Raw genomic sequence first — 72089 nt, forward strand, 5'->3', positions numbered from 1 at the left:
TCCGGCCCATTGGGGTAGATTTTCAAATTGGCGTGCGGATGAACATATGTGCCCAATTTTATAACTGGGGTCAGGTGCACGTGCTCGGTGCACGTAAGGCCACCTACACGTGTAAATGCACTGGATTTACGTGCGTAGGCTTTTGAAAATCCAGCCCATAGGCTTTGGCCTAGACCAAGACTCGAGCCGAGACCCGATGAGTAGAACTTGGCTAGGCCAAGGCCTGAGCCCAACCCAATGCCAGGGTCCATTCTGGAACTACTGTACACCAAAATGGTGCCCTCCACTGGGGAGGATGTGCAGGAGTTAATTTACTCTAGTGCATCCGAAGCAGATGCTGTCATTTGAAGAAAAGATGAAAGAAGATGATGGAAGAGGATCTATAATGCCTGAACTCTGGGCTTCTGGCCTTAGTCTGTCCCTGGGCCTATGCCTTGGCATTTGAACACGGCCTCCTTGCCAGGCTCTGGCATCAGGCTTGGGCTTGAGCTGAGACCCAGGCATCGGGACCTGGCCTCCAAGCTTCAGCCTTACATAGCACCTAGGCCAAGTTGAAGTCTACCTACTGAGGCCTAGGTCTACACAAGGCTGAGGCCTCATCTGTGGCTCCCCCCCCCACACCTGTTAAGTGGGGGCCGGGGAGGATCCTGGCCCCAGCATTTTTCTGAATGGGAGGGATGGATTGTGGGCACTGGAGGCTTTGGGAGATCCCTTTTTCTTTTCTGGTTTTTTTTTTAATGTTTGTTTCATTTTTTTTAATTAAAGAAACAAAATAAACATTTGGGGCAGATTTTCAAAGGGTTACGCGTGTAAGATATGCGTGTAACCCCCGAAAAGATGCCCCTTCCACCCCCTGCGTGCGCTGAGCCTATCTTGCATAGGCTCGGCGGCACGCGCAAGCCCCGGGACGCGTGTAAGTCCCGTGGCTTTCCTGGGGGGGGGGCGTGTCGGGAGGCGTGTCGCGGCTCGTGCATCATCGGGGGCGTTTGGGGGCGGGCCGCGGGCGTGGTTCCGGCCCAGGAGCGTTCCGGAGGCGACACCGTGGCCTCTGGACCAGCCCCCGGACCGGAACATGGCCGGCGTGCGCAAGTTATGCCTGCCTTGGGCAGGCGTAACTTGTAAAATAAAGGTAGGGGGGAATTAGTTAGGGATGGGGGGTGGGTTAGATAGGGGAAGGGAGGGGAAGGTTGGGGGGGGGCCGGAAGGAAAATTCCCTCTGAAGCCGCTCTGATTTCAGAGCGGCCTCAGAGGAACGGAGGATGGCTACGCGGCTCGGCGCGCGCAGGCTGCCGATTTTGCACAGCCTTGTGTGCGCCGACCCTGTATTTTGTAACATGCGCGCATCAGCGCACACATGTTATAAAATTGGGAGTAGATTTGTTCGCGCCGGGTTGCGCGAACAAATCTACTCCCGCGCGCACCTTTTAAAATCTACCCCTAAGTGATACGAAATTCATGGAAACGCGCTCTCCCAAAACAAATTGAACAGTGGAAAAAGGTAAACAGTTGAGTGCCTCAGGGATCTCTACTTGGACCAGTGCTTTTTAATATATTTATAAATGATCTGGAAATGAATACAACCAGTGAGGTGAGAAATTTGCAGATGACACAAAATTATTCAGAGTAGTTAAATCACAAGCGAATTGTGGTAAATTGTAGGAGGACCTTGAAAGACTGGAAGATTGGGTGTCCAAATGGCAGCTAAAATTTAATGTGGACAAGTGCAAGGTGATGCATATAGGAAAAATAACCCATACAGTAGTTATACATTGTTAGGTTCCATATTAGGAGTTACCACCCTGGAAAAAGATCTAAGCGTCATAGTGGATAATACACTGAACTTATCAGCTCAGTGTGCTGCTGCTAAAAAAAGCAAACAGAATTTAGGGATTATTAGGAAGGGAATGGTGAATAAAGTGTCATAATGTCTCCGAATCATTCCATGGTGAGAATGCACCTAGAATACTGTGTGCAATTTTGGTTTCCGCATCTCAAAAAAGATATAGTTATTTACTCTTTCAGATAATACAAGGATTAGGGGGCACTCATGAAGTTAGCAATTAGCACATTTAAAACAAATCAGAGAAAATTTTTTTTCACTCAATGCACAGTTAAGCTCTGGAATTTATTGCCAGAGGATGTGGTTAAGGCAATGAGTGTACCTAGGTTTAGAAAAGGTTTAAATAAGTTCCTGTGTGAGAATTCCATAAACTGATATTAAACAATTTGACTTAGGGAATAGCCACTGATTATTTATTTATTTATTTATTTATTTGCATTTTTTTTATATACCGACATCCGTTTGCACATCGTATCGGTTTATCGATTATTACCAGCTTTGGTAGCATGGGGTTTATTTACTGTTTGGGTACTTGCTAGATACTTGTAATCTGGATTGGCCACTGTTGGAAACAGGATTCTGGGCTTGATGAACCCTTGGTCTGACCCAGTATTGCAACTTCTTATATATCTTATGTTTCTTATAGGGATGTTCTACCTTTTATTTTTATTTTAGGAATTTGTTATTGGGCCATTTTCTGACCAAAATTCATTTTCAGCATGTTTTCTTCAGATTTTTACCATTATTTATTTCAGAAAATAGTGTACACTACCACAAATAGCATGTGCTATTCACAAATATTGTATGCTTTTATCAAATAGTAGTATACAATATTTGCTGAAATGAATAATACAAAAATTTTCAAAATGTTCGGAATGAACCATTTTCAGTTTGGATAATGCAAACTGAAGTGAAAATCATCTCATTTAGATCAATTTCCCCATTCGTATTATCCAAATGTACATCCCTACTAACCAGATAACTGTGTTTGTCACTTTCACCTTTGCAGGATATAAAACTCTGGTTACAGATACATTTCTCATTGGTGTTTAGTTGTGTAAAAAATTATGATAGCTGCATAAAAGCATTGAATTAGCTTGAAAGAAAATCAATCTGTAATTTATATTTTGCCTATAATATTGTAAGAGTGGCAAAAATATTATGATTTTGGATTGTGATTGTAAACTTTGCCCATTATTTGACGATTAACTATTGGGTGGGGGTTTTTGGATCATGATCTAAGATAACAAAAATATAGGGGGGGGAAAAAAGACCCTGATAGTATCTTACTGGGGACTCTCTTACTTTCTTCTGCTTTTTGCAAATCATTTCCATATGATCTTGGATCATGGTCTGATATATCTCAATGCCCAGGAGATGGGAGGAGTTTATAATCACAACACCAAATATTAATCTTTTTGCCCATTTCCATTTTTTGATCACATTTTTTAAAATGCCACTTGTAATTTGTGTTTTACAGGGATTCTCGTAGACACTTTTAGTGACTACAAGTACATGTTTTATAAATGTGGAACTATTATGCTAACTTCTGGGACATTTCTTTTCATCATGAACTATTACAATTATCGTATGATTGAAAAAGAAAAGATGCAGCAGCAGAAGGAAACTACACTGAGGAATGCCAGACACCTAAAGACAGAAGATGATGGAAATGATCTGTGTAAAAATGAAAGTGGACACGTGCAATCCATGAAAATTGAACTCGACAGGTTAACAAAACAATCTCATAGGAATAGAGAGGCATAAAATTGCTGTAAGTGTGCTGAAAAAAAATATATTTTTAAATTATGCATACGGGGTTTCTCTATTTTCTTTTTACCAGTGTTATATAGCATTACACTAAGAGCTTTATTCATTATCAGGTGAATTTTTCAAAGGAGTTATGCATGTAAATGTAACATTATCATAGCAATCTTCAAAAGCCATTTACACATGTAAGTATACTTAATGTGAGTAAATCCTGGGAACAATTCTATGGCATGTATTGTAGCAATTTTCAAAAGCCCACTTACCTGGGTAAAATGCATTTACACATGTAAGACCCAGTTTTAAGCATGTAAATGCTTTTGAAAATCAGGCCTTAAGATTTTTCTCCCACTTTGCAACTGTAGAAAGTCCTTGATGAGCCAGGGCCTAAGTATTTCAAATCAAATGCTATACAACCTATACACTGAATTACAGAATATGTTTTTTTTTCAACTGATAATGGGCAATACTGAACATGTTTATTTACAGAATAGGCAAGACAAACCTCTATTGACAAAACACAACTCCCATCATAACACTAGTTTGTGAGAACTCATCCAGGGTGCAGAAGCCCAAAAAATCCCTTCTGAATTGAAAAATTAGAAATGGTCTGTCATGTGATCAGACAGTTCTCATCACGTTGACATTCTGCATATCAACACTACTCCGATCAAGCTGCCTCAATATGAGAATTACAGAGCCATGTGTATACTTAAAAAGCCTCTTTATAGAACAGAGTAGATGGCATGTTGGTCATTATTTATATTGATTTGCAGGCACATAGAACATTATGAATCTCCGTACACTTACTATAGGCAGAAATAAACTTTTTCATTTAAAACTATTTTTCCATTCTTATTTTGGGGCCTAGTATTGCATTTAATGCTCTGCATATCCTCCGGTGTCACCTGATGCTTATCAAGGGACAGCTTGTGGCAAGGAAGAACCATAGTAACCCAGTAAATGATGGCAAATAAAGACCAATTTGCCCATTTGGTCTGCCCAGTTGAGTCTGTTCCTCTACGTTTCTATCAGCTTGGGTAGATGAACATATACATTCCCACATGCAAACCAATACCAGCAACCCTACCCTGATCTTTCACCTATCTCTGCCATCTATTAGTGGTCCATCTCAATCCCTTCTTCAGTGACTACTGAACAAAAATATGTAAGCATTTTTGTTCTTTCCTTGTCACCCTCAACACAATCCTCCTCTTCTCCTCATCTTACCATCCCACGTCGGCACTTTTTCCTTTCACTGATATACCTAAAAAGTCTATTTTCAGTTATCTTCCATTCTTGCTATCCTTTCTCCCATTTTTGCCTTCATCTTCTGGATTACCTTCTCTGTTTCTTTCAGCTTTACCAGATACTCTTCCATGTGCTCTTCTTTATGGGATCCTTTGTACTATTTGAAAGCTACATTTTGCCCTTACTTTTTTGGCCACCTCTTTTGAAAACCATACTGGTCTCTTTTTCCTCTTATTTTCTTTCCTGACGTGAAGATTTATTGGCCTTACTATAACATCTTTTAGTTTAGCCAGAACTGGGAAATGAATAAATGGTTCGATGTGAGTACTTGTGCCTAAACTAAAATAACAAACCAGCAACAGGACGTTTAAGCTGGGAGCAGATACAGCAGAAATCTGAATATGTTTTGTTGTTAATTCTTGAAAGGTCAGATGGAGTTATTTAAAACATCAATTTTTCGTCCACTCTGTACCTATGGAAATTTGTTTTTATTGACTAGGGACCATAGTCCTTTAAGTAAGTTAATGTAAATCAAATATTGTTAATGCTGAAGATGCTTAAAGTTGGAGAGACAACTGGTGTGATCAGCGTTCAATCAGCAATCCTCTTTTTTGAATCTCTTACTTTTTAAATTTGAATATTGGTGATTTGTCTGAAAGTAATAACAGATTTGGAGAAATGAGTAATTACAATATAATCCCCATAAAATCCATACCAGTAGAGTAAATCAACTACAAATTTGTACACAAAATGATAGGAAAATATCAGGAGAGAATTCAGAAGCATTATGAAAAGCCAACTTTTAGTAATTTGCAACTCGATTGATTACCTAGAAGAAAGTAATATAAGGAACCTTGCCTACAGCAGAAAATAGGATAGCCAGGTTGTTACTAGAGGCCTACAACTTCCCAGAAACCAATTGACTCAGTGCTGGCAGGTAGGCAGTTGCTGGGTACTATCCAGCGAGGTCATGGGGGAACAAGTAGGCCAGATGTTTGGGTAACAGCCTCACTTAGTTTTGGTAACTGTTTAGATTATTCCAAATCTTGATGGTGAGACATTGGGGGTGGGGGGTGGTTGGGATAAAATATATATACTCATCTCAGAATGGTAGAGAGCCAATGAGAAAGACCACAAGAAGCGACTTGGATAAGCAATTGCTATGCTACAGGCAGTCATGCTTCTATGGCTGGCTGCTGGGATCTGTTTGAAGCAATGTGGCTAGGAATAACTGAGCAGATGGGATGAGCCAATTGGTCATTTTCTGCTGTTATCTCCTATGTTGCTATGAATTTCAGGTGCTCATGTAGTTTCTCTTCATTCTGCCTATACCTGAGCTTGCAGAAACCTAATGGATGGACTGCGTGGGATTAGGTATAACCACCTCCCAAACACAGGGAAGAATTCCAGCCAGATAAAATGCAACAGAATGCTGCTAGGAAGTGATGAAAGCATCCCCAATTACTTTCTTTCCCCTTATAAATCCAGTTATGGTTAGTACATCTGCTCTCTTGCTGGACTGAAAATGAATTAACGCTTGCCAATATAGTGAGGCCTAAGTTTTGGGAACTCAGTCTCAGTGAAAAGTCTTCACAGGTGGAATAAAGTCATTAAACCAGTGTAATAACTAAGAAAATAATTTTCAAAACTGCTTGCGTGAGCCCATTTACGCGTATATATGGGCATATGCAAAGTTACTAGTGTATTTTATAACCTGCGAGGATACGATATGAGCAGGTTACAAAATATAAGTACATAAACACACACACAAATGCTTATGTATGTAAAAATAACAAGCCGTGCAAGTTTGGACTTATCTGGAAAAGTAGCGGCAGTTGTCTGAAAATCACATCTAAGTAGCATTTCTCAGACTTAACCTGCTTTGTAAAATAGTCATATAAGTGTAAAAAAAAGTTCAAATTTGTCTAAGTTGAAATTTAGCTGGATAAGTGTGTGCGTATTTATGCTTCAGCTTTTAAAGGGATACATGAGCAGATTTTACTTACTTTTTACTCCCCCCCCCCCCCCCCCCCCCTGTTAGTTGGTATTTAGACACATAAATCAGGGGATTTTCTAACATGTGTGTGGCAAATAAATGACCAGTTTTACTAATTAGTCTAGCAGTTCATCCAGCTTGGGAAGGACCTTCCTGGCTGTTCAGCCTGAAGTTCCCCCATTTCACCCAGTCCCCGCCACCCACCCAGCCATTTTTACACTTTTAAGATATTTATCATCGTTTACAGCAGATAACGACCCGGTATAAATATACGCAAATAAAAGTCTTACATGCTTCACTTTGGCAGGTTGTTATATAACATAAATGTTGGCCCCTGACCGGATTGTTCCCAGCCCGCCCCTTTTTGTTTTACATGTGCAAATTTATCCATGCACCCTGATTTACGCTTGTATGTAGCGGTTTTTAAAATAGCATAGACCTGCTTATGTGCTATTTTATGCGAGCAACTTCTGGACATTCACCTTTATGGTATGATGTGCAGGGCTTTATTGAAGGCGGTGCTTGCAGTTACGCAGTACTGGAATCTTTTTCCTGAGCCTGCTTGATAAACCCTGTAGTCCCTCCAAAAAAAAAAAAAAAAATGCATCCTGCATGTGAATATTGGCACCTTATTTTTCTAGAAAGAAAGCACTGCTTGTACAGTTAACATGTTAAGGGCCCGATTCATTGAAGCTTTTCTCCCATTCCGTGTCTGTGGGAGAAGACATTGAAAAATGAGGCCCTAAATCAAAATTTTTAAACACAATCGGATCAGAAACCTCAGGTGCAGGGGCTTCTAGCAAAAATACATTTTTACACTAAACATCTGTAGTATTCCTAACCACGCTTATCCAGCATAGGATTATGCAACCAAGATTTAAAAAAAAAAAAAAAAAAAAAAAAAAAAGCCTGCTGCAGGTGAGAGGAAACAGCTGAGATTTTACTGGCAAGACCTGTTGGAGGGGGAGAGATTCATCTTTTCTAGCCTCCTCTGCTGCTTGAGGGTGTTCCTGACTTCTTTTACAGCTGCTGCATCTCGGGCTCCTGTAGCTATTTTACCCTTTTCCCCTCTGCTGCTGGAAGGTCTTCCTGGTTCCTCCTTCCAGCTGCTGTAGCCCTAGCTCTGCAGTCCTTCCCTCTCCTGCTGATGTCATCGGGGCCAAATATAAGTAGAAGTTCATTGTAGGTGGTGATGCACCCTTAGTGGGTCACCACCGAAGGGCAGAGCAAAGGGATTTGCCCCTTTGGGAATTCCTTCAGGCCTTTTGGAAAGGATAATTGTTATTGTTTTGTTTGGGGTGGATATTGATATAGTGGGTGCTTCCCTCTACCCCTGCCCTTAGTGAGCGAGGGGATTGGGGTTTGAGGATGTCAATGTGTTTTTGTATTTGTTGGTATTTTATAATATTTCGATGTTATTATATCATGAACCACCTCACCACTCCCTTTTGAAAGAGTGCTATAGAAATATAAATTGTATTGTACTGTAAAGAGAGAGGATGCTGCACTGAAAAAATATTGATGCCAGCAAACGGCACACACTACTTTATACCTCCCACCAAATCCAATCAATTAAAGAACTCATTTCAAAAAATGCTGCCTAGTGGAGGCTGAATGCAAACATAGTAACCTTATTGTAAATAAAAATAGCATTTCTGCAAGCTGTGAACATACTTAAGAAAGAATAAACAAACTATAACCCCTTTGTGTTTTGTTGTGTTTGGAATGGATTGACAATGGATTTAATAACTTAGATCAGTAACATTTTAGAGCTGTACTATAAATGATTGACAAGTGATTCAGTGCCATGTTATCATGTGGATAAATAATTTATAAGTTGTCATAACACGTTGCTCTCTCCAGAACACATTATAAGCAGGTCACAGCATTGCAAGCAACCTCTAAGCCACAGTGGTACTGCTCTAGAGGTAGATATTCACAAGCCATTTAGACGGATAATTCAAAAGCCAGTTAGCCATCTAAATGGCTACCCAGCTATAGTCAAAGCCGTATGCAGATAAATTCTAGCTGCATACTGACTTGTGCAGCTAGAATTTAGCCTCACAAGTTGGGGGTGTTCCGGGGAGGGCGGGAGGTGCTTCTGGGCAGAGCAGAGTTAGTCGATATTCAGAGTTAGCAGCTTAACTAATGTGGCTAACTCTGGTCGCGCTGCAGGGCTGTCCTAAAGTTGTCCGCGCCACTGAATATCCCCATTAAATTAGCCAGATAGCCATATCCAGTTAACGTAACTAGCAGCTATGCAGCTGAATATCGCCCCCCTCCCCCCCCCCCCAGGGTCTTAATAATCCTCCTCCTCCTCCTCTGAATAATTTCAGATTTTTCTGGATGTTGTTTTATATTCCTTGTTAAAATTCCTACACTATGTTCATTCTTTTATATTATGATAATATTTCTATTACACATATGTCATGGAGGTTTAGTGAGGCCTCAGTTTGGAATAAAGTGAATATGGATTTAACAGTGGAGAAGATCATCTGCACATACACAAAAACAAGGCCCAGTTTATTATACACACAAAATAGAAAAAAATGCCACAATTAATTATCTGGCTATAGGGTAAAAGGCAGCTTGTGTAAATTGAAAAACTGTAATTAAAAAGCAGAATGTTTTCAGAAGCCAGCAACAGATATACTGCAGCCCAGGGCAGAAATTAAGAAGTGGGCCCTGCCAATGTTAAACACCCTGAAGCTCTGCCTTAGTGATTACTCAATTTTATGAAGAGGGTGCCTTGTGGTTTGGGAAATAAGGGCAATTGCCTTTTTGATTACCCTCCCCTCCATTAAAATTTAACCTGAGCTAGATTCAGAAGGCATTTGCCAATATCATTTGTCTGCCTAGTCTGGTTGCAGATGTAGCATTTAAAAAAACTCAGGTATATTGAAAAAAATTCCCTATTCAAACGAAAGTTCATATTTGGGTGGAAAACATAATCCTAAAAAAAAATAAGGGGTCACATTTCAGCCATACCTTTCATTGATACTATAATACAGTGGATCAAGCTGCATGAGTATCCAGGCAAAGAGGTCATAGAAATGGATGGTAGGTTGCTTCACATCAGCAAACTTGATACTTTTTAATGTGATTACGAAACATCATTAAAAAGCAAAGATGGTTCTGGTCCCATGCTTTTATGATGTCTCAGATGTGTTCCAGTCCTAGTGCTCCTGCCCTCCACTCCTGATACCATTTTCCATTGACTCTACCTTCTCTTGCCACTGCATCATAGGAACAGAGATAAGGGTGGGAGCAGGTAGCGCATGCTTTTCCAGCTTGAGCTTCTTCTTGCCCAACCCTGCCTGTAGTTTCCCCTCTCTAAAAAGAAACTCTCTTTAGCTTGGGTGGAGGAGTCCTGGTCTTCTTGCTGCTATCGTCAGTATCGCTATTTGCACTTGCCCTATGTTCCTTTGGAGGAAAAGCCTTCCTTTCCCATTGTTAATGCTATTAGTGCCACCTCTACCTCTGATGGCATTTGATCCAGTTGCTTAGTCACTAGGAATGGCTAGGGATTTTCTTATAGTAAAGGTAGTGTCCTGTTGTACTGTGCACCAGTACTAGTGTTGTACAGATCAATGGTTATCAACCTTTTTTCTATCATGACACACCTGAGAGATGATGCTCACATGAGTGACACACTGATCACATGACCATCATGGGAGAAAATATAAACATGTACTCTGCATCCACAGGAATCCCCTGCTTCCTAACAATGTGTACAGAGCAGAACTAAGGCATTTCCCTGTACAACTCACCATACAAAAAAGGTATTCTGATTCTGGTGTTATCTCACAAACTCCCTCTACTATCAGGTGAATTGTAAATAATACAAAACCTGGAAAAAAAATAAAAATTCCACTCTGTCCATGTCTATAAAACCTGCCATACCACAGCAGCACTAACTCCAAGAAATGAAATAGCAATAACCCTACCCATGGAAAGGCAGCACATTCACCACTAGTGCAATATCATATTGAGAAAATGTAACAAATAAGGCTGATACAAATCCCTACATGGCTAGTAAATTACCTCATCTCAGTCACATACAACCAGAACACAGACAGACCTGCCATCGATTACTGTCGTGGTTAAAAGGTGAGGTGAAAGAGGCTATTTTAGCCAAAAAAACATCCTTCAAAAATTGGAAGAAGGATCCATCTGAAGAAAATAGGATAAAACATAAGCATTGTCAAGGTAAGTGTAAAACATTGATAAGACAGGCGAAAAGAGAATTTGAAATGAAGTTGGCCATAGAGGCAAAAACTCATAATAAAAACTTTTTAAAATATATCCAAAGCAAGAAACCTGTGAGGGAGTTGGTTGGACCATTAGATGACAGAGGGGTTAAAAGGGCTCTTAGGGGAAGATAAGGCCATTGCAGAAAGACTAAATGAATTCTTTGCCTCCGTGTTTACTAATGAGGATGTTGGGGAGATACCAGTTCCAGAGATGGTTTTCAGGGGTGATGACTCAGACGAACTGAACGAAATCAATGTGAACCTGGAAAATGTAGTAGGCCAGATTGACAAACTAAAGAGTAGCAAATCACCTGGACCGGATGGTATGCATCCTAGGGTTCTGAAGGAACTAAAAAATGAAATTTCTGATCTATTAGTTAAAATTTGTAACCTATCATTAAAATCATCCATTGTACCTGAAGACTGGAGGGTGGCCAATGTAACCCCAATATTTAAAAAAGGCTCCAGGGGCGATCCGGGTAACTATAGACCAGTGAGCCTGACTTCAGTGCCGGGAAAAATAGTGGAAATTATTCTCAAGGTCAAAATCGTAGAGCATATAGAAAGACATGATTTAATGGGACACAGTCAACATGGATTTACCCAAGGGAAGTCTTGCCTAACAAATCTGCTTCATTTTTTTGAAGGGGTTAATAAACATGTGGCTAAAGGTGAACCGGTAGATGTAGTGTATTTGGATTTTCAGAAGGCGTTTGACAAAGTCCCTCATGAGAGGCTTCTACGAAAACTAAAAAGTCATGGGATAGGAGGCGATGTCCTTTCGTGGATTACAAACTGGTTAGAAGACAGGAAACAGAGAGTAGGATTAAACGGTCAATTTTCGCAGTAGAAAAGGGTAAACAGTGGAGTGCCTCAGGGATCTGTACTTGGACTACCTTTGCCCTGTCACATGATAAGGGCAAAGGGCCACCGGCGCCATTTCTCAATGCAGCAGTGGCCAGAGAGTGGGAGGAGATCGCGTCGGGACCCCCCCACTGGACCCCAGGTAATTTAAAACATTTTGGGGGGGGGGGGGTTCGGGAGGGTGGGGGATTTGTTTTAAAGGTTCAGGTGGGTTTTAGGGTTTTTTTGGTGTGCCGGTTTTCCCGCGCCCTATTTAACGATACAATACAAATGCCCCTGACGATAAATTGGGGGCATTTGAATTGTATCGCGTATCTAACGATTTTGGACGATTTTAAAATTATCTGACGATAATTTTAATCGTTCAAAAACGATTCACATCCCTAGCATGCACCTCTCTCCCTCATACCCCTGCTTTCATATCCAGACCCCATGGGGTGAAGAGAGCATCAGCAGCCTCACTACCAGGCCAGGCAGGGGAAGATAAAGTTGGTGTCCTGCCAGGCCCAGATGTTGGTGGTATCTTGCTCTGATCTTGGTGAAGGAGGAGGGAACAACCTCCCACTGGGACAAGAAGAGGAAAAGGAAGCGAGAGCAACCCCTGCCCAGACTGATGAGGAAAGAGCAGCCTTCTGCTGGCTTTGTGACACACCTCCCGGGACCTTGTGACACACTAGTGTCCCGACACACCTGTTGAGAACTACTGGTGTAGAGAGCAGAGACACCCAGATAGCATAGAGTCTCTTTTGTTAAAAAGTGTGTCACCCACAATCTTCTTGCTGACTGATTATGTAATGCCACAGCATACAGAAAGAGAGTCACACACTGACTCCTTTTTCCGCTCACAGAAAGAGAGCAGAAAGAAAAGAAAGGCTGGTGTTCTCTGTGGAGTCAGGGTGTGGGGTCACTGCATCTGTTAAAATAAAAATAGATCTTTCTGTGCACTTGAAGTGCACACAGAGAGAAAGAGAGACATGCTGCCTCTTGCTTCTGCATGTTCAATGCCACAGTAACTCTGTAACACTGAATAGACAGAACATTTCAGTTTCTCCTCTTATTCAGTGAAAATGGGTGACAAGAATCCACATTTTCTGTTCTACTTCTTTTCCTTTTCAAAGCATTTTTTTTCTGAGAAAGAGCTTTAGAAGCACAACCTGTCCTTCTGAAATCCAGTAGAGAAATGAAGGGAAAAAATAGTGATGGCTGAAAGTTTATTTATTTGATTTATATTTCACCTTTCAGGCACTTCATACAGGTCCTGAAGGTATTTCCTTGTGCCCCAGTGGGCTTACAATCTAACAAATTAATTGTCAGAACATTTATGCATTTAAAATTAGCATATACATATGTAAGCAGCTTGTACTCATGTATATGCTACTTTATAAACATCAAACGTACATGTGTATGTTGTTTATTTATTTGATTTATATTCTGCTTTTCAGGCAGTTCAAAGCAGTGTACATTGTCTTCTATTGTTGGGTGGGAGGTCTGGGTGAACTGGGGGGAGTTCAGGGTGAAGAACTAGGAGGGTCTTGATGACCAGGAGAAGGACTGGGTGAACTGGTGGAGGTATTGGCACACTGGTAATTTCAAGTATGTGTGATTATTTTAAAATATACTGACTTCCTCGTATAAATCAGGGTTTTATGTGACCAAGTTATATATACATTTTTTGCGCATAAAGGGGTGGATTTTCCAAGGGGTACGCGTGGCGTATATTACGCGCGTAACATCGAAAACCCGCTCCTGCGCGTGCCTAGCTATTTTGCACAGGCTCGGCGATGAGCGCAAGCCCCAGGACGTGCATATGTCCCGGGGCTTGAAAAAGGGGGCGGGGCATGGGAAGGGTATGGGCGGGCGGTCCGGGGTGGGAAGGGGACAGGGCCAGAGCCTCCAAGCACAGCGACCATTTGCCTGGGATCGCGGGCTGGCCATTTGCCAGCGCGCACAATCTACGCCTGCTCGGAGGCAGGCGCAACTTAAAAGTTAAAGGTAAGGGGGGGTTAGGTAGAGGAAGGGAGAGGAAGGGAGAGGAACGGAGGAAGGCTGTGCTTCTCGGCACGCGCAAGTTGCACAATTGTGCACCCCCTTGCGTGTGCTGACCCTGGATTTTATAACATGTGCGCGGCTGCGCGAGCATGTTATAAAATCGGGCGTAGATTTGTGCGTGCTGGGTTGCGCGCACAAATCTACGCCCGCGCATAATTCTTAAAATCCAGCCCAAAATATACATGCATCTGTTTATAAAACAGGTGGGAAAAGTACATGCTTTCAATGCATTGCAGGAATTATTGCATGAGGAAACATATGCACATTTTATAGCCTGTGTATTCCTAAAAGATGCATATAAAATACTGCATATTTCTGTAAGTTTGTATTTGAGTTAATGGAGAGTAAAGTGACTTGCAAGGGTCATAAGGAATGGAAGTAGGTTTGAACCCTGGCTTCCTTGGTTCGCAACCTGTTATTCTAATCACTATATTCATTTGAAATAAAAATGAGGACCTTATTGTCAGTCTATGCAAGTGCCAACTGGGATGGGCTTGTTGAAAAAAATGCTTGACCTTGATTGCTCCTGTTCTTTCCTTGTGCCATCCAATCCTGATGCCATTCAGTGTAGCTTCAGTGGCTGTACTGGCTTGCCTTGAGCAGGGAAAAAAACGTACCCCAAGGACTGGAATGAGATAAGAAAACAAATATTATTATTTTCAGGAGCACTATCCATTTGATTTGTTTTCAATGAAATAAAATGAAAAATGTCCTGTTTCATTTCAGATTACCCATTCATTTCAAACAAACGCATATCTTTAGCTCTCAGGGATGTAAATCTGGCCCAGGAAGGTTTGACAGGCAGGACTGCAGAAGTTATGCACTGCAATTGGCAGATGAATGGGATTAGCACTGAGACCCTGACGAAGGAAAGAAATGTCAGTGATGTCACAGTGGCAGGGACACTATGGTTATCTGGAGAGAGAGCATGCTGGAGGGAGAAATGCCACTGGGACATGGTTACACAAGGAAATATATGCCACAGATTGCACAGTGCCACAGAAGTATCAGCTGTGACACAGTCAACAGGTGCTGAGGAGGCAGATAGGTGTTGGGGATGTTGACATGAGTGGCCAGACAACCACATGACTGGAATGCCACTACCAAATGAGTGCTTTTAGTGGAAATAGTAACATACTAAATGATGGCAGATAAAGATCAAAAAGGCCTATCTAGTCTGCCCAGCAGCGATTTTATGTGCATTTACTCAAATTAGATCAAATTCTCACATGGAATCCAACCCCCCAAATTCGTCGTGTTCCCTTTAGGGTTGCAACTGCCACACTGTGCAGGTTTCCCCATGCCTTCCAGGAAGCACAGTGCAGCCATATACCTTTTATTCTTATTTTGACTTAGAAAATGATGGAAATGGGAAGTTCCAAATTAATGAAGATGTGGACTGTAGAGTGTTGGGTCTCTAATGATATACTGTATATATTGTTTCTGGGTTGGTTGAGTTTTTAATTTTCCCTTTTCTTTTTCCTGATGATACTTGGCTCTCAGGTTTTTCCTTATGAATCTCCCAATTATATTGTGGGTATTAGAGAAAGCATGATAATATTTGTATTGTTAATATATTTTATTATTTGTTATGGTTAATTTGCATTAATATGTCTTCTCTTTTTTCTTTTATCAAGAATTTCTTTATGTAATTATTAAATCTGAAAAAAAAATTATGCTATGATACTCTTAAGTACCGAACTAGAATATGTTGGCAAGCACAGATTCTTTTTCAAGGTTTGGTTAAAGTAGACTGACATTTGAGGACTGGGATTGCTGAGCCAAGTTCTATTGAATAAGCAAGTAGATGCATTGCAAAAAGAAACTAAGAAATTAGAACACACAAACATACAGTAACTTTCATTCTGGCACGCAGGTGCACTTGTGTGTGTTTTTGCCATTGGCGCACATATCTTACAAAATCCCCCCCACTTACACAGTAGACTCAGTATTTGAGCACACCCATATAAAATTGTGCGCACATGTACACACATCCTGCCAATTTTATAACATGTGTGCATATATGCACATGTTATAAAATGGACGCATCCATGTGCGCACAGTTTTATATGGGTGTGCGCCAATACTGAGTCTACTGTGTAGTGTGTAAGTGGGGGGATTTTGTAAGATACGCATGCCGACAGCAATATCTATTTCCCCAGTCCATTCCCAGTTTGCTCCATTAAACGATAATACTTCCTTACCCTCCCAGCTAACTATCCTTTCTTTTATCCTACCTGCCCCGACCCTTGAAACCCTGTTGAGTAGCCTAGATGTTTTTGTTTTTCTACTTACTTCTCCTCCATAGCATAAGTAAAGTTACGCGGTAGAGGAACCCGGCACACGCTTGTGCACGTAAGTACTTGCGTGTACATTTTTACTTACAGATTCGAACCGCCCATATCCCACCCAGACTCTTCCCATGTCCCACCCATTTTTTGTTTTTTTGCATTTGGGTGCTTACTGGGAGATACGCACATATGCGGCCACTTTTTAAAATCCGCATGGCGCGTGCTGGCCAGAGACACGCACGTATCTCCTGGCTTTGGCGCACGTAGGCCTTTAAAAATCTACCAGTTACTGAAGTAGTCAAACCATTCTTTCAATAATGAATGCTCTTTTACTTTTAATAATGATTTCCTACTTTTTGATGAATGAAATGTACAATGTTCCTCAGAATTAAGTGAAAGCATATGTACAATATGTATCTAGATGCGTTAAGTCTTTCATTTGTCCTATGTAGGAAAGGGTTTTTCCCATTTTGGGTTTGATTCACTAAGGCTTTTTTTCTCATTCTGGGTCTATGGGATCTATATACTAAATTATATTAGGATTAACGTAGGCCTTAATGCCCGTTAAGTGCCTGTGATAGTTAATGTGCAGCTTTACAGACATCTGTGAAACTGAACATTAGTCTGTGTTAGCATTAACAAGGCCTAATGCAAAAAAAAAAAAATTAGATGAGCTAATTAGATACAAAAACATGCTGATCAGTTCATTTAAAATTATTACAGGAATGTGCAATTTGCATTAATTAATGCATTTATGTAAATACCGCCATTAATGAAAAAAATTAACTATACCTCCCAGAAGTGTAGTTAAACTTTTGTGTTACCTGTGGAATTAACTCAGACACAAAAGTCTGCTTTTAATGCACAAACTTTACTCTTTTAAGTACATCATGCGATAGCAGTGCTGCTAATGCAAAGTGTTAATATCAATGCAAAAGCAGTCCATTTTAATCCAATTTAGTATATGGACGCCTATAGAAAAAGACAGTTTGGTGAATCAGGTCCTTTGTGTCTATGGGAAAACAGCTTAGTATTTCTGGCCCTTAGAGTGAGTGATATTTTGAACTTGCTACTCTGTACTGACCATGTATCTACTTTAAATAAGTTCAAAGGTCCTGTTTCTCAGTAAACTAGTCACACACATACTCCTAAAACTGATTTACAAATCATGAACCATGACTGAGACATTACAAATTATGAATCACAATGAGAGATTGCAAAAACTCAGACGTGTCAGAGATCACAAGCTGGGAGACTCATTAATCACACATTTTCAAGAAGGCATATCTTTTAAACTGAAACTGACCTGTATCAAACGTTTCTGGATAAAATCAAGACCACACAACATGCATACAGGCGGGTAGTTGGCTTCTGGGTCCCCCCCGTCTGCAAACGCTGTCACACGCATGTATTTAGAATAAAAGATGTTCTTATAGAAGTTAATTTTCAAAACTTCCCACAGAAGTAAAACGGTGTTTACCAATTGTAACCCTCTCAGTGTAGATAAAAGGGGCAAAGTTAGATCAGGGAGGATAAGTACGGGCAAGGATTTATTTCATTTTGAAGTCCTCGTGGATCTTTCACTTGCATACTTTGCACTTGCTCCAAAGCAGATAGAAATATAGAAATTTTGAAACATTGAAACATTATGGCAGAAAAATACCATTCTGCCTATCTAGTCTGCCCATCCACACCAACTAATTCATCTACAATCCCACATTCCACCAGTGGCTCGAGTTTTTAAATTTGAAAATTATCTTGCAGACCAAATTGCACCCTCTATATTGGATAGTCATGGCCACAGCATATGTCGTTAACTAAAACAAAATGACATATACAGAATAAAAAGTTTACACAAAAATAATGGCAAGATCATTTTTCCTAAACTTCTCCAGGGTAGACCAGTCCCCATCTGGGCAAAGCTGACAAATATCAACACCTTATCTCACAAAAAAAAACATCATATTGCATTGTAAGAGATTAGTTGTACAAGCTAACCATTTCCAATGTTCTCTTGTAAGCAAGTGTATTTGGAATTAGGAATTAGGAAAAAAGGATACAGAGAGTTAGGTTGCCCCAAGATAAAATGGATCACTGCAAGAGCCACACACACATAGTGTACATAACTGCTTGCTTTCTATAATTAACTGTTTTGCTTAATAAACTGGCAAGTGCAGGCTGAGACATTGCATTAGGATTCATACAGCATATTATAGGTAGTGTTAACCATAGAAACTGCATTTGAGATACTATGGAGACATTTTCTCCTGACAGAAAAGACAAGCCTGTAACCATTTCAGACCTTAGGGCTGACACTTAGGCATCAGAACCAGACAGTCTTGTGATAGCTAAGAAATAATAGTCTTGCAGAAGTCCATCTGTTTCTTCAGATAAGAAAAATCAGACATCTCTGGCCATAAGCCCTGAACTGGACATCTGCCAAGAATGACTGAGGGTCCAGAAATGAGGAACTACCTCAAAGACCAAAATAGACCTAAAAAGAGAGGTTCTGTAGCTTGCTTAGAATAAACTGTCTCATAATTTTTCAGGGGAAATACAGAGACTGTTCTGAAATCTTACTTTAAATGCTTTTCTGTTAAGTATTTAATCAAAGAAAATATTTCCCTTTCATTAAAGAGACATACTGCTATTCAGAAAGAGGAGGTAATTACAATAAGTGCAGTCAGCTCAAGAATGAGGAAGTATGTTTCTATTTCAATAAGAGATGAAACAAGGATGTATACATGACATGTAATATGTAACTCATGGGCCTCTCCCTCCCCCGTACTTCCTAATTGCAGTGGTGACTGGGCAGCGGAGAGCAAAGAAACTAACATTGCACCTTAATGAGGCCAGATTCGATCTGGGAAGCATAAAAAGAAGAGCCCAACGACAGACAGATGGCACAGAGTGGACTACCGACCCAGATTTCAGTCCACGATGACCACTATGACCCCAGTGCTGAAGTCCCCAGACCCAGGATAGACAGATCTGACACCCAAACCTGAGAAGAACCATCAGAGTTGCCCTGCTTGTCCAAAGGGGACTGGAACAGGAGACTGGAACTCACCAAACTTCATTGGATTGCCTGTCCAAGCAAGCCGAGCAGGTTACTGAAGGCATATCTTTGCTATTGCTAATTAACTTTATTTCATATTTCTCTCTGGATCATTCTTATAAAAGGTCCAATATAATCACTGTGTTTCTTATCAGTAAATTGTGTTGCTGCCTACGTTGCGTGTTTATAGCCATTGCCTTTTATGATCTCTCTCTCTCTCTCTCTCTCTCTCTCTTCTCTCTCTCTATATATTTCTTTGCTACTTGCTAGTATCTCTTTATGTGTGTCTTTTTTCTAATGGGTCACACACGGCAAACACCCCATCCCATAGTCTCACTACAGCATGACATTCCAGGCCTATCCCACCATTGCTATCCTGTAATATAATCTTTCTGTTGTTATGAGGAGCCCAGGCCTCAAAACTGAGTTCCCTCTATTAATAATCCTGCAAAAAAATCCTATTACCAAATCTCCTTTTGATTCTTGTCACCATGTCTCTTCAGTGAGGCCCTCATACCCTTTTATAAAAGAGCATATGTTGATCACATCACCAGTATAGGTCATTCTCTTTTGGAGTAGGCCCATCCTGGCACACTCCCATAGAACTCGTCTTGTAGGAATCCCTGTCCAATATAACATTTCATGTTTATTTTTCTGTGTGCCCTAAATGTGGCAACTTTCATCTTTTTATACTGAGAATATTGCCATTCTTAAGCCTCCCAGGTCAACCCGCAGTTTGGAATATTGCTGCACTTATGGGTGCAATGAGCAGGAAGAGTAGCCAGTACCATATGTAAGATATCAGGGAGGAGGCTACCAGAGACTTAAACAGAGGAAGTTATTGGACTCTCCCCCACCCTTTGCCTGGATTCACTCCCTAGCCTGAGGTGGGAAGGATCCATCACTGGGACTGGGGCTAGGTTGCAGGTCTGACTAGCAGCTGTTTCCAGCCACTGCCCCTCCTCAGAAAGCAGCATGAAGGGAGAAATAGAGGGCCCTTCAAAATCCAGGAAAGGAAGGGTGCTAGCAGGATGGTCATATTGTGGCCTTCCACTGTCATAATTCTGTCAGGCCAGGTTCTTGAAGGCAAATTTTGAGTCCAGTTTTATAGCTTTGTCATTTCTAGTAACATATTTAATAAATGAATATGTATGTTTGGAGATAACTATTATTCAGCAAAGATCCTTCACTTGTAAGTAGAGTATTTTAAATAAGAACTACAAAAATGAATAGTGCAATTTTGAATACAATGACACATTATCTACCAACAAATAACCTTTACCCCTGCCAACCATGCAAATCATTCTACAGTGAAATAGCATGTAAAGTATTTGGATGGCACTGCACAATATTTTCATTTAGAAATAAACCTATCCATTAGCTTGCACTTTAATTATTACATCGGGGTTGATTTTCAAAAGGTTTAACAGGCTAACTTTATGACTTACCAATAAATATCCAAAAATACACCGAAGTAGCGAACTGCTATTAATCAAAAACAATCAAGAGCCAAGCTCTGTCGCTAAACAATTGAATAAACTTTTCAATGGGTAATGTATGTTTTGCAAGTGATTTTAAATAAAGTAAATACCTACACTATCAAATGGAAAAGTTTTGTTTGTTGATGTGATTTATAAAAAAATATTTAATGGAGTCAGAGAAAGGTTTCATACTGAGTGTAGGTGCCCTGCACCTCTGTAAGGTGAACATATAATCATAACCTTCCTCCTCCTCCTCGATTGATTTTTATAACAATATTTTTTTTAAAAAAGATGTTTTATATATATGCTTGTGTTATCCCTGAAAACACCTACAGGATTCTTCCGTGGCAATGTAATTTTTAAATGCAATGCTGCAAACTATTTTCTCAGTGCTACTCAACGAGAATGTTAATAAAGGGTAATAAAAACAGACTTCCCCCGTTTGTGGTTTGGTGTGTCCATCTTCTTCTGTGTTATCCCAACATGTTTCAGACAGAAATGCCTTTCCTCAGGGGGTTCGATGTTTTCCCAAGACCAACTTCACGGAGTCTGCAACCCTCTTCTCAACGGTTTTCTCCTGAGCTCAATGTGTTGTGCCCCAAAGCGATCTTCCTCTCTGGAACGCCCGGAAGAGGAAGATCGCTTTGGGGCACAACACATTGAGCTCAGGAGAAACCGTTGAGAAGAGGGTTGCAGACTCCGTGAAGTTGGTCTTGGGAAACATCGAACCCCCTGAGGAAAGGCATTTCTGTCTGAAACATGTTGGGATAACACAGAAGAAGATGGACACACCAACCACAAACGGGGAAGTCTGTTTTTATACCCTTTATTAACATTCTCGTTGAGTAGCACTGAGAAAATAGTTTGCAGCATTGCATTTAAAAATTACATTGCCACGGAAGAATCCTGTAGGTGTTTTCAGGGATAACACAAGCATATATATAAAAACATCTTTTTTAAAAAAAATTATTGTTAAAAATCAATCGAGGAGGAGGAGGAAGGTTGATGATTATATGTTCACCTTACAGAGGTGCAGGGCACCTACACTCAGTATGAAACCTTTCTCTGACTCCATTAAATATTTTTTATAAATCACATCAACAAACAAAACTTTTCCATTTGATAGTGTAGGTATTTACTTTATTTAAAATCACTTGCAAAACATACATTACCCATTGAAAAGTTTATTCAATTGTTTAGCGACAGAGCTTGGCTCTTGATTGTTTTTAACTTTATGACTTAGCCAGTTAAATCTCAGTTGTTAAAAATGGCCCCCTCCAAGAGGTCAAATTTACAGGGTCATTCATCAAAATGTGTTAGGGCATTATCTCAAACATTAGGGCCCTAATGCAGTCACTCGCACACACACACACATATCCCCCCCCTCAGACAACACGATCAGCCTCTGTCTCTCACACACACACACACACACCAGTCACCTCCCTGACCAGTCTTTGTCTCTCACACACACACAGTCATCTTCCTGACCAGTCTCTCACATACATAGTCACTTCCCTGACCAGCCTGTCTCTCACACACACACTAATCATCTTTCTGACCAGTCTCTCACATACATAGTCACTTCCCTGACCAGTCTGTCTCTCACACATAAATGCTTTCGCTCCCATTCTACCACACACACACAAACTCTCAACCATACACCCAGGCACCCATTCTACCACACACACAAGCTCTCACCCACGCACCCAGGCACCCATTCTACTACACACACAAGCTCTCACGCACCCAGACACCCATTCTACCACATACACAAGCGCTGACCCATGCACCCATTTTACCACACACACAAGTTCTCACCCACACACCCAGGTACCCATTCTACCACACACAAGTTCTCACTCATGCACCCAGGCACCCATTCACACCCACGCAAACACCCACACCCAGGCTCCCATTCTCACATGCATGCACCAGCCTCACCACCAAACCTCTTCTTCCTTCACTGCATGGATGAGCTCCAGTTCTAACGTGGCTTTACTCCAACAAGTCTTCTTTTTCACCGCCATAGGGATGAGCTACTGTGGTGACCTTGCTTCATTGGGATCAGGCTTCTTTGCTGCCATGGAGATGGGCTCCCGTGATGGCCTTGCTCCAGTGGTGTCAGGTTTCCTCTTCAATGCCACGGGGGTGAGTTCCTGTGGCAGTCTTGCTTCAATTTATTTATTTATTTATTTATTTTTAATTTTTATATACCGATGTTCCTGTATAGAATACATATCGCACCGGTTTACAGAGAACTGAACTGTCGCCCCAGGGGCAGATACATTGGAACAAGGTTGATACGAACTTCGGTTGATACGAACTTACAGTGAACAAGAGGGATGCAATTAAAACATGATAGCTAACATGATTGGTACAATTAAAACATATTTACAATGACATATTTACAGTGGTATAAGTGGAAGAACGGCTGTGAAGCACCTTTCATCGGACCTTAACCCTCCGGGAATGCCTGGCTGAATAGCCATGTTTTTAGTTTCTTTTTGAAAACCAGAGGGCAGGGTTCTTGGCGGAGGTCCGGTGGGAGCGAGTTCCAAAGGGGAGGACTCGCTGTGGAGAGGGCGCGTTTCCTTAGTGAGGTTTTGGCCAGCTGGGTGTGCAGCATGTCCTTGTACGCTCTTCTGATGGGTCTATTAGAAGTGTGTGGCTGCAGTTGGAAGGTTAGGTTGAAGGGGGAGATGTTGTGTAGAGCCTTGTGGATCATCATGAGGGCTTTAAAGAGTATCCTGAATTTAATTGGCAGCCAGTGAAGGTTCTGAAGGATAGGGGTGATGTGTTCCCTTTTGTTGGTGTTTGTGAGGATCCTAGCAGTCGCATTCTGGACCATCTGAAGTGGTTTGATTGTGTTAGCGGGTAGGTCCAGAAGGAGTGAGTTGCAGTAATCCAATTTCGGAAGGATGATAGATTGTAGTACCAATGGGGGTTGGGTTTCCTCTTCACCACCACAAGGAATAGCTCCCATGGCTACCTTGCTTCAGCGAGGTCGGGCTTCTTCGCCACCCTGGCCTGAACACTGCCACTCCTCCCAGCTCCCCTCAAACCACCCTACCCCCGGGCTATGGGAAATCCCTTCTTCCAGCCCCACTGGCCAAAGGCTTCCTCCTTTCTTCCTACTCCCACTGGCAGGAAGAAGGGAGGAGGCTTCCAATTGGCCTGCGCAGGGGCAGGAAGAAGGAAGGAGGTTTCCTATTGGGCACTAGGGGCAGGAAAAAGGAAGCACAACCGTGGCAGTTGGACACTGGGAGCTGTAACACACCTGCCAGTGCTTGGCGACACCCCGGTTGAGAATCACTGCCCTAGACCAGCACAAAAACCTTACTTCGAGTTACTAGTTCACCCTCCTATAGTGGTATAAATAGTTTACTTATATGCAACTCTTTTACAGAGTTTCTCTCTCTCTTTCTCTCCAGGAGCAGCTCAAAAAGGAAAAATACCACAGATGTGATTAATTTAACACAGATTGTGGTAAAATACCTATGCAAAGCAGTAAAATAGTATGTGCTGCAATAACTCAAAAATTACCCTAATCATGCCCACTTTTTTTTATCGCAGACTTTATTCATGCAAAATTTATAGCAAAATGATAAATCTAGGCCTTAGTTGGCAAAATGCATAAAATTCATACATTTAGCTAGTAAAAAATGGGCAGAGCCAGAGATGTTTCTGTGGCATTCTAATGACTTAAGTGGTTTAGCACTGATACGTGGCATTAACTGGCTAAATGTAAGCAATTACAGTCATACAAATAGCAGTCCTAAATCTAATTGGCTATATTTTATGTGGCTAAATTTAGGAGAATTTTTAGTCAAAAATCTACCCTGTTAGGGTTTGATGAAAAATTTCCTAAAGATAACCAGTTAAAATTATCTGGTTCACTTTGCTTTCCAGTGGCTCTTTGAAAACTAACTCCATTGTTATTAAATGCTGAATTTGAAAGTTTAACAATAATAATTAAGGTAAGTATTGCTGAGCACTTGAATCTATTCTGCAGCATTGGGATTTATTTGCACAGGTCTCATGATGCAATTGTTTGAAACACCAGTGTCGGGACCCATCAGTATCTGAAGTCACACTGAAGCTAAGTAGCTGTTTTCGATATGCCCATATCTAAGACATTTCCACATCTGAATCTGCACTGAAGCAAGTAGCTAATTTTTATAAGTTCATATCTGGATGTTTACACTGTTTGGCATCACTTACTTAAAAAACTTGCAAATAACTTTCATTGAACACTGTTTGTTAGAATTTTTTTAAAAATTGAAATTTATTTTTTTTTTGTTATAAGAGTGGAAAATGATGATCCTGGTGTGGTTTCCTTAGGTATCAAGTCTTGCAAAAGTTCCATGGTTATGATACCTTATTATTTTGTAGAGAACGTAAAGGATCTTTACCAGAAGGAACAATCCATGTTGTATGGAGGAGTAGGGTTAGCTTCAGAATGGGATTAACTCCCCCATATGGGGGTAGTAAATGGAGAGTTCCTAGCCCATATAAGTCCATGCCACCATGTTACTTTATGGAATCTTTAGTTGTCCCTATTAGGGACAGCATGGTCTTTTGCTGTTCTCTGTTTACTTTTCAATTAAAGGATTCTGGGGTCTCAGGGATTGAGACTTGGCCAAAGACAGGAAGCAGAGTACCTATATCTACTGTCTACCATGGGTTTGGCAACCCTGTTTTGAATGAGGAGGAAGTTTTATCCACCCTTCCTGTCTCTTACTTTGGTTTCTTTTTTCTGAGTACAATTTTTCCTTTGTATGTTGATGGAGTAGCCTAGGCCCTAGGAAGTCAGATCCATGTAACATCAGAGGAGCTGGTGCCTTTCATAGAGCAGGAAGGAACTAAGGGATCATCTGTGTCCTCAAGGAGGAATTAATCTACATTCATTCCCAGGCAGGAGGAGTATGGATGGAGTGAAGAATTAGTCCACCAGTTTGCCCAACCCTTCTCCAGGGTATATTCCTACAGAAAATAAAGTCATTGGTTGAAACACAAAATATTAAAAATATCAGTCTTTTCTTTATTTCTGCTCACCCATGATTTTAGAACTGCACAGAATTTTATGTGATACATTGATTCCGTAAAGATGGCATCTTGGAGCTGTGCTTATGCTTATTGGTAAATGGAAATTTAAATGAACCTATCTCTATCCGCATCTAATGATGTTTTCAAATTTCTTTTTATCATAGCCATTGATAGTCTTAATAAGATGTGAATTTGAAAAATAATATCCTTCAAGAATGATACTAGAGGAATTAAATGTGCATCTTTTTAACTTTCATCTAAAAATATATTATATCATGGACACAGTCCATTCAATTCCATGATGTTTTATACCAATTCAAATTGCATCTGTTCAAAAGTATGCTGTCAAATTAAAAATAGAGCATTTTTTTTTTTTTTTTACAAAAAATGATGCCATTCGATTTCTAAATTGAGTCAGTGGGGCTCAATGGTGTTTAATTTAAAAACGCACCACTGTTTCCATCTGCTTAATTCTTGATTTAAATCCCTTCCTTTTAGATGTTTCTCTACCTTGTCAATAACTCAAAAAAGAAGTTGCTCAAACTTATGATCATGTATCAATGAGTCACCAATGGAGCTTCTTTTCTTTTTTTAGAAAACTTCTGTGTTCTGAGATGTGAGTTTGAATTGCACACATTGTTTTCCCAACATATAGTTTTTCACATTTAACTGTATATACAACCTGAGATGTCGCGCTTGTAGAAGACAATGTATCAATTGTTATGACCAGGAGGGGACATGAACCCTTGGACCGACAGGAGGTTGGTATTACCTTAGGAATGGCTCCTCAGGTTCCCCCATCGGGTGGCGATGCGGAACAGAAGTTGGGACTGGCTGGATCTTCGGTGCTGGAGACTCAGATGGCCGTTGAGAGGGAGAAGAGGTGTGAAGTCGGAGCAAGGGCCCGCTGGATCTTCACCACTGGAAGTCCGTGGCCCCCCCAGGAGGAGCCTGTAGGGACCCAGGCTGCTGGGACTTAGGTGGACCTTTGAGAGGTCGAGGAGGCATGAGGTCGATGCAAGGGCCAACTGGATCTTCGCCACTGGAAGCCCATGTCCCCCCCAGGAGGAGCCCGTAGGGGCCCGGGCCACTGAGACTTAGGTGGGCCCCTGAAGATGGAAGGTCTGGGATAAGTCTGAGGTTGAGTACCAGAGGACTGCCGCTTGCCAATCCGAAGTCACACACCGAGGGATCACCGCTTGCCAGTCCGAAGTCACACACCGAGGAATTGCCCGAGAAGAAGCAGGAACCAGGAACCAGAGGCACCAGGAGACTCACCGAAGCGAGCAGACTTGTTGCCAAGTCAAGGAGTGAGCGGAGGAAGTCTCCTTTTATACTTCCCCTGTGCCTAGCCCATCAAGAGCAGGTGCAGACAATTTGGAGTGCAAGGCCCCTTTAAATCTAGAGAGGAGGCTTGGCCTCGTGCCTAAGGGCAGGGTGGCCATCTTGGTCCTGGGAGCGGTGCGGAACGGCCCGACGCCGTGAGGGAAGCTCTGAGGCGGTTCCCCCGCCAGCAACCTCCTCAGAAGCCTGCGTCAAGGTGCGGAGGTGAATGGGCCAGAGTTCCCGACACTGCCGCGGCAGACCCGATGCCGCGCAGCCGCGAGGCACGACATCAATGGTATAGCGCTATGGGTTCTAGGATCTTTGTAGAGACAATCAAATCAAAAGATCAGTGAGGATGTTGGTAAAACATTTCCAGATTTTTATTCAAATCTTGCAGTAAATTTTAGTGATGTGCATTTATTTCATTCGTTTAATTCGTTTCATACATTTCCCATTACATGTCAATTAATGTGCATTTGTTTCATATGTTTCATACGTTTCATATTACATGCTTATATAGGAAACGTATGAAATTGATGAAATGAATGCACATCCCTAGTAAATTTATTCAAAGCTTTGCAGTAAATTTTGTTCCCCCTTGACTATTTATATTTATATGATGCAGTGTAAATAGTTCAAGGAAGACCGAAATTTACTGCAAGCTTTGAATAAAAATCTTGAAATGCTTTACCAATATCCTCACTGAGCTTTTGATTTGATCATCTCTACAAAGATCCTAGAACCCGTAGCTCTATACCATTGATACATGGTCTATTACCAGCGAGTATACTGCTCATCTTCTCCACTTAATTATTTGCTGTGCACATGAGAAGAGAAATCTAAAGGAAAAAACCACTCTAATAAGGGGATGTACACATTCTATTGTTGCCATAGAAATAAAACAGAAGGATGTAGGACTCAAGACACAATAAACACTTTTAATATCACTTAGACCAGTTAATTAGCAGGCGTAAAAATATGCAAGTTAAGTTGGAAAATGTATGCATCTGTTATTTAAAATAGCAACTTACATGTGGAACTGTAGCCTCATCCCAGAATGCCCCTTGACCGAGCCTGATTCCACGTGTATATGTGTGCATGAAAGTGAACATATGTGCATATTTTTGATTCTTATAAAATATGGAATACATGAGTGGAGGCTACTTCTGCATGTATATGTTATACTTTACGTGTGCAACGTTTTGAAAAATTTACTTTTTTGTATTCAAATTCATTTTGTTTATTTTTCTTCAGTTTCTTGGGTTATTTATTTTGCAACAAATTTTCAAGCGATACTAGAGATGTGAATTGGAACCGGAATCGGTTCGGTTCCGGTTCCGATTCAAATCTTACAATTTTTATAGTCCGGCACGATTGGTTTTTTGTTTATCGGCTGCTCCCGAGCCGATAAACAAAAAACCCACCCGACCCTTTAAAAATGACCCCTTTGCTTCCCGAACCCCCCCAAAACTGTTTTGAAATTACCTGGTGGTCCAGTGGGGGCACGGGGAGTGATCTCCTGCTCTCAGGCCATCGGCTACGCTAATAAAAATGGCGCCGATGGCCCTTTGCTCTTTGCCCTTACCATGTGACAAGATATCCATGCCATTGGCCGGCCCCTGTCACATGGTAGGAGCACTGGATGTCTGGTCCATCTTTAAAAAGATTTTAAAGATGGTCAGCGCCATCTTTAAAGATGGCGCCGGCCATCCAGTGCTCGTACCATGTGACAGGGGCCGGCCAATGGCACGGATACCCTGTCACATGGTAATGGCAAAGGGCCATTTTTATTAGTGGCAGCCGACGGCCCGAGAGCGGGAGATCACTCCCCGTGCCCCCACTGGACCACCAGGTAATTTTAAAATGGTTTTGTGGGGGTTCGGGAGGGTGGGGGAAGCAAAGGGGTCATTTTTAAAGGGTCAGTGGGTTTTATTTTTATCTGGCCATCGGCGCCATTTTTATTAGTGGCAGCCAAAATGGCGCTGATGGCCTGAGAGCTGGAGATCGGTCCCAGGGCTTCCACTGGACTACCAGGTACTCGTAAAATGTTTTGGGGGGGTTCGGGAGGGTGGGGGAAGGTAAGGGTTTAGTTTTAAAGCGTCGGGGTGGGTTTAGGGGTTGTTTTGGTGTGCCGGTTTTCCCGCCCTCCCCCCAAATAACTCCCGTTAGTGGACACTAACCCATTAACGATTTTTCACGATAAATCAGGGGAATTTCTATTGTATCGTGCACTCTAATGATTTTTGACGATTTAAAAAATATTGGACGATTTTTTAAAATCGTCAAAAAACGATTCACAACCCTAAGCGATACCAGTTTGCAATTTGTGTGCATTTTGTTGAATGACCATATGCTATATGGCTGTAAAAGAAAAGGATACAGGCCTCAGGACCAGCTGGTACCATTTTTAAATCTGGACACAGTAGAGCAGGAACACCTGAGTATGGCTCCTACCCCATTTGGACTTCTGAGACCTTACAGAAGGAATAAGAGATGTCTGGTGGGAGCAGGGAGGCATGGAAAATGGACTAAAGGGGTTACATTTTTAAGTTTTGGTGGTAGTTCATTATGGCAGGGGGTGGGGGAACACTGCCCTTTAGTTTCCTTATGTGTTCCTTTTCCATTTTTTTCCTGTTCTTTTTGATGTTTGTTTCACATAATTGAAACAAGCAGAAATAAACATCAAATGAAATGAAAACTACCACAAAGAAAAACAAAACAAAAGCAAAATGTAAAATGTAAAATTTAAAAACATATAAAAACCCCACAATTTTTGATTTGGGGCAAACTCCTACTAAGAGATACAGAGAAACTATATAGACAGCAATAAAAAGGAGAATTGAAATGATCACAAATCATTGTATTAGGCATGTTAGCAAGAGAAGGGAATAAATAGATCACTATGGTTCAGTAAAGAAGTAGAAGAATAAGTAAGAGCAAAAATGGCTTTCAGGAAATAGAAACAGTTGCAGAAACAGAGCAGACAAACAAAGGAAAGCAGGAAGGACAGACAGGCAAAGACTCAGACAGAGGAGTATATTGCTCAATCAGTAAAGGCAGGGGATAAGGCTTTCTTTAGATATATAACTGAAAATAGCAAGATCAAAAAGGTTCTAGTAACTATTAAAAGGAAGGACAGGTTTAATAAAGAAGAGAAACAAGAGAAAGTAGGTGTCATAAAGAAATACTTTTGCTTGGTATTCACTCTAGAATGAGAGGGTGACAGGCAAAAGGCAAGACTGTGGCTGTGGTGTGAATACATTGAGATACATCTCAAGATGTTGAAGAAGCGAAAGGAAGTGCTGAGTGTACTCCACATAGCTCTCTTCAACTTATTCCTTGAAACAGGAGAGGTTCCTAGAGATAGGTCTAACTTATCTGGTTAACTTAAACAGGTAAAAGCAAATATCACCACTTATCCGATTAAGTTAACCGGATAAGTAGAGCCATCCCAATCCACCCAAATGCTCACTCACAAGTTAACCGGATAAGTCACTTATCTAGCTGTCTAGTGGCAGCTGAACATAGCTGGATCAGAGGCTGCTAGGGATGTGCATTTTTTTAGAACGAATTATGCGCATAACCCTTTTAAAATCCGGCCCTAATTGTGTATCTGGGTGCATAAAGAGAGGTATCTCTAGCAGAAAGAGGGAAGTAATGTTGCTTTTATATGTGTTAAGAGGAACTAGAGTATCTGTAGTATGTCATTTGGAAAGGATCTCTTATAATTTGTAGCATTGTTGTTATATGATGTTAATCACCTAGGGCCTTTTTGGATAAACCATATATAAATAAACACTTCTTTACACATCTAAGGTGAGACACCCCCCTCCCCCCCCCCCCACCTGTTCTGTTCTGGAGTCTACATCTACAAAAGAATACTGACAAGGTAGAGGAACTTCAAAGGAGGGGCACCTAAATGGTGCATAGCCTGCACTTTAAACCATACACAGAGAGACTGAGGGCACTCAATGAAGGAAGGGAAAGGGGAGATTTATTTATTGTTGAAGCCGTTAGATACTTGAATATTTGTATCATAAGGTAGCATTTTCCATAAAATGAAAAGCTCAGGGACAAAGGATCTTCATATGAATGATGGGAGGGAAGATCAAAAAGAATGTGAGAAAATACTTTTTCACCAAGACAGTTGTGGATGTCTAGAACAAACTCCCATCAGAAGCCATAAAAGCCAAAACATTGGCAGAATTCATTCATGTGCAAGGTCAGACACAAAGACCACAGATGTGCATAGTGTAAGGCAGGAAATCAAATTCTGAAAAACGAAATGAACATTTAGACTTGAGGCCAGCCTTGAGACGTCACCATTTTAAACATCATAGTATGTCACTGGCCAGCCAAGCCATTGCCTGGTATGTGGATTTCATCAGGGCAGGAGGTGAGTAGGCATCCTTCCTGCCCATCCTGACCCCTGCAGATGGGGGTGAGGGCCGGGGTGGTTCCTAGCCTCCAGTACTTTAACTCTTTGGGGGTGGAGGAATTGGTGGACCCCAAAAGTTTTTTTTTCTAAATATATTTATAAAATGAAACTGAAGTAAACCAATAAAAATGTAGAAAATATAATGAAATGAAATAAGAAATATCATTGACCTTTCTTATTTCATTTCAAATGAATGCACATCCCTAGTAGGCAGGTATAAATGGGCAGACTGGGTGGACCGAGTGGTCCTTTTCTGCTGATATCTTCTACATTTCCATTTCTACATGGGTATTCAACAGGCCACATTACTTAAGATTGTTGGAATTTATCGGTGCCATCAGAGTGAATGTCCCTGCATGAAATGTTAGATGTACAGTATATAAATAAAAAACAAATGTGCATGCTTTGACGCACTTCCTTTGACTATAATTGGTTGACAATTTGGATGTGAATTGTAAAGAAAAGCTACGGACTCAAAATAGTGCTCCTTTAGGTATGCATTGAACACATTTTCCAAGTACTTAGTGGTTAGTCACATTAGCAGTTCTTGTATTTTACTGCTCAATAGTGAAAAAGCAAACACATGTTAAAATTCAGCTTCACTGTGTATCTAATCTAAAATAATTTAGACATGATGGATAAGCTAGAGAGAATGACCTGTGGAATTATCTATTTTTTTTCTAATTTATGAAAGAGGGAAAGTGGTATAGCTGTTAATATGAAAACAGGAGTAGTGCACTTTTAGTGTACCACTCCTGTTGTTTTCATCTTTATTGTGCGGTTCACACACTTCTTTTTTTCTTTCATAGCTGTTAATATGCAAACCAAGACTTAGGTAAAAATCTGAGCCATGAGTTCAAGACTCATCATTGCCATTGACTAGGGATGTGAATCGTTTTAGGACGATTAAAATTATCGTCCGATAATTTTAATATCGTCTTAAACCGTTATGGAACACAATACAATACAGATTCTAACGATTTATCGTTATAAATCGTTAGAATCGTGAGCCGGCACACTAAAACCCCCTAAAACCCACCCCCGACCCTTTAAATTAAATCCCCCACCCTCCCGAACCCCCCCCAAATAACTTAAATAACCTGTGGGTCCAGCGGCGGTCCGGAACGGCAGCGGTCCGGAACGGGCTCCTGCTCTGAATCTTGTCGTCTTCAGCCGGCGCCATTTTCCAAAATGGCGCCGAAAAATGGCGGCGGCCATAGACGAAAAAGATTGGACGGCAGGAGGTCCTTCCGGACCCCCGCTGGACTTTTGGCAAGTCTCGTGGGGGTCAGGAGGCCCCCCACAAGCTGGCCAAAAGTTCCTGGAGGTCCAGCGGGGGTCAGGGAGCGATTTCCCGCCGCGAATCGTTTTCGTACGGAAAATGGCGCCGGCAGGAGATCGACTGCAGGAGGTCGTTCAGCGAGGGTTCCGGCGCCTCGCTGAACGACCTCCTGCAGTCGATCTCCTGCCAGCGCCATTTTCCGTACGAAAACGATTCGCGGCGGGAAATCGCTCCCTGACCCCCGCTGGACCTCCAGGAACTTTTGGCCAGCTTGTGGGGGGCCTCCTGACCCCCACGAGACTTGCCAAAAGTCCAGCGGGGGTCCGGAAGGACCTCCTGCCGTCCAATCTTTTTTGTCTATGGCCGCCGCCATTTTTCGGCGCCATTTTGGAAAATGGCGCCGGCTGAAGACGACAAGATTCAGAGCAGGAGCCCGTTCCGGACCGCTGCCGTTCTGGACCGCCGCTGGACCCGCAGGTTATTTAAGTTATTTGGGGGGGGGGGTTCGGGAGGGGGGGGGATTTAATTTAAAGGGTCGGGGGTGGGTTTTAGGGGGTTTTAATGTGCCGGTTTTTCGATTTTTCGATTTTTAACGATTTTTAACGATTTTTCACGATATTTTACCCCCCCAAACGGCAACAATACGATTCCCTCCCCCTCCCAGCCGAAATCGATCGTTAAGACGATCGAGGACACGATTCACATCCCTACCATTGACTCTCTTTTGTGTGATCTTGGGTAAACTGGCTTTACCTTCCTGGACCACTGTCCCTCTGACATTAATCATGGATCTCTTGCATATGGAAGAGATTGGTTTCTATGTCATTTCCAGAGCTGTTAATCCTGTGATATTAGGCCTGCCATAGCTCCAACATCAACCTCAGTTTGATTGGTCCACTTTGGAACTCGCCTGATGGAGGCAAGGATGTGCTGACTCCTGCTTAGTACCCATGGAACCATCTTGCCCAGTGATCATGGCTTCTGTGCTTCCAGGACTTCCTCCTCAATATGTAGAGAATACAAATATTTTTTCTATGAAGAGCACCGGGACCCTGCCACCTCATCACCCTTATGACTGCGGCATCAAGCTCATTCCCAGAGATATGCCCCCATGGGGCCGGGTCTACCCTCTATCTCCACCTGCTACAATATCTGAAAAAGTATCCTAACCATGTCCCTTTTTTAAATCACAAGTGCTATTTAGCAAAATGATGACTCTAGGCCTAAATTTACTAGGGATGTGAATCGGGCTTCGGACGATTGAAAATATCGTCGATATTTTCAAAATCGTCAGAAATCGGGGGCTCTCCCAAAACAATAGGAAAACCCCATGATATTGATCGTGGGGCTTCCCTTATCGTTTTGGGGGAGGGCGGGAAAAACGGCACACAAAAATAATGCCTAAACCCACCCTGACTCTTTAAAAGTAACCCCTTAGCTTCCCCCACCCTCCCGACCCCCCCCCCAAAACCTTTTTACAGGTACCTGGTGGTCCAGTGGGGGTCCCGGGAGCGATATCCCGCTCCGGGCCGTCCTCCGGCTACCGGGCCGTCCTTTGCCCTTACCTTGTGACAGGGTATCCGTGCCATTGGCCGGATCCTGTCACATGGTAGGAGCACTGGATGGCCGGCGCCATCTTGTGCTCCTACCATGTGACAGGGGCTGACCAATGGCACCGGTAGCCCCTGTGACATAGTAAGGGCAAGGCTATCGGCGCCATTTTTGTTCCTGGCACCCGACGGCACGAGTGCAGGAGATCGCTCCAGGATCCCCGCTGGACCCCCAGGGACTTTTGGCCAGCTTGGGGGGGCCTCCTGACCCCCACAAAACTTGCCAAATGTCCAGCGGGGGTCCGGGAGCGACCTCCTGCACTCAGGCCGTATTTCCAGTAGGAAATCGGGCAGCCGATAAACAAAACGCGATCGGGCCCGATGGGAAAAAACCCACATGTGAATCTGAACCGGAATCCGAACCGATTCCGGTTCCGATTCACATCTCTAAAATTTATACCCCAGAAAGCTATTAAATTAGCCAGCTTTCCTATAAGCTGGTTATAAGTTAGCCAGATAAGTACCCACATATTCATTTAGCCAGCTAACTTTGTATTTAGATTATTAAATAGCACAGTGTTTATATGGTACACTTATAAAAACTATTGAAAGTAATATGGAATTCGAAATTGAAACCATCATACAGAAAATCACTCTAGTAATTAGTGACTAACCTAGATGGAATCTCTAATGTGAAGTAGTAATCTAAGTTTATGAAATATGGAGTTGAAGGATTGGTTAAAGTGTTTACAAAAATTGTAGGAAAATGGTTATATTTTCAAAAGGGTTTCTTGTCTCTGTTCCTGTAATCAAACTTTTTTTAAAATAATGTCATAGTTATCTAATGGTAGATATTAGGGATGTGCAGAGCAAAATTTTATGTTCATATTTTTTATGTCCGAAAGGGGGTCCCACTTGCGGCCAATATGGACATAAAAAAAATCCAATGAGTTGGGTATATGTACATATGTGCAAAAAAAAATTTAAACCCCCTCACCCTCCTTAATCCCCCCCCCAGACTTACCACAACTCCCTGGTGATCGAGCGAGGAGTGAGGACGTCATATCTGCAATCCTTGGCGAGAAGCATGTGACGTCGGTGGCACGTCGAGTGACGCGGCGTCACGTGATTCCCGGCTCGTTCGCGCCGGACGGCTCGTTCGGCCCAAAAAGAACTTTTGGCCAGCTTGGGGGGGCCTCCTGACCCCCCCAAGCTGGCCAAAAGTTCTTTTTGGGCCGAACGAGCCCCCCCAAGCCCCCCCGAGCCCCCCCAAGCCCCCCCAAGCTGGCCAAAAGTTCTTTTTGGGCCGAACGAGCCGTCCGGCGCGAACGAGCCGGGAATCACGTGACGCCGGCGTCACTCGACGTGCCGCCGACGTCACATGCTTCTCGCCAAGGATTGCAGAAATGGCGTCCTCACTCCTCGCTCCATCACCAGGGAGTTGTGGTAAGTCGGGGGGGGGGATTAAGGAGGGTGAGGGGGTTTATATTTTTATTTTGGCTCAATAATCGCGATTTCCCACATATCGAACATATCTATGTTCGATATGTGGGAAATCCGATCGTTTATGTCGAATCAATTTTTTAAGTAAAAAAAAAATATGAGTTGCGTTTTACTAATGCGGTCAATCCGAATGCACACCCCTAGTAGATATAAAGGGCATAGGATGGGAGGCAGTTGGATAGATAGTGGATGGATAGATACCTGGCCTGGGATTCATTTCCAGGTCAGTTTAAAAACAAATGGCTATCGGAACTGAAACAGCCCTCTTTGTATTGGTTTATTTTACCCTAAACAAATGTCCAGATTTTTTTATTTTCAAAAAAGTGCTATTTGTAGATAGTGCACACTATTTTATATAAAGGAACCCCTCACTCTCCTAAAAAAAAAAAAATGCCATGAAATAAAGTTCAGGCAAAAATTGGCTTGAATATGAATAAAACTAACTGAACCCAAAAAAAATGTCACTGCATGTCCCTAGCAGGCGAGGGGAGGCACCTTCCCTGAGAAGTCATCCTATGCATTGCATATACCATCCTTTTCTGTGAGGAAATATTTTCTGGTGGATTCTGAGCCTCTTACCATGACCTGTTGCTCTAGATTCTAATTGTTAACATTCTCCACCATTTCTTTTGCAATGTTGTTTGCAAACCTTTAATTATTGCAAAAGTATCCTTTTCTAGGGTGGCATATACATGTACAATAAATAATGTTCTTTGGGCTTCAAATGTTAGCTCTGCAAAAATTTTCTTTTAGTAAAAAAATGGTCATTGCCACGAAGACATATTAAAATACTTATTCATCAGTCATTCTACTCACAAAAACTCATCCCAGAACTCAGAGTGGTAATGAAAATAATTTAACATACATCTATAATTAATTTGCTACACATTCCTGCTTCTGGCAATCAGTCAGGCTGGTACATATCATAAAAATGTTCTCAAGGCAAAGGAATGAAATGGAAATACTTTAAAAGTCAATTCCTTTGGGATAAACCCAATCATGTAAGCACATCTAGAGGTCCAAATTCAGCAGTGCAGGGAGTGGGGATGTGCCCAAGCAAGTTTACCCTGGTAACTATCTAGCTCAACATAAGCTCCATCCCTGGATTGTCCCCTCTCGCTTTTTTTCACCTGAATATAATATAACTGGCAAGAAACGGAAAATGTTCACTTACAGGTTTTTGTCTGGTTAACTGAAAGCTTAACTTACCCAGACAAACCCCTTTGAATATGAATCTCTAAAGAACGTTTTGGGGCCTATGCACTAAAGCTCAGTGTGCAAGGTAAGACCATTTATCATGCAAACGAAAAACAACAAGGACAATTTTCCAATCAATTTATGTGGGAAAAAAGTGTTTTATCCGTGTTAATCAGCTATCTGAAATTTATGTTGCTTCAGTGCAACTAAAAGTTTGCGAGCTGTGAAACAACAAACGTACTTCTAGCAAACATTGAAAGAAAGCATTCCAGGAGGTTTAGGTCAGGGGAGAAAACATAAGAACATAAGAAATTGCCATGCTGGGTCAGACCAAGGGTCCATCAAGCCCAGCATCCTGTTTCCAACAGAGGCCAAAACCAGGCCACAAGAACCTGGCAATTACCCAAACACTAAGAAGATCCCAAGCTACTGATGCAATTAATAGCAGTGGTTATTCCCTAAGTAAAATTGATTAATAGCCATTAATGGACTTCTCCTCCAAGAACTTATCCAAACCTTTTTTGAACCCAGCTACACTAACTGCATTAACCACATCCTCTGGCAACAAATTCCAGAGCTTTATTGTGCGTTGAGTGAAAAAGAATTTTCTCCGATTAGTCTTAAATGTGCTACTTGCTAACTTCATGGAATGCCCCCTAGTCCTTCTATTATTCGAAAGTGAAAATAACCGAGTCACATCTACTCGTTCAAGACCTCTCATGATCTTAAAGACCTTAAAGACCTCTATCATATCCCCCCTCAGCTGTCTCTTCTCCAAGCTGAACAGCCCTAACCTCTTCAGCCCTAACCTCTTCAGCCTTTCCTCATAGGGAAGCTGTTCCATCCCCTTTATCATACATACATACATAGATGCATTTTCAAATCTTTGTGCCTACTTTACCAGCAAAAATCTACCCACAGAAAGAACAGGTGCAAGAGATCATGCATACTATGTACCCATGGTAATTTCAAAGTGAAAATATATGTCAGGGATGGCCAACACTGGGCCTCGAGAGCCAAAAACAGTCCTGGTTTTCAGGATATCCACAATTAATATGCATGAGATAGATATGATGCAATGGAGACAGTGCATGCAAATCTATCTCATGAATATTTATTGTGGATATCCTGAAAACCAGGCCTGTTTGTGGCTCTCGAGGGCCAAATTTGGCCACCCCTGCTATATGCATATTTTCGCTTTGAGAATTGGTGCACAGCTCATGGGTAGAAAGTATGTACAATTTTTGTCCCAAAATAAAGTTTAAAAATGACTCCCAGCATACACACTAAATTGGGTTCCCCACACGTTAACGTGAATCCACTTATAAATTTGGTTTTATTAAGCTCACACAAAATAGCATGGTATGCTGTCGTCCATGAAACATGACAGTAATGACAGCAGAAAAGGACCAGATAGCCCATCTAGACTGCCCAGCAGTCTTCTGCTCCGTGCAGAATACCTCCATGTTTCTGCTCTGTGCAGAATACCTCCATGTTTCTCTTAAGGGTGGGCGAGGTCACTCCAGGATGGCTTTTACCTTGACCAGATCCATCAGAAATCCACCTTGAGAGACTATGTTGCTGAAGAAGGGGAATTCTTGCTCGAAGAGACATATCTCCAATTTGGCATAGAGATTATTTCCTGGAGGCACTGAAGAATGGTCTGAACATCTCTATGATGGGAACTCTGGTCTGTGAAAAAATCAGTATGTTGTCCTAATATATGAACACACAGGTGTACAGCAGGTCACATAAAATCTCGTTGACCATCTTCTGAAAGATTGCAGGGGCATAGCAAAGCCTGAAGGGCATTACCAAATACTAGTAGTGCTCATCACATGCATTAAAAGTGGTCTTCCATTTGTCCCCAGCCTTGATGTGAATGAGATTGTACGTGCCCTGGTAATCCAGTTTCGTGAATAACTGGGTGCCCTGCTGGGGATCAAAGAGCTTGGTTATTAATGGAAGGGACTATCTGTCCTTAGTAATACAATTCAGACCATGGTAATCTATGCACGGTCTGAGAGATCCATCTTTCTTCGCAACAAAAAAAGAAACCAGTTCCCATTGGGGTAGAGGATGGCAGGATGAATCCAGGGGCCAGATTTTCTTGAATGTAGATTGACATGGCAAGTGTCTCAGGTGGAGATAGAGGGTAGACCCGGCCCCATGGGGGCATATCTCTGGGAATGAGCTTGATGCCGCAGTCATAAGGGTGATGAGGTGGCAGGGTCCCGGTGCTCTTCATAGAAAAAATATTTGTATTCTCTACATATTGAGGAGGAAGTCCTGGAAGCACAGAAGCCATGATCACTGGGCAAGATGGTTCCATGGGTACTAAGCAGGAGTCAGCACATCCTTGCCTCCATCAGGCGAGTTCCAAAGTGGACCAATCAAACTGAGGTTGATTTTGGAGCTATGGCAGGCCTAATATCACAGGATTAACAGCTCTGGAAATGACATAGAAACCAATCTCTTCCATATGCAAGAGATCCATGATTAATGTCAGAGGGACAGTGGTCCAGGTAACCTGTCCTGGGATTGGATCCCCATTGACTGAGGATATTATGAGCAGTGGGGATTTGTGGCTGGTGGACCAGGTTCTGCAGAATGAAGTTACCCCCATACCCGGAATCCACAAAGGTCTAGGTAGAGAAATGAGTTGGGCCCAGTTCCAGTGTAACTGGCAGTATGAGTTGGGAGCAGGGACAGTGAGGCCTAGGGTCATCTCCTCAAGTGACCCTAAGCATTTAAGTTTCCTGGCTCTTGGAACAGTGAGTCAGGAAATGACCCCAAGCCATGCAATAGAGGCAGAGACCCTGTTGCCTGCAATGGAGCCTCTTCTTGGGCCAGGAGGCAGCAGCCCAATTTCATCACTTCTTCTGGTGTTAGAGAAGCCAAGCATGTCACAGTAGTGGATGAGAGTGGGTACTGGAAGTGTGGTTCCAAGGTGACGCTTCTACATGCTGGATGGGTCTCTCAGGCACTTTCCTGTAGGCATCAGTCTATCTTGCTGGTTAGGGCAATGAGAGCCTCCAACGAGATGGGGAGTTCCTGGGAGGCAAACTGATCCTTTATCTTTCCTGAGCGGCCTTCCAGGAAGATAGCAACCATGCTGTCCTTCCGCCAATTTAGTTCAGAGGCCAGGGTTCTAAACTCCATGGCATACTCACGGGAACCTTGGTGGAGATGAAGCAGATCAAAGGCTTTTGAGGCTGCTCGATTTGGTTCCTCAAAGATAGAGCAAATTTGTTCCAAGAACCACTGGAGGTCGAGCAAGATGGAGACCCCTTGCTCCCAGAAGTGGAAGACACAGCCAGCACTGCCCCATCTAGCAGAGAGAGGATATAGGTTATCTTTATTTGGTCATTGGGGAACAGGGGAATCTGCTGCGGAAAGTGCATTCTGCACTGGTTGAGGAATCCCTGATGCTTGGGATCCCCTGCCTACCGGGGTGGTGCTGGCAGTTCAGGAACAGGCTAATTGGATGCTGGAGGAGGTGGCACCGGGTCAGACGATGGCAGTGCAAATGGTTCAGTCAAGGTGTCCAGTTGGGTAGTAAGGCAATCCATAGCCACAGTGAGGAGCTCCAAGGTTCCTTGTTGATCATGCAGCCTGCAAGCTATACCTGGGATGGCTTGGAGGAAGGTCAAGCCTGCCGAGTCCATGGCCTCAGCAAATTGTTGTAGCTATGGACCCTTGGGCTGGGGTGAGATTGGATCTACAGCAAGAAGGAGTCCTGGACATTCTCACTGCCAGCAGGTGGACCCAGGTGAAGCAGAGACTTGTCTAAACTTCACATATACCAGCCCTCGTTCCCCTCGGATTGAGTCTTTGGGTACCAGGGCCGGCAAGACTTAGGCAAAGGTCTCTGGGGTTGACCATTGTTCAAGCTTCTTTAAATCATGTCTCATTCTCTCTACTCCTTTCAGTAGGTCTACTCTGTTGCAGACCATATATCATCTGCAAATAGACAAACTTTACCTTCTATCCCTTCTGTAATGTCACTCACAAAGATATTGAACAAAACCAGTCCCAACACTGATCCTTGTGGCACTCGGCTTAACACTGTTCTCTCTTCAGTATAGGTTCTATTTACCATTACACACTGTTTTCTATCTGTCAACCAGTTTGTAATCCACACCACCACCTTGGCACTCATTCCCAAGCTTCTTATTTTATTCACAAGCCTCCTCTGCGGGACCATATCAAAAGCTTTGCTGAAATCCATAATTCTTCTCTACCCCATGTCTCTTGCAATTCAGTTGCTTGGATATAGTTTTTGACATAAAGACCTACTCTTCCACCATTTCTGACCTCCCTGTTATAGCCCAGGATGGCCGTATCCAAATCATGAGAATCAGTCTCCATACTAGCAACAATGTCCAAGACTGCCTTCACCATTACGGCCTGTAGGTCTGGGATTTTATTGCTTAGACTACAAGCTTTTGTGGTCATAGCTTTCCAGCTAATATTCCTAGTCACCTTTTCTGCTTTTTTGAATTTTGTTACCCTCTCTTCCCACTTCCTGTATTTCTTGGAGGTGACCTGCCAACTTCACTGGCCAGCTCCTACCGCCCCACTCTCCAGTTTATGTGTGCCAGCTAAAGCCAAAAGTTTAACACCTGCATCAGACCAGGTGTTATATATTTAGTGTGCATGCTGCTTTATGAAATCCTTGAACCAAAGGTCCTTTCACTTTAGCCCAGTTAGCATGGGGGATTTCATCTCCCCGGACCCAAGTTCTAGGCCTCCAGTAGCACAATCTTCCTGCACAAAGCACTTATGATGTCAGGGACGCAGTGGCTGCAACATCACATCCTCTTGTCACTTACATGAAGATCAAGAGTCCTTGGACCTCCATCACAAGAAGATCAAAGGGTCTCAGATTACTCTACCTTTGCAAGCATAAAAATCAAATGGCCATAGATCTGGTAGGTTGTCCCCAGCCCCACTTCTTACCCCTTCCAATAAAGATCGAAGCAGGAGGGAGCAAGCCACTCATCAGTCCTACTTGCAGCAACTCTGAAAATGGCAGAGCAGGGCTCTTTTGCTACTTTGTCTTGCACTAGGGTTGCCATCTGACTTCTTGTCATAAGGTACAGGCTAATCCACTCTTGGTTTTACCCTATTGTATTTAGGGACTTGTAGTTCTGATTTTCTCAGGTTAATCAATGGGACAATCAGAACGACAAATCCCTGCATACAACAGGTAAACCTGGAATAGACTCGCCTTTTCTTTATGACATACAGCCAGATGGTAACCATATCATGCATGCTGCAGTATAGCGAATAGATGAATTGGTGGCACCATTTTTAAAGTTACTGGGAGTAGAGTGGGAGGAAAACTTGTATACTCTTGTCCTGATCATTGTTGGGTTTCATTGTAAATGTTAAGAAATGTATGTGTAGATAGCCAAAGGCCCTTGATCTTCATGGGGGGGGGGGGGGGGGGGGGGGAGGGAGGGGTTTGGGCAGGCTGAGGGAACGATGGTTCAGCGGCGGGCCGAGGGGCGGTCCCGAGTCATCCGGCACAGCGGCCTGTGCAGGAGGATGGCGAGCCGGCACACTCAAGTTAAGCCTGCCTCAGGCAGGCGTAACTTGTACAACAAAGGTGGGGGGATTTAGGTAGGGCTGGGGGGTGGTTTAGATAGGGGAAGGGAGGGGAAGGGAGGGGAAGGGAGGGGAATGTGGGGGGAGGCGGAGGGAACGGAGGCAGGCTGCTCGGCTTTGCGTGCCGCAGGTTGCACAATTGTGCACCCCCCTGCGCGCGCCAACCCTGCATTTTATAACATGCATTTTATAACAGCGCACACATGTTATAACATCAGGTGTAGATTTGTTGCGTGAACAAATCTACACCCACGCATACATTTAAAAATCTACCCATCGATCTTTAGCCTGAATTTTCAAAGTGGACTTTTATGCATAGGTCTGCTTTGAAAATTAGTAGGTGTGTAAGGAATGCAGCATGGCATATACACATGCTTTTACACCTACTTGTTAACAAGTGTAAATGCGTACATGTAGATTTATGCATATACTTTTAAAAGTCAAAAGTATACATGTATATGGTTTCCCTGCCTCAGCTCTACCCCTGGAATGCCTCTTTCTAGTGAGCATAAAAGTCACTGTGCAATCACTTCTGTGAGTACTTTTACATGCACCTCCCACCCTTCCCATGAAATTTTCAAAAGCCCATTTATGTGCATAAAACCACATTTTTATGCTTGTAAATCCTTTTGAAAATCAGGCCCTAAAGATTTAGCCCAGGCACATAAAAAATGTTTTTAACTGTTTTTTTGTAACTTTTGTGAATAAGCTCCTTTGTGTCATGGCAATCAACACTTGATTTATATGTAAAAGAATCTAATTCATTTAAGCACAACTGCCAAGATATATAGCTGAGGCCTATATTCATATGGACCAGATAATTTCTTCCATGATATTTTTGACAGTGAAAAATAAAGTAAGAATGGGGAAAGATGTACTTCAAAGGCATCCCAAGGGAAGTCTTAGCTCAGAAATCGCCTACATTTTTTTGAAGGGGTGAATAAACATGTGGATAAGGGTGAATCAGCAGATGTGGTGTATTTGGATTTTCAGAAAGTGTTCGACATAGTCCCACATGAGAGACTTCTAAGAAAACTAAAAAGTCATGGGGTAGGAAGCGATGTCCTTTTGTGGACTGCAAGCTGGTTAAAAGACAGGAAACAGAGAGTAGGATTAAATGGTCAGTTTTCACAGTGGAAAAAGGTAAACAGTGGAGTGCCTCAGGGATCTGTACTTGGACCAGTGCTTTTTAATATATTTATAAATGATCTGGAAAGAGGTACGACGAGTGAGGTGATCAGATTTGTGGGTGACACAAAATTATACAGAGTAGTTAAATCTCAAGCAGATTGTGATAAACTGCAGGAGGTCCTTGTGAAACTGGTCAAATGGCAGATGAAATTTAAAGTGGACAAGTACAAAGTGATGCATACAGGGAAAAATAATCCTTGTTGTAGTTACACAATGTTAGGTTCTATCTTAGGAGTTACCACCCAGGAAAGAGATCTAGGAGTCATAGTGGATAATACATTGAAATTGTCAACTTAGTGTGCTGTGGCGATCAAAAAGGCAAACAGAATGTTAGGAATTATTAGAAAGCGAATGGCAAATAAAATGATGGATGTATCATTCCATGGTGAGACCACATCTTGAATACTGTGTGCAATTCTGGTTGCTGCATCTCAAAAAAGATATAGTTGCACTGAAGAAAGTGCAGAGAAGAGTGACCAAAATGATAAGGGACATGGAACGGCTGCCCTATAATGAAAGCAGGGCCGGTGCAAGGGGATTTGGTGCCCTAGGCGAGCCTTCTCCCTTAAGCCCCCCCCTGGGCCGTGCTGCCACCCCCCCCCCCGGTCTCGGCCCCAACTCCTACCTCATTCTTGATCATGCCCGCCGACTGTGTGGTTTTCTGGGTCGCGAGCAGGTTGGGCACTGCTTGCGGCCCGCCAAATCTCCTCTCCTGTTTGCCACCGCTTGCGGCCCCACATGGCTCGCACCCAGTGGCGCACCAAGGGTCTCCAGCGCCCGGGGGCCAATGCATTTGTGTGCCTCTCCCGCATCCCCCCCTTAATCCTTCTTGTACTACTGCTTAAGGTCACAGAAACTCAGTGGCGTCTCTTGAAAGAAGAATTTTTTTTGGGGGGGGAGCCAAAATGACATTTCTTCATCACACCCACCTCTATAGAATGGATCCTGCTTTAAAACTGGTTATAAAAAAAGTGTTAATAAAAAAGTCCAAAGGGTCTTCTGCCTAATTTTTAAAAGCTGGCCAGTTTCACACTATATAATTATTTGATAGCCTCATTCAACTAATTCTATATGGCTATGAGAGTGAAGTCTGGAATATATAGGAAGGGACAGAATGTCAATATAAATCCTGCACCTCCAGTTCTGTAACTCTGTGCATCCACTGAAATCCCCCCAAACAATGGAGCTTGGATGTTTCCCTTACAGCTCATCATACTAAAAGATATTTTCAAATTCTGGTGTCACCTCACAGTAACAGCAGCACAAACACCTTCCACTGCCAGGCACATTGTGAACTAACACAAAACCCCACAAAAAAGACACTCAAAATCTATACTGCAATCCCATCACAACATAACAGTAATAACACCAAGGACTCAAACAACAATAACCCTACCTGTGAAAAAGCAAGGGTAAATATTACAATGGGTCCTAGAATACCAATACACCACCTACTGAGGAAACAAAACAAACCCGATTGCTATAGATCCCTATACAGACAGGCAGAATCTCTCATCATGGTCAGACAGACCCTCACCAAATACAGAATACAAAATAAAGGAGCACAAATTAGACAACAACTGAAATAGAAACACCAAGAAGCCAGACTCTGTGTATTAACAATGGAAAAACAGAACCACCATTCTTCATAAAACAAATAAAATCAAGAAACATAAAGCATCGGTTATAATAGTAAAACCATACTAATAAAAGAATATTTTAAAACTACTGATACATAGAATTTCTATTAATTAAAATCATATACATTTTTTACAATTTCCCAAACACCAATAAAATATTTCAAAACAGCACATATATCAAATAACACCCAATAATTAAAACTAATAAGGATTTTAAAAAGCCCCTGCTGTCCATATGTGGGAGATCTTGATTTCCAGTCACCCTGATATTGTTGATGATTAGGAGGTTATCCCCTCTCTCTCTCACACATACTCACATGTCCATTCTCTCTCACACATACACTGTCAGATACATACACATTCATGCTCTTATACCCACCATAACCTCTTGTTCTCACAGACACTGACACACTCTCAGGCTCTAAGACCCCTCCACCCCCCCCCACCCCCCACAAACTCTTACTCCCCTGGATTTTCTCATACATACTCATGCTCTCATTCTCACTGGCAACCTCACATACACACAAACACACACACCCAGGCAAGCTCCCAATCATTCTCAAACAAACACACACACCCAGGCAAGTTCCCATTCATTCTCTCACACATACACACACACACACACACACACACACACACACACATACACACTGACCCCCAGGCAGGCTCCCATTCATTTTCACACCACTCCTTCACCATCCCCCAGGCATGCACACATTCATTCTCACACATGCAGACCCCCAGGCAGGCACCAATTCATTCTCACACACACACACACATACACCACACATAGGCAGGCACCTATTCTCAGACAAACAAACCCCCAGGAAGACACCCATTCATTCTCATACACAGACACACCCTCAGGCAGCCACCCATGCATTCACACACATACACCCCCAGGCAGACTCCCATTCATACACATGCACACATTAAAGGCAGACCCCATCTCTTTCTTTTGCCAGCAACCTCGGAGCCTCTCTCATTCCTCTGCTGCCACTGTCACTGCTGCCGCATGGCTATTGGGGAGGCACTGATTGCTGCTACTAGCACTGAAGCCCATTCTGCTGCCTCCTCTGTGCAGGCCCCATGGGTTTCCACTTCCTCCATGCTGATCTCGTACATTGTGAGATCCTCATAGACAAAGTGCTACTCTTGCACATTACCAAAGATGACATGTGCCAATCAGTAAAAAGTATTTTTTTTTTCTTTTTACCTTTGCTGTCTGATCTTAGTTTTCTAATTGGTTGGTCACAGGCTTTTTTCTTCCATTTTCACTTTCTTATTTTTTTGCCAATTCCTTTTATATTGTCTTTTTTCTATTTATTTCCTCTCCATCTATCTTCTTCCCTCAAACACACAGTCAGGTTCTCATTCTCACATGCTTTCTCTCTCTCTCTTTCTTTCTCTCTCTCTCACATACACACACACACAGGCTCTCACTCTCACATGCTCTCTCTCATACAATCATTCATACACACAGTCTCTCTTGCACATGCTGTCTGACTCTCACACACACACACAGGATCTCTCTCACTCCCACATGCTGTCTTGCTCAAGCACAGGCTTTCACTGTCACATGCTGTCTCTCTCACACATACAAAGACTCTCACATGCTGCCTCTGCAAACATTCAGGTCCTCACTCCCACACAGTCTCTCAACTCACTCACACACACACACACACACAATCTCTCAACTCATCTCATACGCAAACACAATCTCTCAACTCATCTCATACGCACACACAATCTCTCATCTCATACACATACACACACACACACACACACACGCACACTCTACAGGCCCTCAGCCTCTCTCTTGCCTCTGGGCCTCCTCTTTACAAGTCACCGCAGGATGGGCTCTGCAGCGGCCCTGATCTTCTCAGGCCGCCCGCAATGTGGGATCCACAGCGGATGACTATAAATGCTGCTCCTCTTCTGCACGCGGCTGATGCTCCTCCTCCTTCCTGTCCACGTGGCTCCAGCAACGTTTTCTTCCGGGGCCATGAGGGCAAGAAGGAGGAGGAGCACCTGCAGGTTTGGATGCGACCTTTTTCTTCGGGCCGTGATGACATGAGCTCCACCATGGCACTGCCGATCTTCCTGCTGTGTGTGTCCGGCATACAGCACAGCGGTAGTTCACTGCTCAGCCGCCAGTGGGATGAGGTCCACCAGCAGCCACATTGGCTCCCCCTGACCTCCCCTCGGTATACCACTGCTCGGCGCCCCCTAATGCTCGGAGCCCTAGGCCCAGGCCTATTTCGCCTAGTGCTTCCACTGGCCCGGGATGAAAGGCTAAGGAAGTTAGGGCTGTTCAGTTTGAGGAAGAGACGACTGAGGTGGGATATGATAGAGCTTTACAAAATCATGAAAGGACTTGAAAGGGTTAATGTAAATCAGTTATTTACTCTCTCAGATTATAGAAGGTCTAGGGGGCACTCCATGAAGTTAGCAAGTAGCTCATTTAAAACAAATCAAAGAAAATTCTTTTTCACTCAGTGCATAGTTAAGCTCTGGAATTCATTGCCGAGGATGTGGTTAAGGCAGTTAGTGTAACTGGGTTTAAAAAAGTTTTGGATAAGTTCCTAGAGGAAAAATCCATTAACTGCTATTAATTAAAAAGCAAAAGTAGCTTCAGATTTATTTAATGTTTGGGTAATTGCCAGGTACTTGTGACTTGGATTGGACACTGTTGGAAACAGAATACTGGGCTTGATGGACCCTTGGTCTGACTCAGTATGGCATATCTTATATTCTTATCACAAGGCCTTGCGTTAGGTGATGACTGTAACCGGGACAATGAGCTTTGGTGCCTTACTAACATTTTATTTTTAAATAAATAAAAACTGAGCAAAAAATGATGCACGCTGGCAATGACCTTTGCAATTTTACCATCTATGAGGCACAGATCTAGTCTCTGCTGTTGAGTTGGGTTTGCTTCTTCAGTTCAAACAATTCCTTACATGTCCATATGCCAACGTGACAAAATTCCTACATAGGAAATTTGACAGCAGAAAAGTGAAGTCAGTCTTTTAATGAAATGAATTAAATGAATCTGTATCTTTGAAGTGAGACAACTGAACACTGTGATTTACTTTATAGCAAAATGAGAGAGCTCTGTCTCCTTCAAGCTGACAGTTCCAGCTATATGGCAGGAGACTAAGGATTTGTCAACTGTGTTTAATTTCAGTTTAGAGAATAAGATGTTTAAAAATGCTGATATATCCAGTAGTATGCAGGGAAAACATGGTATTTACCATGTCAAATTTTTCTTGCTGAAGATAAGCACTGTCTTGCTCTACTGCTTTTCCACAAAAATCAAATCAGTTGACAATGACATCAGAACAAATCATACAATATACAACAAAAGGACGTGCTAATATGTAAAATAATCCTACATAACTTTACAGAATTGTGAAGTAGCTCAGGAAAACACAAAATCTTTGTTTTTGGCTTTAATGTAGGGTAAACTAGATACCAACAAGAAGGATCCAAACATTTTCTGAGATAATCATCACAGTGCTGGTTAATACAGGACAGTAAGTATGTTTGCTGTGTTTGATATGTAGCAATGTGTTTCAATGATGGTAAGTCCATGAATCAGTGCCTTCCCTTTACCCAAATTTCCATCGTAGTGGTAATAATTGCTGATGAATTTTAGTGGAACAGCTGTCAATACTTTACTGTGGCAATGTGACTTTAGAGTTTAAAAACATGTAGAATACTAAAATAAAAAAATACAAATCCTGGGGCCAGCCCCAATGGCTTAGTGACCAGGACTGGGGAAGCTGCAGAAGCAGCATTTCCACTCCCTGGAGAGGGGGGGAGGGGGGCGGGAGGTAGAGGAAGCCCCAGTCATCATGCAATAGTGACACCCAGTGGTTGGACTTAGGACCTATGATTGCACGGTTCCATAAAGAGCCAGCCAGGGACTTTCACTACAATGACTGAACTAAGTGTACTTCTAATAGTGCTACAGAAATGATAAGTAGTAGTTGTAGAGGTAGTTAGGAGAACGGGAGGGGATACAAAAGGAGGAGAAAAACTTCCCAGGAAGTTTGTCCAGTTACAGGATAGGACTTCCTAACCCCACTAGCTGACTAACCTCTCTTTTACCCTACCTGCCCCCAACCCTTAAAACCCCACGACCAGCCTAGTTTTATTGTTTTATAACTTACACGCCATCTATAGCAGAAGCAAAGTTACGTGGAAGGGGACCCCGGCGCACACTTGTGCACGAAAATACTTACGCGCTGGTTTCCATTTAAATTCCCAGAACGTCCATGCCCCACCTCGACCCCGCCCACACCCCACCCCTTTTTTTGGACTTTTTCCTTTGTGTGCATCCTGGGAGATATGCCTGTCTATGGACGCTTCTTAAAATACGCGCACCGCACGCTGGCCCGAAAGACACACATATCTCCCTGATTTGGCATGCATAGGGCTTTTAAAATCCACCACAAAGCTAGCTGCAACTGACTGGTTCAGGTTAATGTAAATATTTGTGGACCAAACTGGGAGAAGGCGGGGATTCAAGCTGAGGTATAAGAGCCGTTTTGTTTGGTGCGATTTTCAACTGCAACAATACTGTAATAAATCCTTCGCATTATGTGGAATCCTAGTAAATTATCAGTCCCAGAGACACAGTGAGTCCAGCCAAAATTACATAAGATTTAACTGTCATATACTGTAGATTGAAGGGGAACTGAATGCGGCAAGAGTTCATATCTATAATTGGATTTGAAGTATATATTTTTTACAGAAACATAAAGTCTACCTATTGCGATCCCTCCCGTGGCAGGAGCCGTGCCGGGGTTCTTCCTTGCAGCACGGAGCTGCGCAGGTCTTCCTCCGTGGCCCGGAGGCCGCCATCTTCTAAATCAGGCCTGGGGGCTTGTCCTCACGCGGCAGGAGCCGTGCAGGGGATTGCTGTCTTCCCTTCCTGTCCTACCTGGTGGCAGGGAGCCATTCGGGTGTAGCTCAAGCAGCCAGGAGGCTGCCAACAATGCCCTCATGCGACCCGGAGGTCGCTAACATTACCATGGGCCCTCCGTGGAAGAGGGCCATCATCCCCGGCCTTGCCTGCATCCTAAGCCGCCTCTGGTTCTTCTTCAGCGGCAGGAAGCCGCCTGGGACATCGGGGCCTGCCCTGAGGCCTGTCTTCAGCTCCTGCTTTAGCTCGGTGTCTTCCTGTGCAGCAGGGCTGCTGTCCAGGGTCCTGCACTGCTTCCTGCTTCCTCCTAGGGGGCGAGGCTGTGTCTTCCTTCCCTTCTTAAAGGGACAGTGAGGGAGTGGTGCAGTACTGATGTCCACCCCATCCTGCAGTATAAAAAACTTCAGTCTTCATTCCTTCCTGGCCTTCGCAAGGAGTAAGTCTTCCTTAGGACTCCACATCTGCTTCTCCTCCTAGGCACTCTGTTTCATGTGGGATCCCGTGTCTTCGTCATTGTTCCTTGTTCCGGTCTCTGCTTTGATGTCTTCAATGTTCCATGATGTCCAGTTGTCCACCTGTTCCTGATGTCCAGATGCCCGCCTGTTCCTGATGTCTTCAGGTCTGCGACCAGCCCGGCTGGGCTGAGTAGGGCACGTAGTGGCCCAGTGGTCCATGACCAGTCCAGCTGGACTGTGTAGGGCGCTGGTGGGTCATTCCATCTGACAGTGCCATGGAGTCATCTCACCTCTTGTTTGACCTGCCTTGTTTCTGAGTCTGCCCTGATGTTTATTGTTTAATGTAACGCCGTACGTTTTTTGTTCAATACTCTGTTTATTGTTTAATGTAACGCCCTACCAGCGACTGTTTTGTTCTATGGAAACCGACTTGATTCGATATGTATATCGAGAATGTCGGTATATAAAAACCCTAAATAAAACCCTAAATAAATGTTCTTGCCTGATGTCTTCCTTCCCTGGATGGGTCTGGTCTGCAACCAGTCCGGCACTTGAGTGATCTGGTTGCCTGCTTGCTCCTGTCCTTGGATTTCTGTGGCTCTGATGCCTTCTCGTGTGGTCCGCGACTCAGCCCGGCTGGGCTGAGAAGGGTGCCAGTATGGACATTGTTTGCCTGGAGGTTCCGGACTTTTAACCAATGGTTTTAGTCTTGACTTACCATGCCATGCCTTGCCTTGCCAGTCCGTACCTTGCCATGCCTTGAGTCTTTGTCTACCCAGCAACGTCTTGAGTCTTCGTCTGCCCTGCTACATCTTGAGTCTTTGTCTGCCCTGCCACGTCTGATGTCTTCATCTGCCTTGCCTCGCCCGATGTCTTTGTCTGCCTTGCCAAGCCTGATGTCTTCTTCTTCCTCTATGACTCTTCGTCTTGTGCCATGTCTTCGACCGCCTTGTCCTCTGTCCGGCCTGCTGCTTCCCGCCACTCCCTAGCGTCAGTCCGAAAGGGCTTGGAACGGTCGGAGGACCATTCAGAGACTACCATTGCATTGCATTGATGGTCTCAAGGAAGTGCGCAGGTTCAGTTGAGGGTCAGGGATGTCTTACCGCAAGGGCACACATCTCGTTCTGTGCTGGAGAGCGTCCCCTGGTGCTCTCGCCCAGTGCAGCTCAACACTACCAATATAAAAAATATAAGGTGATGCCTTTTTATTGGACAAATAATACATGCTGGATGTAATTTTGTAACTGCAAATATGTGCATAAGTTATACCAATTTTCAAAGAGAAAGAATGCAATTATGCATATGCGTACTTTTCCTTTTGAAAATTATCCCACCAAAACTGCCTTCACTGAATTACACATGCTAAACTGTGTGCAGGAATTTTTGAGGGAGTTTAACATAAATACTTTAGAAAATGCAAAAGTATGTGCATAAGTATGAGCCCCTCCCCCAATCCTGAGAAGACCTCTGTTCACTCCGATAAAATAATGTGAGAAGCAACAAAAAAATGTGAGAAGCAACAAAAAAATGTGAGAAACAATCATTTATAACATGATTTGCTATTTGGGAAATATTCCTAAACATGCCCATTTTTTTAATCACGTGAGCATTAATGTCCATAATGCACAATATTTCTTATTTTTTAGCAAAGCTAAGTAAATCTACCCTTCAGATTGTGAGCCCTTTGAGGGTAAAGAAACACCTACAGTTCCTGAATGTAATTCACTTTGAAGCATCACAAAGGGTGAAATATTTAAAAAAAAAAGAAAGAAAGATGCATAAAGTTCACGGACAATTTGCACCCATGGCAATTTCTTTTTTCAAAATCTATGTATGGGGTTGTATGCATGTGGTATACATGGGTATGAATGAAGCCATGGCAATTTTTATAAGGAAAGTACTCAGGTTCAGTATTGCCCCTTTGAAAATGAGGTACAATGTCCATAGGTACTGAACCTAGGCCAATGGCCTGAAAATGGTCCCCCAACAACTTAGATTTCTGTACGGTCTAACAGAATGAGCAGCATATCTGCCAGTAAGCTGGTCTCAGCTTTGGTTTCAGGTCAGCTGGTGTTTAGAGTGAATTCAGTTACTACTCAAATGTCACATTCATTAACCTGAGAATTCAATAGGTGAAAAAAAACCTTTTATAGTATAAAAAAAATTGCACACAGGAGGAGGGGGTCAGTTAATGATTATACCACCACATAACCGTGGTGCCGAGACACCATTGAGTTTATATGAAACTTTCCCTCTACTCCTTAATATTTTTTAAAATTATTATACAAATTATTCATTTATACCAGTATACACTGAATATAGGGCAGGTGTCATAAAATGTTGTTAAACACCAGTTTCAACAAATAATTCATAAATCGGTATTTAAGTTTTCAATATTTCTACATTTCAGCGATCGAGCAGCTGCTCCAGATTGATTATTTATGCTTTCTTTTAGCCATTTTTAGCCATATTAGATTATAATTTACCAGATCAACTCTTCTTTTGTAAAGTATGTTGGAGAGCTTTAGTGGGCCTGGCTGTTTTATTCCTAATGCTTTTTTTTTTTCTTCTTCATTTTCCTTAGCCTCCCCTCTTTTTCTGACTCTCCCTGTTTAAATATTAGCAACTAATATGGATTGCTGGCCTTTGTATTATTGCCTGTATGGAAAGCTAAATTAGTATGTTTTTATTCAGTGTCTGCATATCTAATATTTCTAAAGCAAATTTTCTTGTCATATTAATTTGTATAATTTCATAAGTACAAAATTAAAAAAAAAAAAACTAGACTGTATGATGATACCTCTTTTCCTTTCTGTATAAACACAGTCTTTTCTAGCCATATTCTTTTTTATTTTTTATTAATGTCTACAGAAAGAAAACAAAATCTGACATAATGCTAGCAGTAGAAAGTATATATAGAATGTCAGTTGTCTTGTATTAGAAGTAGCAATATATGTCCCATCTATATTCCTGAGTATAAATTCAAACATTTACAGGCAAATATTGCCCTATTTTTGATGTACTTAACTATGATTTATGAATCATTATACGTTTATGAAAATTCCCTTTGTTGTACAAAATTTTTATTCTATCTCTTTTCATTTGATATTGAACATTTTCTCAATCAGATTGACAATTTTCTCTACTTATCTGGTGGTAGTGGTGGGCAATGAAGAGTCCTGTTACTTGTGCTTTCAAAAAGAGAAGAGACACTTTTAAAAAAGAGTATAAATGCAACAGAAAAAAACCCCCTGTTATTTATTGTTAACATGGCAACTACCCACCAGCAGACAACAGGTTCTTTTATTGTTTGAAAAGAAAAATGCTGTCAGCGGTAGAGATGTGCATTCGTTTTTGCCGAATTGGAAAATAGCAACGAAATTGTCCAATTCGGCATGTTTCAGGGAGCCTGAAAAAAATCAGGATTTTCCCATTTTTTCGCAAAAATTCGTTTTTCCGATTAGTGCGCACTAACGGGAGTCAGTGCGCGCTAACTCCCTGTTAGTGCGCGCTATCTCCCGTTAGCGCGCGCTAACAAAAACTAACAAAAAGTAACAAAATCTAACGGTTTTTGTTAGCGCGCGCTAACGGGAGTTAGCGCGCACTAACGGGGAGTTAGCGCGCACTAACTAAAAATCGATTTTTCGCGAAAAAAAAGACCCGAACCGAAAAAAAACGACATTTTCCATGGCGGCCGAAAAACGAAGAACGACACTAACACAAAAAACGATGCACATCTCTAGTCAGCGGTACCCAGGGAGCCACCAAACATTGTTAAAGTAGACTTTTCATTAACTGTTGCCCTAGAATTATGCATCAAATGAGTTTGAAAAACAAGGGGGAGAGGGGTGTATCCAAAAATATTTTTTTCTGTTATTTCTGTTGCGGTCTCCACCGCTTCCCCTTCTCTTTCCCTGAACAGGGCTCACCTTCACTACTGGAGGCGCTGCGTTCCATACGCCCGGGACCCCTGCGGCTCTGCCGGTTCCTCATGATGTCCGCCATTGCTTGCCTGTCTCCCCGCTGCCTCGCACGAGCGTGAGGACGCACATTATGGGGCGGATTTTCAGAGCCCTGCTCGCGTAAATCCGCCCAAAACCGGGCGGATTTACGCGAGCAGGGCCCTGCGCGCCGGGAAGCCTATTTTACATAGGCCTACCGGCGCGCGCAGAGCCCCGGGACTCGCGTAAGTCCCGGGGTTTTCGGAGGGGGCGTGTCAGGGGGCGGGCCCGAACCGCGCGGCGTTTTCGGGGCGTGTCGGGAGCGTTCCGGGGGCGTGGCTACGGCCCGGGGCAGCCCGGGGGCGTGGCCGCGCCCTCCGGACCCGCCCCCAGGTCGCGTCCCGGCGCGCAGGAGGCCTGCTGACGCGCGGGGATTTACGCCTCCCTCTGGGAGGCGTAAATCCCCCGACAAAGGTAAGGGGGGGGGTTTAGACAGGGCCGGGCGGGTGGGTTAGGTAGGGGAAGGGAGGGGAAGGTGAGGGGAGGGCAAAGGAAAGTTCCCTCCGAGGCCGCTCCGATTTAGGAGCGGCCTTGGAGGGAACAGGGGTAGGCTGCGCGGCTCGGCGCGCGCTGGCTATACGAAATCGATAGCCTTGCGCGCGCCGATCCAGGATTTTAGCGGATACGCGCGGCTCCTCGCGTATCTACTAAAATCCAGCGTACTTTTGTTTGCGCCTGGAGCGCAAACAAAAGTAGGCTATTCGCGCTCGTTTTAAAATCCGCCCCCTAGGGGCGGATTTTCAGAGCCCTGCTCGCGTAAATCCGCCCAAAACCGGGCGGATTTACGCGAGCAGGGCCCTGCGCGCCGGGAAGCCTATTTTACATAGGCCTCCCGGCGCGCGCAGAGCCCCGGGACTCGCGTAAGTCCCGGGGTTCTCCGAGGGGGGCGTGTCCGGGGCGTGTCGGGGGCGGGCCCGGTCGTCGCGGCGTTTCGGGGGCGTGTCGGCAGCGTTTTGGGGGCGGGTACAGGGGCGGGGCTACGGCCCGGGGCGGTCCGGGGGCGTGGCTGTGCCCTCCGTACCCGCCCCCAGGTCGTGGCCCGGCGCGCAGGAGGCCCGCTCGCGCGCGGGGATTTACGCCTCCCTCCGGGAGGCGTAAATCCCCCGACAAAGGTAAGGGGGGGTTTTAGACAGGGCCGGGTGGGTGGGTTAGGTAGGGGAAGGGAGGGGAAGGTGAGGGGAGGGCAAAGGAAAGTTCCCTCCGAGGCCGCTCCGATTTCGGAGCGGCCTTGGAGGGAACGGGGGTAGGCTGCGCGGCTCGGCGCGCGCCGGCTATACAAAATCGATAGCCTTGCGCGCGCCGATCCAGGTTTTTAGCAGATACGCGCGGCTCCGCGCGTATCTATTAAAATCCAGCGTACTTTTGTTTGCGCCTGGAGCGCAAACAAAAGTAGGCTATTCGCGCGCCTTTTAAAATCCGCCCCTATGTGCGCACAGCTCCCGGAAGTCTGGCCCCGCCTGTGCTAACGACGCCACGCCCTAAGCCTGATTTAACCGGCGTCCGGACGCCTTCTCCTTGCCTTGCAACGAGGTTCACTACTGCCTAGTAGTTCTGAGTTGCGCTTTCGTCTGTTCCTCGCTCCTGACTTGACCTTTGGATCGCCTTGACTTCGCTTCAGCTTGCCGCCTGCCTCCGACCTTGGACCATTCCTGACCGCTTCAGCTTGCCGCCTTCCTCTGACCCTGGTCCGTTCCTGGCTCCGCTTCAGCCTGCTCCGGGTCGCAGCCAGCTGCAGGCCCCGTTCCAGTCTTCAGCCTGCTCCGGTTCACAGCCAGTTACAAACTCCGTTCCAGTCTTCAGCCTGCTCTGGTTCACAGCCTGTCTTCAACTCCTGCCGCACGGGCCAACTTGCCACAGGTGTTGTTGCTGCCCGCTGTCCTACCTTCAGCCGGTTCTCTACCAGCATTGCTGGCCTACAGACTTTTGTGTTCTCTTTGGACTTTCTTCGCTACACCCTCTGCCCAGGCTTTCTCTGTTTATAGACTCTGAGCATTCTCCTAAGTCCCAAGGTTCCAGGGCCCTACGGGCTCCTCCTGGGGGGTTTCTGGTTCCCGGGTGAACACCGCTAGCCTGTGGCTCCGCCTCCCGGCCTACCCTGCCTCCCTGGGTAGACCGGCCCAAGGGTCCACTATCCTGACTGCAGTCCCCAACTGCAACAATTTCATGTAGTTTCCTTTCTGTTTCCTTATTTTTTTCTTTTTGTAGCTTTGTTTTAGTGCACGTTATTTTTATCAGCATGCCCTAAAACCATTTTAGTACATGTTAACGTACAGTACACACTAAACATTCTAGAAGATGTGCACTAGAACATTTAGGGTGTGTTGCAATATTTAAGACATATTAAATGAAATGAAAGAAACGAACGCACATCCCTATTGAAAAGTGGTTTGTGATACTAACAAGTCTGTTATTTTTATTCTTTTATATAACCATTTTCTAAAGCAAAAGCCATCATAAAAACATTTACCACTATATATTAAAATGCATGCTGATATTTTTGTATAGAAAAACACTGAATAAATCAATAAACTGGTTGACCCATATAGTTACTGGTACAAAATGGTCTGTCTATCACAATAACGGGGCATTGGCTATTGGAGTCTTTTATTCTGTACAAGCATTTTCACATGACTTTGTTCTTCAACACATGCAAATAATGGAAGCTAATATTGGAAATTACATTAAAAAAAAACAAAAACAAAACCCTTTCCCTCCAGTGGTCTATTCTGTCCTCTGAATGGCATTTTCATGTATTAGATCATAACACTCCATTCAAGCAAGTAATAACATTTGACAGGGTGTTTGGCTTTTGGTGGAAGCGGGCAGGCCTCACCTCGGGTGCATAAATCAAATAATTGCAACCACCTGAGCAGCCTGTCTTTGTGGTATGACTGTATTATTTCTTGTGGGATCATTTCAAGGTGGTAAAATGCACTTAAGTTGTCAAAAATAAACAATATCAATAAGCTGAGAAAAGGTTTTCTCCAGTTTTGCATGACAAATACTGAGCCAAGGCAGGGGCAATGACATCTCAAAATTGTACTGGAATTATTCAGACCAAGGCATGCATATTCTGTGGGTGTGCACAGTATGTTATATATACAAAACAGCGGTCCCCAGTCTGCCCAATATTGTCATTTCTCACACTTTTTAAAAAAATGTAGCTTACTAATTTAATTTTTGTAATACAGTGATGTGCATGTTTCTGAGATGATACAAAAAATGCAAGAGGATGTAAATGTTGTGAACGGGCGTGAAGTGGACCCTTGGGCCGACCTGCTGGAGACTTGGGAGAAGGTGTACAACAGTCTCAGAACTACAGGCCGGGAGGCAGACCGGGCAGGCTGGAACAGGCTGGCCTCACCCCGGAAGCTGGTGCTCCCCCGGAAGGAGCCCTAGGGAGCCCAGCCGCTTGAGGCTTAGGCGATTCACCCCAGGAAGCCTGTGCCCCCCTCGGGAGGAGCCCTTGGGGGCCCAGCCGCTGGGACTTAGGAGGTCGCTAGTCCAGGTCCAGACGAGCTGGAGCTGGGGCCGGCAGGTACTAGGCAGGAGCTGAGGCAGGAAGAGGTCTGTCAGTGCAGGAACCAAGCAGGAACTGCGGCAGGCAGAAGCAGACAGTGCAGGAACCAGACAGGAACTGCGGCAGGCAGAAGTCAGGCAGATCAGGAACCAAGCAGGAATGGCGGCAGGCCGAAGCAGACAGTGCAGGAACCAGACAGGAACTGCGGCAGGCAGAAGTCAGGCAGATCAGGAACCAGACAGGAACTGCGGCAGGCTGGAACTCAAGAGCGGTTAGCAAAAGTGCTAGAAGAGTCACACACAAGCTAGGCAGGCAGGCTCTTGGTAGGCAGGCAAGCAGGCAGGCCCGAGAACACGTCGGGGCCAAGCGCAACTAGGGTCAAGGAGGAGCCCGGTTGCAAGGCGCTGCAGTGAGATCCGCGGCAAGCCTAAATAGGACTAGGCGTCTGACATCAGGGCTATGGGCGGAGCGCGCTCTGGCAGGAATAGGGCTAGATAAGTGCCGCGTCGGGGGGCGCGCACACCTAGGGGGCTCGGGGAAATGGCGTCTCCCCCGCGGGGACGCCCAGGAAGCAAGCCGGAGTCAGGAGCAAACCGGGGACGCCCAGGAAGCAAGCCGGAGTCGGGAGGAAACCGGCTGGGAACCAGAGGTAAGGGTCGGGACGCGAGGGTCGCGGAGCGGACCGCAACAGTATAAGCAGCATAAGGCTTAGAATTCTTATCCAGAAAACAGACAACAAGGTGGTATTAAATTTATCATAGCCAGTATTTTACACAGACTTTAACAAAACGTGGTAAATAATGACATGGAAATTCCTTTCTCAGTTAATTGTGAACCGACATGATGTGTCCTACGAATGCCGGTATATAAAAATGTTAAATAAATAAATAAATAAATAAATAAATGTTCCCTTAAGCAGCCATTATTCTAAAAAAAATCATAAGCTACATATTGACCAAGAGGCATTGATTTATAAGAAGCAGTGATCCCCTTGGTATAATCTGCTGGTACAAGTTTATAAAATCTTGGTGATAAATTCCATGACTCAGACTTTACTGAGGAGTGATCTAGTGGTCAGAGTGATCTAGTGGTTGGTGAATCCTGGCATGCATGCCACACTTTCCTCCCAACATGCCACTCCCTCCCCAGTGTAGGCACTGCTATCATTTTCAAAATGTGTGGGCCAGCTGCATTACTCTCATGATGTTTAAGATTAGCACAGCAGGCCAGCCAGCTGGGAAACTGCTCATGTGCAGGTATTAGAAAGTGGCCAGTGTACTTTGTGGGTGTTGAGACAGAGATTAGCAGTGTGCCAGCGGACACGATGTGGCAGTGTTTATACACATAGGGGTAGATTTTAAAAGGTGCGCGGGAGTAGATTTCTTCGCGCAACCCGGCGCGAACAAATCTACTCCCGATTTTATAACATGCGTGCGCTGTCGCAGGGGGTGGAAGGGGTGGAAGGGGCAGCTTTACGGGGGTTACGCGCGTATCTTACGCACGTAACCCTTTGAAAATCTGCCCCATACAGTGCCTGCTACAGGTGTACAGTAAATATCCAGAAACATCCTGAGGTCACCTGCCATTACAGCTGTGTCAGGACAGCTGGTAAGGAGCTTCACCTTTACAAATAAGTTTTATCAACTCGAGCTGCTATCAGTATATCATCGGCAAGTTTTATTGGCATAATAAAAACTTAACAAAAACTCGACAAGAGACATTTCAGGCCATAATTAAAATGACAGATCTCTGAATATTTCAGGTCACACATCTGAGTGCCCCTTTATGGAAATGACAAATATTTGAATGTCTGATGTTGCTTGTATATACTCATTGCATTCTGTTGTTCCACATATTTTTATAATTAATATTACAGCTGGTGCTTCAATGGAATATTTTTGTTTAATGTTTTCACTGAAAATGACTAAATCATGCGAAATTTAGGAAATACTTGAAGGATTGTTTGTTTTCTAAAGTTTTCTGCTAATCCTGTTTTATATCGTTTGATTACCTCCTTGTGGATATCCTCCATTTTATTGTTAAATTTAATTTTGAATGTATGTTAGTTTATATATCTTTCAGTGATTCTCAAAACAACCCACTGACTGTTAAAGCTATCATTTCGCTTTAATTATCCATACTCTTTGCCTTATGTACTAGATCAATTTTAATATGTAAAATTTCACTTGATAGATATTAATGCTTATCTATGAATACCACCTCTGTAACCAACCTTTCCCCTAGATTCATTAAAATGTGTTAATATCGCATTGATAACAAAAAGAGATGTGTTTAGGAAAATTTAGAATTACCACAAGGTAACATACCACTTTGCATTGGCAGTATCACTACCCTGCAATAACACTGACTGAGAGAGAAAGAGGGAGACTATCTACTTCCTAGTAGTGAAGTATTTATATCTCTATAGGAGGGTCATCTAATAGTTTGACGTGAGGTGTTGGTGGTGCTTTAGGGTTTAGGGGCCAATTTCCTCATGTATAGTGAGATGAATGAACAGCACAGTACACCTTGTGAAGATTTGTCGTCATTTGGAGTGAGGAAAGTCTCACAAAGATGCCATTTCTACTATGTTATCTCACCCTAGCTTGATGGTATCCTGTTATAAAGTCCATCAAGCTAGGATGAGAGAACATAGTACAAAATTTAATCTTTGTGAGACTTTCCTCACTCCAAATTATGTCAAATCTTTACCATGGTGTACTATGCTGTTTGAATGTCTCACTCTACTTGAGAAACTGGCCCCTAAATCCTAAAACACTACCAACACTTCACCTCGACATATTAGATAGCCCTCCTATAGAGATATAAATAGTTGCACACTATGAGGCCCTTCCTAGAGGCTCTCTCTCTCTACTCTATTCTATTCTATTCTATTCTATTTTACTCCTCTTCCTTCTCTCTCTCTCCTTCCCCAGCCCAGAAATGGCCAGAATGCAATTCTAAAAATGTATCACAAATTGTTTTATGGCCATTTCAGACATATCACACAGCCTAACACCAGGATAAAAGGTGTAGTTATTTCCAGCATTAAAACCATACAATAGCATGCATTATGCTATAGCATGGTGCAATATTGACTCTCATTTTCCGAAATCCCAGCCAAACTGCTCCCTGATCCCACCCCTCCCAAAAATGTGCATTCACGCCATGCATTACTGTTCTTATCACATATGGCATTAATGCTCATGTTAATGCGTTATGCATTCATTAATGCCATAATGCATTTTGATTAATGACCCTATTTGTTTGTTTGTTTGTTGAGTTATAACTATGAAAGTCACTTTGTAAACTGTTGTGATCTATACATGGAACGATGGTACATAAAATGTCTAAAAATAAATAAAATAAAACAAATCCTTCATTTTAGGCTATTTATATGTTTTAGACTTTTTTTATAGTTGTATTTTTTTAGAGAATATTTAGTCTGTATGTTCGTTAATTATGTTATGATTATCTACATTCAATAATTTGTTTTTGTACATTATTGAATTTAATGTTAACTTTTGTTATTAATTTATATTTATTTTAGTTGTAAATCATCTTGATTTTCTGCTAGAAAGGCTATCAAGAAAATTGAATAAACTAAACCAAAAATATGTAATTTCATAATGAAAAATAAAGTTGGATATTATGCTCTTAAGTCATGATAAATATCACCTCACTGAGAAATTATGTGCCATTGAGATAATTGTGTTGATATTTAATTCTCTTACAGGTTGCACTATTGAGCATATAACTTTGTTTAGACATTACTGAAGAGACACACATTTGCTATGTCACATCAAATGACCTTCAAGTCATCCAACAAACCCCCCACAGGGTTAATGACCTCTTGATTTTGTTAACCAGCAATGCACCCTTTATTGTGCCCAGATCGTCACCACATAGGAGGACAAGAAGTATATCCAAGACAGGGAGCATCCTATAGAAATGGAGGACTGTGGGGGATCAGCTGATTCCACCTTATCACTATGGGATGCTTTCCATCAAAGCCTCAAATCCTTCTTTTTAAGGCCCAAATACTCCCCCCAGCTCCTTTTTACATCTCTTTTCTTAGTCCAGATATTGTAAGAATGTCCACAGATCCAAACATACTTCAACTGTTTTGACATAAGAAATAGCAAATAGGGGGGTGAGAAGGAAGATGGAATGCAAATAATGAAATGAAATCAGTGACAAATTAACCTCTTTTCATTTCTTCTTTTCTTTTTTTTTTTTCTCAGAGCACCTCACCCTGTTTTGTTGCTTACCAAAAAGGGCCCATAAACCTCTTAGAACCCCCTGTGTCCTGTTTGTCTAAGTTCTTCAAGCCTTTGCTACAGCTATCTAAAAAGAGCGGGTTCCAAACACTCTATAATCCAACCCAATGAATCCCAAGCTGGCCTGTAAGATGACTGAGAACTGATGACTCATTAGAGGGAGGCCATCCTGATTGATCAAGAAGGTCTCCCTAGCTTTAAGCTCTTCTGAAGGAAAGTCTGAACATTGAATATTCCCCCTTAGACATGTGACTAGCTTCTTGATTTCTTTTAAACTTAGCCACATATCCAGCCCAACTTGGTCTGCTTTGGACCTCTTTAACTTAATCCTCACCCACCCATCACTAAATAATATGTCCTCCCAATGTATCCTGACCTTCTGTTGGAAGTTCTTGGTGGCTCACTCTCAGGATTGACGTGAAAAATAAGGAAAATGCTGCATAGAACAGGACTGTCCATGCAGGACTGCAGGACTGGGTAACCCACCTTTAGTAAAAGGCAATGAAATTATGTGGGACTGCACGGCTATAAATTGAATGCTGTTTATTTAAGAACTGTAGAACTGAAAACTAGCACTGAGCCTTTGGTAGGCTGCTAGACTATGCTAGTCCAAGACAGAAGGGAATCCGTTCTGGTGCAATGCCTAAAAGTTATTTGTTTGCAAATAAGGTAAGCAACCCTACATATTTTCTGTCTCTAGAAAATAAGCTGGGGAATGTTTGTAACTGTTTTAGAGAAAAATGCAATTGAATTATCCATGAACACTGCATCTCTGTGTATTATTTCCGGTTTTGTTTATTTATTTTAAAAGCTTTATTAACCCTGACACAAATAGGCCACCTAAGGTATTGTACAAAGCAAAAATTACAGTACATATAATAAAATTCATATACATAAAATCTAAACCCTCAATGCTGGAATAACTAACCACATACTTGCATAAACACATAACCATTATCAATATTACTTCCTCCTTCCCCTAGAACATCAACACATCCCCCCCTCACCACCCTTCCCAAATCATTGCCTCAAAATTAATAATACCCAATGTGGCACAGTGTGAGCAGTTTTAGGCTTTTATAAGTGGTTTTATTTACAATGCAAATAAAAATACATTAGTATTCTTCAATTACAGCATCACTCAGAAATACAGGGTGTTTCATAACCTTTGCCTCCCCCATTTCAGCAGCAACCAGAAATCTGATAGAAACATGCAATATACCATTTTAATCAGCATTCAAAATGGAATTAAATAACATATAATTAATAGTTGGTGTGCCCACTGTTAGCTCACAAAACGGCTTTAAAACAAGCAGGGTAACAACTTTTTTTATGCTTGTTGCTGGAATTTTCAATAATCTTTTAGCTTTCTTGAGATAATTTTAGCAGTTGACCATCACCAAATCCCATAAAACACTAGTTGGCAGTCTTGCCCCATGTCCTCTGAACCCAACATTTGCTTTGACCTAATTTTTCCGCATCCACTTTTTCATAATAACGGTTGCTCCAACATCACCTTTCTCACAAAATGCAATACACTTAGCCTGATTTTAAAAGGCCCATGCATGTAAAAAATGGGGCTTATGTTCATGGCCAGGCCCTGCGCACGCCTCACGTATTTTACAAAGGGCCCAGACATGGGCATAACCCCCGTTACACGCAGAAATGCCAGGCCATGAAAAAGGGGCGGCCAGGGAGCGTGGTCTGGGAGGGGAGGGGCGGGGCGGGCTGGGTAGCATCATTAGCTGCTGTCCTGGGGAAGTGCATGCCAGCAGCCAGCTGGCGTGTGGAGTTTACTTTGGCTCCCGAGGAGCAGGAAGTATAAAAATTTAAAAAATGGGGAAGGTTAGAGTTAGTTTAGGGGTCGGGGAGGAGAGGGGAAGAAGGAGGAAGGACAGTTCCCTCTCAGTCTGCTCTTAATTAGAGCAGACTGGGAGGGAACTGGGCAAAGTCCCGATTGTGTCGCCGTGCATAATTTGAAAATCCTCCCCGCACATGCGAGCCGCGGGCCACCCTCACATGTGCATGCAGATATTAAAATCCAGCAGAAATGTACACCTGGACATCATATTTTAAAACACACGGTGATGCGCGCATATTATAAAACCGGTGCGTCCAAGTGCACGTGCCGGGAACCGTGCGCACAGGTCTTAAAATCAACCCTTTAATATGGTCAATCTGATGCTGTTTTTTCTATTGTATGTTCTGACCATAAATAATAGATCAATGTATAAGGTACTGTTAAATTCCAAACTAAATGGCCTACAAAATGATACAAAAATTATATTGGTGGGAATATCCAGTGAGGCACTAGGTGGGGGAGGAACTGACCCTGTAGGTCAGTTACATTAAAAAGACTGCTTATCCTTCTTCTCACAAATAGGACAGATATGTTACAGGAGCTGCCTTCTCCTGGAGTTCCTGGGGCCTGTCTGTTCCCACCTGAGCTCAAACTCTTATCCCTGATCTCAGGGGAGCCAGGATAGCTAACCAGCTTTCTGTGCTCTCTTAAGGTGGACCAGGCCGAATGCCTGGTCCTACTCTGTTACGGAGGGTATACCTTGCACTCCTTCACTACCCCATAACATAAAACCCCAAATCTAAAAACAACTACATCCCCCCACATCCTGAAAAATCAAAAACCAATCATTAAAATTCAAAACCTAAAAATCCATCTCCAATCTCAATCAACCTTACCTTACTAATGACTGATTACCTCGTAATGCAGCAATCCTAGTATACAGCCCAAATTATTAATCCTTCACAGGCATCAGAACATTATCAAAGCTAAGAAAACAAACATGTTTTCACCTTTTGGAAAAAGGCAAAGTAATTCTGCTCTGTCCTATTATCTGCGAGCAACCTGTTCCACAAAGCGGACTCAACTACTAAAAAAGCCTTTGCCCGCAATCGACTCGACCCATCTCTTTAAATGAAGAAACAGAGAGAAGGTCACTTTAACTAGATCTTAACTGTTATTTGCAGGCAGTAACAAACTGATTTTTTTTTTCAGGTTCTGAAGCCCATTACAAGGCACTAAACATCAAAATAAGAACCTTAAATTACAAATGGGCCTTTTCTATGTAGCATGCAAACCACCCCCAAATATGGTTCATTCATTTTGAACTTGGTAGCCGTTCAAGAGACTCTGTGTCCATGTTAACCATCTTTGAGAAAAATCTATTATAATATAAATCTGTTGTTGTACTACTACTAAAAAAAACCCACTGGATGGCATTTTATATGAATGAGCATTGTCTTTTATTATGATGTTGTGGAAAGAGGGTATATGTTCCCTTAGAGATTTGGGCTGTTAATGATTGGATGATCAAGGTAATGAGAGCTAGAAAAGTGGGAACTTTTGGCAGGTTTTTGCTCTATGATTCCTGCCCTTTCCAGAGTAGGGTGGGAAATAGGCATCTCTAGAGATGTGACCAGCTGGAGTAACCAACCTGTGGGCTGTTGAGCCAGAGACCCTTCCAGTGGGAGTGGGACTCTGTAGGAGTTCTTCTCCTCAAGGGGAGAGGCCTGAGGTCATGAAGAAGGAGTAGGTGTTTTGCTCCTCTCGAGGAACTAACCAAGAGGTGGACCTAAGAATGGACTAGGTAGGAGGTGGAATGCAGAAGAGGCCATCCTTCGCTTTGATGCCAGGGAAATGAAGAGTGTTCCAGGAGTGCAGTATTCTGGAGAACTTGCACTGGGAGTATGGTGCTGTGGAGCCAAAGGAAAGATCAAAGCCCATAAAAGTGTGAATAGATCATGTAAATGGAAAGTTGCTTTTGGTCCCCACTGAATGTGAATTTTGATATGAGTATGCTATTGAGTGAATCCCTTAAACAGGGTTGGAACAGAGGTGCGATGTAAGAGTAATGATTGAGCTCAGACTGACCCTAAGAACCTGTTTATAAAAAGCATTTACACATGTAAAACTGGGTTTTACGTGAGTAAATGGACATTTGAAAATTATTTTAATATATGCGAGGAACACATAAGAAATTCCCTCAGAAAACCTTAAAGGACCAGCTAGAGTTATCTGTACCCGTCCTCCTTAACTCCCAACCCAGCAAGGGATTCTGGACTAGGGTGGATTATTGCAAGCAGGGATAAGAGGCCAGGGTCCAAGGGATGAGGAAAGCCTAGAGACAGAAGCCTCAAGTTAACTTACTGCAAGTTACAATTGTTTTGTGGAACTGCATAATCCAGCTAAGTTGTTTTGTTTATTATTGTTCACAAACAAAGAATCTTATAAAGATTTTGCCAGAGTTCAGCCTGGATCCTGTTTTCTGGCTAGTCCTATCCACTCAGCATCACATATGGTGTTAGAAGAGGGATCTCTTGCCTAAGCAGGGAGCACAGGCAGAAGCCCACAGCCTCAGCAGAGAAGATAAAAAAAAATCCTACAGTATTTTTTTTCTCTTCTGCTGGGACCTCCCAGTTCCACTCACCCATTTGAAGCTACAACAGACCAAGAGGAGTAACCCCGCCTGTGCAGTCAAGGATCAAGCAATGAGTCAGGGCCAGACAGGCCAACCGGTTCCTCCCGTTTTATTCTCCAGAGAGGAACCCAGTTTGAAGGTGGCTCAAAAAGCAGGGAAAATGGAGCCTGTGATCCAGGTCCTTGCTACAGGGGAGCAGCAATTGCAGAACACCCAACAAACTCAAACTGACCAGCAGCAGGTACTGCAAGAACAATTTATACAGCAAAACACAGTGCTAACACACGGGCCAATACAGTACAGTGCACTCCGGTATAAGGGGTAAAGCCTGCATGTTGAAAACGCACGGCCAACCCCCCCGAAACTAATAGCGCCCGCAACATGCAAATGCATGTTGATGACCCTATTAGTTATTCCCGCGCAATCCAGAAAGCAAAATGTGCAGCGAAGCCGCACATTTTACTTTCAAAAATTAACGCCTGCCCAAAGGCTGGCGTTAATTTCTGCCGGCACTGGGGAAGTGTACAGAAAAGCAGAAAAAACTGCTTTTCTGTACACCCTCCGACTTAATATCATAGCGATATTGTCGGAGGCCCCAAAAATAAAAAAATCAAAAATTAAAAAAAAAAAAAAATTAAAATCGGCCCGCGGGTCGGAAGACGGATGCTCAATTATGCCGGCATCCGTTTTCCGAACCCATGGCTGTCAGCAGGTTTGAGAACCGACGCCGGCAAAATTGAGCGTCGGCTGTCAAACCTGCTGACAGCCACCGTTCCAGTCAAAAAGGAGGTGCTAGGGACGCGCTAGAGTCGCTAGCGCCTCTTTTTACCACGGGCCCTAATTTGCATAGGCCACCCTCCTGAATCGCACGCTCAGGAGAGTGGTCTATGCGTGCGCCGGGTGAGCGGGCGCTCGCCGGCTCCCCCACGCGTTTTTCTGTATTGGCCTGACAGGTAGTATAGACAGTGCAGACCGCTGTGACCAGGGTTCTTCACATCCTGTTTAAAATAAAGGCAGGCGAGGACCTGGAGGTCTTCCTGAAAAACTTTGAGAGGACCTCCTGCCTGTTGGCTTGGCCCGAAGCTAGTTGGACTACATACTTGACTAACTTGCTCATGGGCAGGAGTTAAGTGGCTTTTCAAGCCCTGGATGGGAGGGTTACCTATGCGGAAGTTAAGGCCTCTATCCTGGAGAGAGCTGGATACACCTCAGAAACATACCAACAGCAGTTCCAGCGGGGATTCCTGCAGCCTGGGGAAAGCCCTCGAAACCTATTAATCACATGAATGATGCTGGGTGGAAGTGGTTACAGCCGGCGGCAAAGATTGTCCTTAAAGTAGCCCAACATTTACTTCTGGAACAATTCTTAGATGGGTTTGACTGGCCCATGTGGAATTCAGTCTGCTGACACCAGTGGTGTACCAAGGGTCTCCAATACCCGGCAGCCAATGCATTTGTGTGCCTCTCCAGCAGGTCCCCCCCCCCATCATTCTTGTACTAATGCTTAAGGTCACAGAAAATCAGTGGTGTCACTAGACAGAAGAATTCAGGAGGGGGGGGGGGGGGAGCCAAAATGACATTTCCTCATATCACACCCACCTCCATAGCATGGCCCCTGCTTTAAAATTGGCTATAAACATTTCTTATTAAGAAAGTCCAATGGGTCTTCTGCATAATTTAAAAAAGCTGGCTAGTTTCAAACGTCTAGTAAAACTACTATTAAAATTCTTTGATATCTTCATTTAACTAATTCTACATGGCTATGATAGTGGTCTGGAATGTATACAGGAAGGGAAAGCATGTCCATATAAATCCGGCACCTCCAGTTCTGTGCATCCACAGAAATTTCCCCCATAATGGAGGTTGGATGTTTCCCTTACAGCTTATCATACAAAAAATATTTTCAAAATCTGGTGTCATCTCACAGTAATAGCAGCACAAACACCTTCCACTGCCAGACATGTTGTGAACACTAGAGATGTGAATCGTGTGCCAGATCGTCTTAACATTCAGGTTCGGCTGGGGGGGGGGGGAATCTGATCGATAAGATATGTGAATTGGAATCGTTTCCGATTCCAATTCACATCGCAAAATTTTTTTTTAGGGAGGCCCGCGCAGCTAAAAAAACAACCCACCTGACCCTTTAAATCGACCCCCCTTAGCCTCCCCCACCCTCCCGACCCCCCCAAAACCTTTTAAAATTACCTGGTGGTCCAGGGGGGCCTCGGGGAGCGATTTCCCGTTCCCAGGCATCAGCTGCGCTAAATAAAAATGGCGCCGATGCCCCTTTGCCCTTACCATGTGACAGGGTATCCGTGCCATTGGCCGGCCCCTGTCACATGGTAGGAGCACTGGATGGCTGGCGCCATCTTTAAAGATGGCGCCGGCCATCTTTACTCATCAGCCCCTATTATAGAGTATAGTATAATAGGGGCTGATGAGTATACTCTATAATAGGGGCTGATGAGTAAAGATGGCCGGGGCCATCTTTAAAGATGGCCCCGGCCATCCAGTGCTCCTACCATGTGACAGGGGCCGTCCAGTGGCACGGATAACCTGTTACATGGTAAGGGCAAAGGGGCATCGGCGCCATTTTTTTTAGCGCAGCTGATGCCTGGGATCGGGAAATCGCTCCCTGAGGGCCCCCTGGACCACCAGGTAATTTTAAAAGGTTTCGGGGGGGTCGGGAGGGTGGTCGATTTAAAGGGTTGGGTGGGGTTTTTTTATCGGGCCATCGGCGCCATTTTAATTAGTGGCAGCCAAAATGGCGCCGATGGCCTGAGAGCGGGAGATCGCGCCGGGACCCCCTCCCCCCCCACTGGACCACCAGGTAATTCAACATTTTGGTGGGGTTCGGGAGGGTGGGGGAGGGTAAGGAATTGGTTTTAAAGGGTCGGGGTGGGTTTAGGGGTTGTTTTGGTGTGCCAGTTTTCCCGCCCTCCCCCAAATAATTCCCGTGCCCTATTTAACGATTTAGGATGATTTATGACGATAAATCGGGGGCATTTGTATTGTATCATGCACGCTGACGATTTAGGACGATTTTAAAATTATCTGACGATAATTTTAATTGTTCAAAAACAATTCACATCCCTAGTGAACACATAACCCTGCAAAAAAGATACTCAAAATCTATACAGCAAACCTATCATAAAATGGCGCGGGCCATCCAGTGCTCCTACCATGTGACAGGGGCCGGCCAATGGCATGGATACCCTGTCACATGGTAAGGGCAAAGGGCCATCGGTGCCATTTTGATTAGTGGCTGCCGACAGCCCGGAAGCAGGAGATCGCTCCCAGGACCCCCACTGGACCACCAGGTACCTGTAAAAAGTTTTTGGGGGGGTCAGGAGGGTGGGGGAAGCTAAGGGATTCGTTTTAAAGGGTCGGGGTGGGTTTAGAGGTTATTTTTGTGTGCTGTTTTTCCCGCCCTCCCCGAAAATGATAAGAGAACCCCCATGAACAATATCGTGGGGTTTTCCTATCATTTTGGGGGAGCCCCCGATTTCTTACGATTTTGAAAATATCGTACGATATTTTCAATCGTCCGAAGCCCGATTCACATCCCTACAAAACAAACCCAATTGCTATAGATCCCTACACAGAAGCTATACACTAGCAGAATCTCTCCCTTTGGTCAAACACACAGAGCAGACAGACGCTCACCAAATACAGAAAAAGGAATCCAAATTAGAACCAGCAATATGCAGACAAAAACTGAAATGGAAACCCCAAGAAGCCAGACTCAGTATGTAACAATGGAAAAACAGAACCACCATTCTTCATAAAACAAATAAAATCAAGAAACATAAAGCAGCAATTATAATAGTAAAACCATACTAATAAAAGAATATTTTAAAACTACTGACAAATAGAATAACTTCTATTAATTAAAATCATATACATTTTTTAAAAATTTCCTAAGCACCATAAAATATTTAAAAACAACACATATATCAAATAACACCCAATTATTAAAATTAATAAGGATAAAAAAAATAAGCCCCTGCTGTTTATACCTGGGAAATCTTGATTTCCAGTCATTCGGAGATTGTCGAGTATTAGGGGGGGTGCACAAACTTTATCCTCTCTCTCTCACACATACTCAACAAGAGATTGGAAGTCTCGGTTCTCACAAAAAAACCCAACATAAATTCCCTCTCTATATAAAATTGTGACAAATCTTCCGAATTTCCCTGCAGCTATGTCAGCTTGATACTAAATGTATGCAGATACTATTCTAAATATTTTCCTTCTAGCTATAAATGAAACAAAAGGTCAGGAAATACTTGAACTCACTCTCTTTTCCTTCACTACAAAATAATAAACCACTGCTTTCCCTGCACTGCTATATATTACAGACTATGGCTCTGAGGAACCCTCCCATCTATCTGCAACTTCTCTTTCCTTTGCGGTAGCAGCAATGTGGCTAGTGGTAGGAACCTCACCTCATTGTTATGTACTTCTATCTTTTCCCTGCTCTGCTCTGACTGTACATAAAAGACAACCTTTCTTTTATATCTAATTTAAAAAGTTTATTAGCAAGCGATCCCCTGCTCCTCATTGGCTCTGGTCCAGGATTACACCCCAAGTTCTAATTCCAAGAACTACCATAGGTCCAGTCACTCAAAAGTTTCCTTCTGTGGTAATATCCATTTAATGCTAGCAAATGTAGGCTTCAAAGGAAATAATTTGCATTGACCTCTCTCTGTCTGGACCAACAAAGGTACTGCCAAATAATTCACATGTCACCATTTGCTTTTACAGTTCTCCCTTTGCAATTTAATTCACCTTTGCAAGTCAGAGTAAGAACAATATCATAAGCTTC

General features: G+C 43.2%; 1 protein-coding gene and 1 long non-coding RNA gene across 2 annotated transcripts in view; both read left to right on the forward strand.

The window, feature by feature from the left end:
- Window positions 1–7761, forward strand: part of LOC115089419 (monocarboxylate transporter 2-like) — a 22284-nt gene extending 14523 nt beyond the window's left edge. The window contains exon 3 of the mRNA XM_029597512.1: window positions 3321–7761. Within this exon, the coding sequence (XP_029453372.1) occupies window positions 3321–3607 (287 nt within the window). The 3' untranslated portion in view covers window positions 3608–7761. The remainder of the gene's footprint in view (window positions 1–3320) is intronic.
- An 11386-nt stretch (window positions 7762–19147) lies between these two features.
- On the forward strand, window positions 19148–51645 carry LOC115089545. Its single transcript, XR_003856155.1, has 4 exons — window positions 19148–19420; window positions 22880–22998; window positions 49101–49175; window positions 50399–51645. It is a non-coding gene; the product is annotated as an uncharacterized LOC115089545 (long non-coding RNA).
- The last annotated feature ends 20444 nt before the right edge of the window (window positions 51646–72089 follow it).

This window comes from Rhinatrema bivittatum, chromosome 4 (genome assembly GCF_901001135.1).
Source record: "Rhinatrema bivittatum chromosome 4, aRhiBiv1.1, whole genome shotgun sequence".
Lineage (NCBI taxonomy): Eukaryota > Metazoa > Chordata > Amphibia > Gymnophiona > Rhinatrematidae > Rhinatrema > Rhinatrema bivittatum.